This window comes from Barbus barbus, assembly GCF_936440315.1.
Source record: "Barbus barbus genome assembly, chromosome: 6".
Lineage (NCBI taxonomy): Eukaryota > Metazoa > Chordata > Actinopteri > Cypriniformes > Cyprinidae > Barbus > Barbus barbus.
In genome coordinates, this window is record NC_136734.1 from 9,223,709 (window position 1) to 9,281,762 (window position 58,054).

General features: G+C 37.0%; 4 protein-coding genes across 6 annotated transcripts; all 4 read left to right on the forward strand.

The window, feature by feature from the left end:
* The first annotated feature begins 511 nt into the window (after positions 1–511).
* Positions 512–8,288, forward strand: slc25a11 (solute carrier family 25 member 11). 2 transcript variants are annotated; one of them, XM_079419109.1, is made up of 8 exons: positions 512–737; positions 2,553–2,705; positions 3,053–3,259; positions 4,070–4,160; positions 4,844–4,934; positions 5,052–5,151; positions 5,661–5,712; positions 7,542–8,288. In XM_079419109.1, the coding sequence occupies exons 1-8, from the start codon at positions 655–657 to the stop codon at positions 7,695–7,697; spliced, it is 933 nt and encodes a 310-aa protein (XP_079275235.1). In that variant the 5' UTR covers positions 512–654; the 3' UTR covers positions 7,698–8,288. The 2 variants fall into 2 exon arrangements, with proteins under 2 accessions (XP_079275235.1, XP_079275236.1); XM_079419110.1 differs by having other exon boundaries at positions 537–843.
* Positions 8,289–8,733: 445 nt separating this feature from the next.
* spag7 (sperm associated antigen 7) lies at positions 8,734–17,274 on the forward strand. The gene is made up of 7 exons (XM_079419121.1): positions 8,734–8,847; positions 9,356–9,423; positions 9,512–9,600; positions 9,870–9,954; positions 14,852–14,941; positions 15,861–16,017; positions 16,414–17,274. The coding sequence occupies exons 1-7, from the start codon at positions 8,763–8,765 to the stop codon at positions 16,536–16,538; spliced, it is 699 nt and encodes a 232-aa protein (XP_079275247.1). The 5' UTR covers positions 8,734–8,762; the 3' UTR covers positions 16,539–17,274.
* A 261-nt stretch (positions 17,275–17,535) lies between these two features.
* On the forward strand, positions 17,536–34,979 carry rnf167 (ring finger protein 167). 2 transcript variants are annotated; one of them, XM_079418268.1, is made up of 11 exons: positions 17,554–17,793; positions 18,716–18,820; positions 23,987–24,102; positions 24,301–24,381; positions 24,479–24,619; positions 25,658–25,745; positions 25,915–26,005; positions 27,804–27,909; positions 28,265–28,358; positions 28,527–28,607; positions 32,099–34,979. In XM_079418268.1, the coding sequence occupies exons 3-11, from the start codon at positions 24,013–24,015 to the stop codon at positions 32,557–32,559; spliced, it is 1,233 nt and encodes a 410-aa protein (XP_079274394.1). In that variant the 5' UTR covers positions 17,554–17,793; positions 18,716–18,820; positions 23,987–24,012; the 3' UTR covers positions 32,560–34,979. The 2 variants fall into 2 exon arrangements, with proteins under 2 accessions (XP_079274393.1, XP_079274394.1); XM_079418267.1 differs by lacking the exon at positions 18,716–18,820 and having other exon boundaries at positions 17,536–17,793.
* Positions 34,980–37,578: 2,599 nt separating this feature from the next.
* wasf3a (WASP family member 3a) lies at positions 37,579–56,838 on the forward strand. The gene is made up of 9 exons (XM_079420313.1): positions 37,579–37,683; positions 40,585–40,757; positions 41,430–41,564; positions 46,653–46,806; positions 46,899–47,016; positions 47,955–48,136; positions 53,494–53,781; positions 54,789–55,096; positions 55,859–56,838. The coding sequence occupies exons 2-9, from the start codon at positions 40,625–40,627 to the stop codon at positions 56,014–56,016; spliced, it is 1,476 nt and encodes a 491-aa protein (XP_079276439.1). The 5' UTR covers positions 37,579–37,683; positions 40,585–40,624; the 3' UTR covers positions 56,017–56,838.
* The last annotated feature ends 1,216 nt before the right edge of the window (positions 56,839–58,054 follow it).

The following is a 58,054-nucleotide window of genomic DNA, read 5'->3' on the forward strand; positions in this document are numbered from 1 at the left end:
CATGAGTGAGTGCATGTGCCACAGGTAGATCTCACTGAAGTCATTTTCAAAAACCTTCTCACTATGGGTGGCTTTTGCTGTGACAGAAAGAATGCCTTTAAAGCTGGAAACATCTGTAGCATCCTCTCAATGCCTGGGAACAATGACAGCCACCTTGTCTTGCTGTGAGAAAGCATCCTCCTGTACTCAATGTCAACAAAATCACTGTACTCCTTTAGGTTCTCAGTGCGCACAGTGTAAATGTGGAAGTAGATTTTAAACATGATATTCTCAAGGTCAGCCTCTATTGTGTCTGCACCATGATGAACACAACTATTCAATATGTGTGCTGGGCAAACCACACCAATCAGAGTCTTGTTCTGCAGCAAACTCTTCAAATTTGCAAACACATTGTTTCCCACTTCATCACGTCGGATTAATCCCACCGTTAAAGTTAAAGGACGTGTCTGTCTCTTTAAGAGAAATTACACGAGGACTCCCACGTCACTTACGTGCTCGGCACCGCGACTGAAATCTCGTATGTGATTGGTCCAGGCGTGTTCCGCTTGACGTGCGCAGTCCAGGCGAGTCACCTTGCTGTACACAGTAGCAGCCGTATATCAGCGGAGCGGCAGAAGCGAAGGTCCTCCAGAAACCCAAACCAGCACTGCAGCCATGGCAGCCGCAACGGACACGGCCAAACCCAGGCCCAAAACCTCGCCCAAATCTATTAAATTTCTCTTCGGTGGCTTGGCTGGGTACGTATGCGCCCATACATGCAACGGAGCTCTCTGTTGCATGGGCTTCAACCGAATGACCAATTTGATGGAGGGTTATTCATAAGGGCCATTAGTTATTCGCTAGGCAAGTAAAAAGCAAAAAGCGTTTATGTAGTGTTATGAATTATCTTTAGTCTTTCTGTCAGTTCTGTTGTGAATGTTTGCAGGCCCAGAGGAAGCCTGGTAACCCCGTGACAATCTGAACTTCAGTTTAAATGTCACAGTGCATGGGTTTGATCTGCTGTCACTGAGGAATTCCTGTTAGAACTTGTTCCTAAACTCTTGCATTTTCTTATATAATACTGTACTTTGTGTTAACTAACTGCTGTAATCAATCTTTCTAAGTCACAAAAAACAATAGTGGATTTTTCTTGTGCTTTTGTTGCAAATGGGAAAATAATATAAAATGGCTCTGGTTTCTTATTTACCACTACTTCAGTTTTGTATGATTATCTCTGCTTCTGAGAACCCTGGAAATGTGAACAGGCTCCGTATGATTTAATTTACAAGATTATTTAAAAGAGAAAACTAGAAAATTAGCTTTAGTTAGACAAAATCTGATTTATCATTAAGTGCCATTACATGATGAGCAGCTGACGTTTGTTGAAATGACAAAAATTATAAAAATCACGTGTAGTGGATATATATGCACTTTACGTTGTTGGTAGCCAAATTAAACTCATGTGAGTGTGAATTATGGCAAAAGTAGTCAGAACTGAAAAAACACCCACTAGTTTATCCAGAAACATCTTTAAATTGAGTGTTTTTTTGTTTTGTTTGTTTTTTTATATTTAATTTAAATTTGAATCAATTTAAATGATAAAATCTTTAGCAATATTCTGTACACTTATAGCTGATTGAAAAAGTATGGTTTTAAGCATTGAATTCCATCCTTAAAATAATACGTAATTTTTTAAAACTAATAATCTAAACATAAACCATTTAATATTTATGGGGACATTTTTTAAATCTAAGAAAATGTATGAAAAATATATAATAATTTTGACATAAGATGGGACTTTAACACATGGACTCTGAAACAAACATAAGATCTATAAATCGATGCTATTTCATATATTGGTTGTCCTTGCATGAAGAAATTAAAGGCGTGATACTCTTACATGTTTAAACTGAACCAATGTCTAATGGACACCATAAATGCACTAGTTTAAAAGGAAATCGATTTGATTTGACATTTGTTAAAGAAACGGCAGCTGTTCGTTGTAGGAACTGTGTGTGATCCTTAGTCAATATATTCTCAAAGGATGTGTGCAGCACTCTTGTTATTATTTTAAAATCATAATAAATTCCAATCATTTTTTGGAAATAGTCTTAAAGGATCTTGATGTGATTAAATGAGATTTCTAATTAGGTCATACAGGATAAAATTCAATTCCTACAGGGTTTAATGTCTCCTTCCTAGATTTTTTTACTTTTATAATTATTTTTAAAGTTTCAATTTTATTGTTTTCCCCATTATTGGGGATAATTTGGAAAATTTCATATTACACTAAAAAAAAAAAGATTATTGGAGTATGTTTTACAAGAAAATACTATTAGTCTTTCCACTTCAGAATTTCACATTTAATTTAATGTGATACTTGGCATTTCTTTGTAGTTATTTGTGAAATTTACCAGCATTTTATTAGTGAAAATAGTCTCATATTTTTTTAAGTGTAGGTTTCTTTAGGATTCGTTCCAAATTTTGATGCTAATATGAATACGATTCCATCAGGATTAATACAAGACTTTAAATAAATGATTTCGCTAATACAAATTCGTTCTGACTTCCAGGATGGGTGCCACAGTGTTTGTGCAGCCGCTGGACCTGGTGAAGAACCGAATGCAGTTGAGCGGTCAGGGCTCAAAGGCTCGCGAGTACAAGACCAGCTTCCATGCCGTGACCAGCATCCTTCGCAACGAGGGCATCCGTGGTATCTACACTGGGTAAGAAAGAGAGGCACAACACACTGACGCGGGCGTTGTAGATAGAGAGGTCGACTTTTCAGAAGGCAGGAATGTTTTACTGCAGTTCAAGTACAGCTGAATGAATTATTGAATGAATGTTTTTTGTTTTTTTAAGATTAATTTTACCAGACACTGGATGTGAGAGACTAGGGAGCTCTAGCTGGACATCCTTACTGAGTGACTGTAGATGGAGCCCATAGCTTTACACAAGCAGTAAATATCTGATTAGGTTTATATCTGATTCATATCTGATCTCATTGTTGTCTGACACCACATTTATTGTTTTCACGGCTTTGTTGTCTTCTCTCCCGTGTTTTTCGTTGTAGACTCTCTGCGGGTCTGTTGAGGCAGGCTACCTATACCACGACCCGATTGGGCATCTACACGGTCCTGTTTGAGCGCATGTCCAAAGCAGACGGCACACCTCCCAACTTCTTCATGAAGGCTTTAATAGGAATGACTGCTGGGGCCACGGGGGCGTTTGTTGGGACTCCAGCTGAGGTGGCGCTTATTCGAATGACGGCTGATGGGAGGTAGAAGAATATGATTACACTCCATATTTAGCATTCTTACAAATTGGTTGTAATCGTAAAAGTGACAAAATTAACCAAACATTGCTGCTTTAGAAGAAGTAGTAAAGTGACATATGGCCAAGTATGGTGACCCATACTCGGAATTCGTGCTCTGCATTTAACCTATCCAACGTGCACACACACAGCAGTGAACACACACACACCGTGAACACACACCCGGAGCAGTCTTTAAGACACTCTTAGGATAATTCTGAAGACATGTCCTTATAGACTTGTGAAACAGTTTTTGTATCATTCTGACCAAAAACTGCTCCCTTAGACAGAAAGAGATTGTTTATTTGACATGTAATGTGAACAACCAACCAAGTTGTGCCATTTTAGGGGCAAGTTTCCATGAAATGGATGATCCCACAACAATAGACTTGACAATAGAATTTTGGCCTATTAAAAAATAAAAGCGAATTATTGATTATACATTATGCCAAAATGAATTGTAAGTGTTAACTAAAACTATTAAAAATGGTTTTGGTAATCGAAATCGAATAAAAATGTTTTATTTAAAAATACAAACATTTTAAATAATGTTTAAAAAACTAATAAAATGGACAAAAACATAAAATTACATAAACACAAATTTAAGATGATTTAGCTTTTATTTTTATATTTTCAATTTAACAAAAAACACTATAATGGTACTTAATACTTAAATAACACTTAACAAAATATTAATATTGTCATGATCTTTTTTTTCTATTAAACTAATAAAACAATTAATAACATATCACTCCCACCATTATCTTTCTTGTCCAGGTTGCCTCCAGATCAAAGGAGGGGTTACACAAATGTCTTTAATGCCCTCATCAGAATTACTAGGGAGGAGGGAGTCACCACACTCTGGAGGGTAAGTGTGTGTTAGCTTAAATTAGAACGTGGTTTTTTGTAAACATGTTTTGTGTGTTACTGTTACTATTCTTACAATTCCGTGTGTGTGTGTTTTCCTGTATGTTTGCTGTACTATTCTGAAACTTTATATATGGATTTTTTTGTAGGTCTTAAAGGGGTCTTAATTATCTCTTGCACAAACGAAGGCCTTAAAATGTCTTAAATCAGAGCTGAAAGTCTTAAATTAATAAAGTCATGGCATTAAATGTTGCATTCACTTAAAAAAATTGATATTTCCTTCAGTATCCTTCAGAGACCTTATATCTTATGTCATTTTGATTTTCAAGTGAATCTTTAGACACTTGAAAACAAGGCAATAAAAGTAAGCAGTTTTTACTGTGATCGGAAGATACTTTGGAGCAAAGGTTAAGCTTAAGCTATTGTTTTTTGTGAAATGAATTAAAAAGGAACGAAGATATGAATGAAGTTGTGTTTTCATACTTTTAAGGCTTGCTGACATAACTCATACAGTATGCTTCCTAGTCATGTACACACTTACATTGAGAAAACACATTGTGTTCCCTTCAGATTTTCCCATAAATTTTCTTCACTGTCTTAAAAAGTCTTTAATTTACCTTCATAAAGCCTGCAGAAACCCTGTGTATATGTAATGATATGTGTATTGTTTAATTTTCAATGCAGGGTTGCATACCCACCATGGCTAGAGCAGTTGTTGTGAACGCAGCCCAACTTGCTTCATATTCCCAGTCCAAACAAGCACTGTTGGACTCTGGTATGAGCCCTCTTTTATCTGATCAGTCACAATGAATGAGTGAGTTGTAGAACAGAGATCAAACTGAAATGTACTGCAGTGAACTTTAACATCTCTCTCATTCTGTGTTCTGTGCAGGATATTTCGGAGATGATATCCTGTGTCATTTCTGTGCCAGTATGATCAGTGGACTGGTCACCACTGCTGCCTCCATGCCAGTAGACATTGTTAAGACCAGGTATAATCACCTTTAATTCCTGTGATTTATTACTAGACAATTATGATATAGGGTTGTATGACAATATTATGGAGACGATATAAAGTGTATACTGTTAGAGATTTAGCTATATAGTTTGTTGCTATTTATTTGCTATGTGGTTTACCGAATTGTATGCATGCTAGTTGACAATTGATAAGGTTTTTTTTTTTTTTTTAAAGACTAATACTTCTGCTCATATGTAGAGAGAAAGATGGCTTATATCACAGAATACACAGTCTGTATATATGAAATGATAGCGAATGAGGGTGATATGACCAAAATTTAGGCCTATATCGCAGTAAAGGCCCGTAATCATCAAGAACAAAAGATAAGATTACACATACCAAATGATTCTCCCATTAAAAGCACCTGACTTCAAACAGAAGACTCAAAACATTAGAAGTCTTCCTGCTGATTCTGTTTGTTTTCTGTATAAACTGAGTTTAATATTTAATGCTGACTGACATGTATCTCCTCCTTTTCAAAAGAATCCAGAACATGAGAATGATTGATGGGAAGCCCGAGTACAAAAATGGTTTGGTAAGTTTTCAACTCGTACTCAATCTCTCGCTATTTTTCCCTGTTACACTGTCTGTTTTAAGCAACTGATCTCAGACTGCTGGAGTTGTGAGCTTTCAGTCACACTGATGCAGGGAGAACGTCAGAAGTGGATCAAGTTTCAGTAAAACCTCTTGTCTTGGAGGAAACGGTTAACAATTGATTTGCGCTGGGTTGTAGGTAGTAGTGCACCAACAGTAATGTGATTAGCAGGTCGGGACGGCATGGCAATATCAGCTCCAGTGTTATGGTTGTGTTGTGCAATAGTCAGCCCCACCATAATTTCAAAGGGCTTCTTTTTTTTTTTTATCTGATTCTGTGGCAATGGGGACACAAACATAGAACTACTCATAATTCTGTTTTGCTGAAAATGCACAGTTGTGTAAAATGCAGTAGCTTGCACACTGTCACTGAATCAGTATGTAATCAGTGACACAAATAAGATTTATGTTATAGTTAAAGGGATAGTTCACCCAAAAATGAAAATTGTCATTAATTTCTCCCCCTCGTGTTCCAAACCCGTAAGACTTCCGTTCATTTTCAGAACACAAATGAAGATATTTTTATGATATGCAACATAACTGAAATGTTCCTAGGCCCAGAAAAGGAGCAAGGACATCGGTAAAACGGTCCATGTGACATCAGTGGTTCAACAGTAATTTTCCTTGCGCACAAAAAGTATTCTCGTAGCTTCGTAAAATTATGGTTGAGCCACTGATGTCACATGGACTGTTTTACCTGGACTGTTACTTCAAATAAAATAAATGTTCTAAAATAATGTATTTTATTTTTATTCAGCTAGTTTCCAAGGTAACATTTTTCTTTCATTTAGTTTAACTTGACATGAAATAACTAAAACGGAAATAAAAATTAAGAACAATGCAGACGTATTTAAAAGCAACAAAAACTAATAAAAGTGACATAAAACGCAACAAAAATACTAAAACTTTAACTAAAATTAACAAAATATACCAAAGAAAAATCTTAATTCAGAATATTAACAATAACTGTATAGTATATCCTATCAGTACATATCTCCACTGAAATAACCCTTAATATACTCTACAGTATGGTGGGAAGTTGTGGCCTAATGGTTAGAGAGTCGGGCTCGTAATCCAAAGGTTGCGGGTTCGAGTCTCGGGCCGGCAGGGATTGTAGGTGGGGGAGTTGTAAATTTGTCATGTTTTTACAATTATATAAAATTGTTGTTGTAATAGTGTTTTGCTTTTTTTTTTTTTTTAGTTTATAATAATAACTGATTGCATTCACTAGAAATATTTAAAAAGAGCATATCCGGTAAAATAACGTACTATCCATTAAATTGAATACATTGTTGCAATCTGATATTATTGTAACAAGCAGCATACGTTATATTCAGTATTATATAGTAGCTTCAATAGTATCAATGAAACCTCTAGAAATGTTCATTATGCTTAACATGTAAATATAAACCAGGCTTTGGATCTCATCTCTTTCATGACTTTTGTAAGCAGAGAGTTTGAAAGACAGTAGACAAGTGTAAGTCATGGATTAATTATTTGAGGATATAACTTGGAAGTAGCCTATTAAAAACGGCCACCTCTGTAGCTCAAATGGGCCCTATGTCAGAACTTTACTTTTAAAACCCTTGTATATAACCGGGTGTCCCACTGCTTTGTATGGTCGGTCCATCCCTGCTCACTTTAGTGGAATTCACTGCAGTGCAGCAGCATGACACTTGGTAGAGACCACCATTTCTGTTCTTTTTCCATGTCTTTGACACATCCACCCTCCCTCTCATTCTTTTTCACTCTCTCTTTCTCTTTTTGCAGGATGTATTGGTGACGGTCATAAGGAAGGAAGGATTCTTCAGTCTGTGGAAGGGTTTTACTCCTTATTACGCTCGTCTCGGGCCACACACAGTTCTCACCTTCATCTTCCTGGAGCAGATGAACAAATTCTACAAGATCTATTTCCTTGACTCCTAGATTTGCCCTGAAGGTCATCTGTGGACAGCACAGGCCATATTTCCACATTATGTTTCTCTCCCACATTCGGTTTACCAGTATAGTTTCCGTTTTTGATTGTTGGTAACAGAACCACTTTACCAACTGGGTTGTGACCCTTTGCTGTGGTGGTGACTGTGAAGACAATTTGGACTCTTATCTTAAACAGAATGACTAGCTAAACTGTCATTTGAATTGAATGAAGAGATTGTTCACACCAGTCATATCCCTCTTTTAGTTTTAAATGACACAAATGTTTCCTCCTTAAAGGTCAACAGCTGTACTGACCTGTCAACAGAAGTAGTTGTGACGAATACAGACACAGAACTAGTTGTGACGAATACAGACGCAGAATCTGTATTCTGAGTGAAATCATAGAAGATTTTCTTTTTATTTCATAATAATTCTTACCAACACAGAGAGCAAAATACCTGTGATCCCAATCCACCCTATGTCCTACCATAAAGGACTGCTTTGCAGTGAACATTTTATGTTTGCTAACTTTGAGCACAATTAACTGGAAATTGTGTTGTAATAAAGATAATGTGGTGTGTAAAGGCCACCACCACACCATATAGCTTGTTGTGATGTATTGAATGATATAATAAGGTATTTCAGAATTCATTTTCTGGTTTGAGGAGCTACGAAATTAGACACAACTTGATATTTTTGAGTATTTTTGTTTTTAATGAAGAGCAGTATCAATCAAACAGCCCAGCTTTTTTTTTTTTTTTAATCCTGCTATTGTAACTTTCATCAAGTAAAGAACTTAAGACTGACCATTGTGTTGTTTCTCATTTGCTTGCTATGCAGAAACAACAAACAAATTATGCAATCTGAATACAACTAGTCCATTACATGAAACGGTTTGACATGCACACACAAAAAAAACGAATATAAATGAATATATATCTGAAGATCAAACTAATCCAAATACAGCGAGCGTCTCAATGACAATGAATCCTGTGGTTGGACGACATTACCCATAATGCCATCTCATGAACGCAGCATGCAGCGAGCTTCCGGTGAAAATTAGATAGTCCAAAGATGGCGGACCTCCTGGGCTCGATCTTGAGCTCGATGGAAAAACCTCCAACCGTTCACGACCAAGAAAGCCGACGGAAAGCTAGAGGTAGAAAGTTTTAATCCTACAAATACACTTCCTTATAGTCCAGAAAATGAACCTGGGCGTGCTTGTAGGTTTCCAAGTGAAACTTGAGAAATATCCGCGTGCCATCTGCGACACTAGCGCTGTAATAAAGAGCCAATCACCGCCTGAGAAATGATAGACGCGAGTACATACGTCATGTTTCTGAATGTTTGCCCGTCTAGACGTCACAGTTGGTTTGTTTATTTCATATTATACATGCGATTTATTAAATTGCTTCATGAATAGACCGTGCTTTGTGTTGATGAACACACGCTTTTATGCAAAGTGACTGTCAAAATGAGCAAAAACAGGAGGAAGTCATGCAATAATAGCTGAGCTTTACTGTAGCAACAGCATTGTCATAAACAATGACAACGTTTAATAATGTATTTATTAAATTCACTGACAGTTCACATACATGTGGTACATAAGACATAATTTTTCTAATTTTATGATGTATTCTGATTCCTCTCTTACTGTTACTGTGCAGAACAAGCTGCCAGACTGAAGAAGATTGAGGAGGATGAGAAGAGAAAGAAAGCAGAGTTTAGGAAAAAGGTATAATTTATGACTTTATTTGTCCCACATAAACATGATCTTGTGACAGGAGCGTTTGTTTCTGAAAATCAATGTGGTTTTCCATTAGATGGAGAAGGAGGTGTCAGAGTTCATTCAGGACAGCGCACTGCAGAAGAAGAAATATAACCCAATGGGCAAGATCGAGAGAAGCATATTGTGAGTTCAACACCGTGTTACATTAGTATCAAGATATTTCAGATTGTCAAGTTCATTGTCTTGGTTTAGGTTCTCCAGACTAATATTATCAGCTGTGGTTTACAAAAGTGCAATGTAAATAATGTTAGAATAAGTTTTATTTTAAATATGTACTGCTGTTCACTGCTCTCTTTCAACTACTGGTTTAACCAGTGGCATGAGTTTAAGGCAGGACTACCTGTTTTCCTGTGTACCGTACAGTTCATGCTAAACACCTCCATCTGTCTTAGGCATGATGTGGCTGAGGTGGCTGGACTGACATCATTTTCTTTTGGTGAGGATGAAGAGAGCAGATATGTCATGCTGTTTAAAAAGGTTAGTATACATTGCACAGTTTCCTCTCACAAGGATCTTTGTAAATGTGTTTCCTTGTGTTTAGTGTTCTTTATAATGAAAAGTTTTCATTCTGTTTTCATATTTATTTATATAGCGCTTTATATAATACAGATTGTTCCAAAGCAGCTTGACAGTAAGAAATAGACAATAACTGTTAATTTTGCAAAACGCAACAATTATGAAATGACTTAGGCCCCATCCACACGGAGACGCGTTTAGCTGTATACACATACATTTAGTATCGTATAGGCGTTTCATCCAGGCGGATCCGGCGTTTTGGGAGAGTGAAACCGATATATATATATATTTTTTGTGAACAATTATTTTATTGCCAGTCAGTTCAGGATAGCACAAAACACAACACACCAATTCCAATCTAGACTGCAGTCATACCCCCCACCCACTAGGCATTAATTAAATTTGACTTAAGTACAAGTAAAAGTACCAGTCTAAAAATCTTCTCAAGTAAAAGTAAAAAAGTAGCTAATTTAAAATGTACTCATAGTAAAAATTACTTAGTTACATTTTAACAGTGGGAGGGGGGTAAAAATGGGATAGGCTAAGGGTCTCAAACTCAGTTCCTGGAGGGCCACAGCCTTGCACAGTTTAGATATAACCCTAATTAAACACACCTGATCCAGCTAATCTAATAATTTAGGTTTATTTGAAAACTACATGGTTTGTGTGTTGGAGCAGGGTTGGAACTAAACTCTGCAGGGCTGCAGCCCTCCAGGAACTGAGTTTGAGGCCTATAAATGTCAAACTAGTTGTCTTTAATTAAAGGAATCAGTTTAGAATAATAAGACATTTGGGCTGTTACCAGGCAAATTAAATCAGTATCAGCAAAATTTTTCTTTGCAATGCAGAGGAAACACAGAGGCTTCATCTGAAGTGGCATTTAGATGTAGTTACACACTGTTTAATGCAGGACATGAATGCATTATAAAAACAAAAAAATCAAACTTCGTGTGATATTGATTTACTATATGAAATTATATAAATATATACATTTTCTGCTCCTATATCTTCAACTTTGTGATCATTCTAAATGCATTTTATCAGACCGAATCACGCAGTGAAAGATGCGCACTCTAAATGCATGAATGCACTAGTCTAATCTACTAGACTTCATGGCAGACTTGTTTGGTTTTTGGCAAAATACTGATTATGTCAAATTGCCCATCGTTAAAGCAAAAATTACGATATTATCGCAGACGATATATTTCGCACACCCTGCACCATTGTCTTTTTGGCTAATTTGTGCAGAACCTTTTGCTAAACTGTCAAAGCTTCATTGTAACCAGCAGTGCAACGATGCAAGTATTTAGCTTACCTCTACATGCTTGCGAAGGGTTGATGTTGAGATTTCATAAGATGCTAGTTTGCTCTTCCTAGGCAAACACAGCTTACACCGCATAATAGAGCATAAACATGGCCAGGGGTTCACTTCATTTCCTTCAAGTTCAACTTCAGCCGAATACGACGGGGATTCGTTTTCAGCTGGGTCTGCACCATAACGCCTGTCTTGTCCGTCTGCATTTTTCTTGTGATTTTAGCGCTAGTTTGTTCCCCTGCCCATTACTTAATGTGTTTTAAAATGTAGCGAAGTACAATACTTCAAACAAAATATACTAAAGTAAAATGACAGATTTTAAAAATTACTTTAAAAAGTAGAAGTACACAAAAAAGCTACTCAATTACAGTAACGCGAGTAAATGTAATTCGTTACTTTCCACCTCTGGCAACTGACTATCATTTTCTTTGCAGCAGTGAGAGCAGCTAAAAGTAAGTTTCTCTGTTGCGGAGACAGAGCCAATTCAGAAAAATAATTTAAGAAGAAAAGATCTGGAGTCAAAACCACATCCTTTTCTAATAGGAATATGTCATGAGCAAGCTGAGACCAGAAAGGAGAAAGTGCAGAGCATTCCCAAAGCAAATGTAAATATGTACCGAGTGCCCCCTGCGGACATAAATTGCAATTTGAGGAAGGTGACACATGCATATAGAAGCGTTTTAAAGGGGACAAATAGAGTCTGTGTAGTAATTTCCAATGGATCATCTGATGATTTGGGTTTTTTGAGGATGATGTGATTGTCTCCCAAATTTGATCAGAAAATAAAGTTTGTAAGTCACCACTGATATCCTTAGACCAGATAGTTGTTATGGATAATGGTTTGCATGGTTTGAGTAGAAAAGAGTAAATAATTGAAGCAGAAATAACAGAATTATCAGTGGGGTGAATTACTTTCCGCAAGGGATGTACAGGTAATTGTGCATCCCAGGGAACTCCATATGCGCGAAGTGCTGACCTAATGCAAAACCGATATTTTTTTTGAAACCGAGTCCCAGAGTGGATAAATCTGAAAAGGATGCCCTTGAATTTTCGTGTGTACAGCCAATCCGTATATTTTCTGAAATTGTCATCAGCCCACGTCTCGCCCTTAGTCAGACACTGCTACGTCATGTAACAGCAACAAAAACATGAACAAACACTGAAAGATTGTCTTTTTATTAACTAACATTAATACAGATTAATAAATGTATTGTTCCATGTTCGTGTGTATACCGCACGCAAGGTTTATGCGCATAGTACAAGTCGTCTTCTCCATTTTTAGTGTATCTCTGTGGCAGAATTACAGCAACAGATGCTGGTGTGGCATGGATACTACATTGTTTTGTGTCGGTTTCATGTGGATGCAAATATTTCTTGAGACGAGGGGGGAAAAAAGATTGGATAGGGAAAGCTCTGGCTTCGTGTGGACGTAGCCTTAAAATTCTGAAAAAATACAGTAATGTCATTATTCAGCTTAATGTTAATTCAATGTAGTTATTAGATATATGCTTAAAGGGATAGTTCACCCAAATATGAAAATTTTGTCATTAATTTCTCACCCTCATGTTGTTCCAAACACCAAGAACGATAACTATAAAGATAACGATATTAGCGTCCCCACCAGGAAATTATATAATCTGTTTATTCTAAGCGCACGCGCGTCTGCCGCTTTAAATTCTCCAGCTCGTTATAACAGGATTGATTCTGATTGGCTGTCAATGTTTGTATCATTCATCAGCTGGAAAAAAAATCGTTCTGCAAGTGATTCCAACGATATAATTTCTCTGTGCCTTTATCGTTATAGTTGTGGTTGTTAAGAAAGCAACTACCACATTTGAGGCCCAAAGATAGTAAGAACATTGTTAAAATAGTCCATGTGACATCAGTGGTTCAACCTTAAGTTTATGAAGTTACGAGAATAATTTTTGTGTGCAAAGAAACCAAAATAACTACTTTAATCAACAATTTCTTCTCTTCCGCATCAGTCTTTGACGCGCGTTCATGAGAGCACCATGACACGTGTGTGGTGCTGCTGATGCACAAGCCGGCATTCTGACGTCGAACCTGGATGCACTGCGCCTTGTTTACAAGCAGAGGAATGCACACGCATGCAATGTGATATTGTTGTAAACGCACACAAAACTGACAGGGAAGAGAAGAAATTGTTCAATAGTTGTTAATAACAAAGGTATTTTTGTTTTCTTTGCACACAAAGTATTCTCGCTTCATAACATTTCGGTTGAACCAATGATGTCACATGGACTATTTTAACAATGTCCTTACTACCTTTCTGGGCTTTGAACGTGTCAGTTGCATTGCTGTCTATGCAGGGTCAGAAAGCTTTTGGATTTCATCAAAAATGTGTTAATTTGTGTTCTGAAGATAAACAAAGGTGTTACAGGGTGAGTATGAGGGTGACTAATTAACAATATGAGGGTGAGTAATTAATTAAAGAATTTTCATTTTTTAAGTGAACTATCCCTTTAAAAGGAACATAAATGAAAATTAGAAATGTTTCCTTGGCAACTAAATGAAATAAGATTGAGCTGATGTACAAAAATATTTTTACTAAAACTGAAATAAAAAAAACGAATTAAAGCTGGGACAAAAATGACAAAAGTACAAAATATTGCTAAAATTAAAATGAATACTAAAAATACAAAAGCTGACTCAAATACTTTAATAGTATATAAATTATACTGAAATAACAGTTTACCACAGTGATTTTAGGTATAACATGAAGCATAAATCAGCAGTGGTATTTTAATAAATGGTGTTAATAAACGATGAAATCTATTATGAAACTACTTCATCTGTAAACCAGCTCTACAACAGACAAATGTGACGTCGTTCAGCTCAAATCAGTTTAACATTTGACTTTTTTTTTTTTTCCTCTCTCGATGTTGTCAGTGCAGTCAAATAGATAATGTTACTAAGGCTGATGATACACCGGGCAACTTTTTTTGAGCAGTGTTGCTTGGGTACTTTCCCACTGAAAATGGATAACAAATTTCTATCTGGATACTTTAAATCGGTCGTGGGCCCTGTGCCGAGATGATCCTCACTGCAGAACACAAGATCCAGGGGTCGTGGTTGGATCTAGATCCAACTCCTCCCACCTTACATATACCTAAACCTACCCGTCTCCACCCCCTGATCCCTAAACCCACCCATCCCCACCCCTAAACCTACCCATCTCCACCCCCTAGATGTGGATCCAACCCTGTCCCCTGGATCTGAGGTTCTGTTCTGTAGTGAGGGGCTACTGCCTGTGCCTCACCTGGTTGCCCGTTGACGACATTAACCAAAGTTCCCCAGCAGCATTGCTCAAAAAGTTGCCCCGTGTATGATCAGCCTAAGTATCAGTGGTCTTTTAAACCCCAACTGAGCAAGCCAAAAGGCGACAGTGGCAAGGAGCCAAGAAATGGAGGAAAAAAATACAACAGGAAAAGCCAAACTCCCTTAGAGGACCAGTTCTCCTCTAGCCTGTGGTGTTCTCTGCATGTTTAGTGTGTTTGATTGAGTGTGTGTTTTGTTATATAGGAGTTTGCGCCATCAGATGAAGAACTGGAGGCTTATCGGAAGGGTGAGGAGTGGGACCCGCAGAAAGCTGAGGAGAGACGTCGGCTAAAGGTAAGATCCAGAATAAGAGCCCTGCACGGGCTTCAAATTTAGGCCGTAGCCCGGCCCTGGCCCGAGACCCTCAGGTCCTAGCCTGGCCCGTGTCCGACAGCTTATCAGAATTACCGGCCCGATTCCGACTTTTTCGCCCTTCTCCCAAAACAGCTTATACTACTGTTTCAGCTATTAAAATAGTTCAATTTTGTATGTAATGGCAAAATGATTATATTTCGTTTCGCTTTTTTATTAAGTTAATTTAGAGAAAAGTTTGGAGCATTTTTGTTCGTTAAATAGTAATACGTCCTAAGTTTTTGTTTTTTAAAGTAACGAGCGGTAACTAGTTTATTAGTAAATAATTCAAATATCTCCTTACTATTTCCCGTGGACACATTCATGGTTATGTTTGCTGGGGCTTTGCGGCAAGCTTTAGCCTATTGTGTGCATTTGAACGCAGAACTCTTCAGCTGTGCTGAAGTCACTTGCGCTCGCTGCTGCTGCTGCGGGTCACTAAACACCATCGAGCTGCTCTCAGTCGCGGCAGCACGGTCTCCTGTTGTTTCCACCAGTGCGGCAGTTTTTTTCATCATGGATGTCTAAAATATAAAAATAAGAAGAGACCTAAAATAGGCCCGAGGCCTGGCCCGCATCTGAATTCTGACGTGAAAATTGGCCCGAAGCCCGGCCGTAGGGGCGTAAAAAAGTCAGGGCCCATCGGGCCTGGGCCGAAATGCAGGGCTCTATCCAGAATACTGTGCAAGAACATCAAAGTTCAAAACCTCAAAGAAGTAAGATAAGGAGAGAAAGTCGTTTCATAATCTTAGCGCTTTGCTTTGAGTTAATATTTCTGTTAGTCTGCCTAATAGAATATCTTTTATTTTACTACTCAGAACACCATATTTAAGTTGGGTAACTGTTTTACTGCACTCTTCAGGAACGGGCTGCACTGGAGATGGAAGAGGCCAGTCACACTCAGAAGAGGCCTGCGTCACCCAATTCAAACTACAGAGACAAATACAGCCATCTGATTGGAACATCTGCTGCTAAAGATGCCGCCCACACGCTTCAAGCCAACCAGACATATGGCTGTGGTGAGTATAATTCTAATCGTCCAGATTGTATCCCCTAAATAATGATTAAACGAACAAAGGCATACATATTTAGTAGCATAAGGGACTATAAAGTCAAACAGGAAAAACACCAAAGTAAAAAGGCATTACTTTTTTGCAGCAGGATAGTGAGACAGAACAATGGGATCTGAAAGAAAAAAAAAAAGTTATGACTGCCCAATGCACAACATTACATGTTGAAACACTGCAAGGCTATACGTCTCTTTTAAGAAAAGTAATGGTAGTAAAACTGGCCGTTATTCCTCGTGGGGTGTAAAATACTGTAATTTTGTTCTATGCGGCCAACAAATGCGACCACCAGAGGACGCAGCTTTTGCCTTGATTTTTAGAATCATGTCTGTTGTCTTGTTGTTACAGTCCCTGTGGCCAATAAGAGAGACACTCGCTCCATTGAGGAAGCCATGAACGAGATTAGAGCCAAAAAAAGACTGAAGAAAGGCGAGGAGGAAGCCACTGGCAGCGGCAGCGGCAGCAGTGTGTGAGAGCAGTGTGTGTGTATGTGTTTGTATATGATCAGTCGTTATGCACAACAGAAGAGTGATTGAACAGTATTTTACTCCTATAACAATGTTTTACATGAACAGCAGGGTTTGATAAAGATGAATTGTCATGCACATAAAGGCAGTCCAAAACTGCCACAGGATAACCGCACTGTTCAAAAATACTTTCACCTCTATATTACTGTCCCAAATAATGTGTTTTTAGACATCATTATGAGAATAAACCGAAACGTGGTGTTTAATATTGAAAAATCCTTTGTATTTTGGCATGGTGATATAATGGCTCTTTTTAAAGTAAAGTCACAGTTGGTCTTAGAATAGTTTTCATTTGCATAAATTGCTTAAACAGTCATATTTATTGCCTTGACATAACTGTATGTATGTTTGACTCCATGGCCGTTTTAATGTTCATTTTAAGTTTATGTCCTTAAACTAGTAGTTGTTTCTCGTTACTGTTTATTTGCTTTGTTTTAAATAAATGTGGTTGTGGACAATTTTAAGTGCTCCTTGTCTTATGTACAGGTGTTGCATGCAGTTTATAAGCCTATTCCAATAAGCATTCTCTTATAGTTCTAATAAGCATATACTGTATAGCATCTAATCCATTGCTCACACATTTTGTCCATTTATGATGGCTCACAGCTGAGCTGTGAATCATTATGTGCTTGTGTGTATGGACTAGATCAAACAAATAAAATACAATTGTGTAGTGTCATAGAATTTGTTTTATTTGACCCTTTATTTTTTTTCCTACAATAATTCTTAAAAACACTTATTTATGTTACTTCATTTTACATTGACATTTTTATCAAATTGTTATATTCACTGAATTTTTTAAACCTTATTCTATATAAAAAAAATACATTTTTTTCTGTTTATTTTAGTTAATTTCGCCTTGGCAGTTCCATCAGCCCCTGCAGTTCCATCATGAGTCTCCAGGTGGATCCAGGAACCTTTGGGAAACTCGAACATCTCTCGCGATAATTGCAGTTCTCGCATTTCCCGCTGGCCTTGCAGAATTGTAAACAAACGTGTGATCGTAGTTCCACCAAGGTGGAAATCAGGCCGACACAGTCAATTCCTCGAGTAACCGACACAGATAAATGAGCTGTAATCTTCGAGAAAGCATTTTTAGGAGAAAAATGCCGTGTTACAACGATTTTAGTTGAATCAAAGCGAAGACGCGACCGGGAGACATTAGCTGGAAGACGAACGTTAGCTGGCAGTCGCTTGTACTGTGAGTAAAGAATTACAGATATCTCAACTACAATTTAACTGAGTCCTTACCGTTGTTTAATTTGAATTGTATAATGGGTATAATTTGGGTTTTCGGAAATATTATCTTCCATGAGACACCAGGAATCGGGAAGTAGCTGCCTCCAAGTCGGGGATGATCAATTTCTGATGAATGTTTGTATTTCGTTCATTAGCATAGTCACCAGTGATAGTTGGGGGGTTTTGTTTAGGCCTGTTTTTTGTGTTTGTCTGTGTCAGTAAAGAATTCGCGGTAGAAGTGGGCTTTGTAAAGTCTGTGTATTGTCCGTGCATAGCGATAGCGATAAAGTCTGCTAGTAAATATTACTTGAGGAGAATGGCTACAAAAGTACAATTTTGTTTTACTATTCCCTATAATTATTTAGGGCTTGGCGTTAAAATACGCAAATCATCAGTAATGTCATAACCAATGCGCATTTTTTGCCCTTCATTTTGTAAACAAAAATGTTAGTTCCATGTTTGTGGAGAAATCTAGAATAATGAATAACAAAACAATGCGTTACGCGTTGCAACACACACACAATACATCGAAGTTCCTATGAGAACTTGAAAGTGCCAGTCAACTTATAGAACATGTGGAATTTTTGAAGTACTAAGTTAAGTATCTTAGCTCTTAGTTATTGGCTGGTGACTATAATCTCCAAATGGCCAAATACTAGACTAACCTGTCATGTTGAATTGTATCACTTGACAACATAGACCGACTGAATGTTTACAGTGGCTGAATCATAGCTGGGAAATATGCTTCCTTCCTTGTTGTATTCCGTAGAAACTTGGCTAAAATGCACACACATACTTGTATATGTTGTTTATGGGAACTCTCCACAGGCCAATGGTTTTTATACTGTGTAAACTGTATTTTCTATCATCTTACCCTAAACTAGGGTTGGCCAACATTGGTCCTGAAAAGCCACAGTCCTGCAGAGTTTCACTCCAGCCCAATTCAGGTACACCTGAACCAGCTAATCAAGGTGTTAGGGTTACTAAAGGTGAGTTTTTATCAACGCTGGATCAAAACTGCAGGACTGTCACAGTGGCTCCACAGAAGCAATGTTGGCCACCCCTACCCTAAACCTACCCATCACAAAAAACCACTGGCAATTTTAATAAAAAAAAAAAAAAAACACCACTTAGTATGGTTTTTAAGCCTTTTGTTTTACAAGGATACAGGAAGGGTTGCCATAAACCATGTTATTATAGCCATGCGTCCTCATAACCCTGTATTCAAGAACATGCAAATCAGTTGTTAAGCATAGTGCTTTGCAGTTTAATCTGTTTCTCAGGCTTATATTCTGTTTCTGGAGGAAATTGTTTGCAAAAGTTATTTTTTTCTCCAAAAAACCTCCAATATTTCAAAAAAAAAAAAAGATAATTTTCCATCTTCATTATCACTCTATGTGGAAAACATTCGATTTGAAGGGGCATTACCTTGAAAATGTAATGGAAGTGGAAGTGGAAATAAGCTTGCATTGCTTTGATTGGCTAATTTTATTTATTTCAGTTTCCACTGCCTCCTATACAGCATGTTGTGTGTTTTGATACTTGAGATAGCAAGCGCTGAGATAGAGCTGTGTATGTTTGAAAAAAAACTGAAACAACACAATCATTTGCAATGCAAAACAGTATGAACATAGCGGTTAACATATTTCTTAAAAGAGAACGACAGTAAACGAGTAGCGACACGTTGTGTAAAGTTTAAGTTTAAGTTTAAGTCGTGACGTATTGTCAAGTATGGTGACCCATACTCGAAATTGGTGCTCTGCGTTTAACCCATCCAAGTGCACACACACAGCAGTGAGTAGTGAACAAATGCGCACACACACACCGTGAACACACACCCGGAGCAGTGGGCAGCCATGCTGCAGCGCCCGGGGAGCAATTGGGGGTTCGGTGCCTTGCTCAAGGGCACCTCAGTCGTGGTATTGAGGGTGGAGAGAGCGCTGGACATTAGGCCACGACTTCCCAGATTAAAGTTCTTTGAAAGTTTAACTGAGTCTTTGTGTTAGTTGCTTTGCTTCGCCGTGATGTTATGGCCTGAAGCGCTTGCAGCGTGAGCAGAACGAGAGACTCGCTGGCGTGCGTGTCCTCCTGTTGTTTTCAAAACTCCCACTCCTTCAGGTTGGGTATCCGTTTTTTTGGGTTTAAAGGGTTAATAATAGCAACGGTAACAAACTGTAATAAAATACTCGCATAATAAAAATATTGAACTCTATCAAATATTTCTGCAACACTCAAAAATGACACATTTAGGGCCAGTTTTACTAAGAGAGCACAGTTCCAAAACAACACAGATGGGCGTGGAAATTTCTGCGAGTGATTTACTAAGGGATTAATTCTTCTTTTCATGACCCTTTATAAGTAGGCCAAGACTAGTAGCCTATAAATTGACAATTACAGTTCCTGTTTAGAAAGTCTTGGCATTTGATCTGGCCATGATAATAAGGAACCAACACTTTTCATTTGCAAGTCTACGAAACACGTTGGATGACTAGTCTGAGACACACCTTGTGATGCATGTGTTATCTAGAGTTTTGTTTTTCTTTAAATGAAATTAATTGAATTGAAATGAATGCTCTTGTTGTCGTTACACCAATTTGTTACAGGGAATGTTTATGAAATAAAGCCAATAAAAGTAGATCTTTCAGCTGGTATTAGATCTGTGTTCTGCTTCATAGAGGTTAACACAATTTGGACTAGACAGACTTTTCTCAAGTAGTTTTACTTCCTTTTAGGTTGTTGATGACTCATGTAAACAGCAGTTTCCCAGTTTAGTACCACTCGAAATCGCTGAATGTGCTCAGTTCTTTTTATGGTCAGGGTTAATTATTTATTGGAAAGATGAATTCTTTGACTTGATTTGATGCATTCATATTAAAAGTGGTTCATTTTAAAAGTAATAGTTGACCCAAAAATTAAAATTCTTTCATCAATTACTCACCCTGGAGTTGTTCTGAACACAGAAGAAGATATATTTTTAAGAATGTGGGTAACCAAACAGTTGACGTTAGCCATTGACTTACTTAGTATGAAAAAATAATACTATGGTCAATGGCTGTCATTGACTGTTTGGTTACCCCAATTCTTCAAAATATTTTATAAATATAAAATACTGTTTTAAAATAATATAACAATCATGTTTTACATTTCAGCTGTAAAATTACAGTACTAATATTTATGACTGTTATAATTTCTTTGTTTTTATATTTTATTTTTTTTATTTTGTTGAAAAAAAGTCACATGGACTATTTTAACGATGCTCTTACTATCTTTCTGGGCCTTGAACATGGTTACATTGCTGTCTATGCAGTGTCAGAATGCTCTCGGATTTCATTAAAAATATCTTAATTTGTTTTCCAAAGATAAAGGTCTTAAGGCCTTTCATCATGAATATGGCCTTTGGGCCTTATAAGGCCTTTGAATATACTTCAAACTAAATCAAAGAACGAAATATGACATAATTTTGAACAAAATCAGGCCGAAACAACATTTGAAACAGCTCACCAAAGCAAACTTTCTGGGGGAGTTTGTTTTGGCTCCTAAACACTTTGAGCTACCATTGGTCCATGGCGATTACGTTCGGGAACTCCACCTTCTTTGGCGTGCGATATTTATTTTTTCCCCGGTTCGTTTCTCATTCAACAAAGTTCAGGCAGGAGAACAACATCTCCAAGTCACTAGCAACATAAATACACTGTCGAATAACTGCCACAAACATATCCGCACCTGTACGATCGCTCGCGGGGAAACTTTAAAGATTCAGAGAAAGCATTTAATTCCTAAAAAAAAATTGCAACGAAGCTTGGTGTCGACGGTCCGGAGTTATGCAAAAAACGAAGTAGAGAAACATCAGATACAAGTTTTCCAAAGCCATGAAAAGAATGAAATGAAAGAGTAAATATTTAAGGTAGCAAGTACCAAATACATGCGTTTCAAATAAATGTTACACCATACTGCTGCTGCTACTGTTGTTGTTCTTTAAATAAGATGCATTTAAAAGTAGGGGTGGGCGATATGGGAAAAATATCATATCACGATTTTTTATAGAAATATCCCGATTCACGATTTTTATCCCGATTCTTTGTTAGTTTTACTATTTTGGTTTTACAAGTTGTCTGAGCATTACAGCCAAACTAGAAAGACAAAGATGCATGGCAGATATTTAGGCCAAAGTGGGCGAAGATAAAAAATCTTTGTCATTATTTTATTTTTCTTATTAAAAAATAAGAACAAAGATACACATTACAAATACACATAATATACAAATAAAACAAACAGTGCTTTATTTCCAGGTACAATATGTGTATTTAGCAGAGCATTCAATGAAATTGAATGAACAAATATAAAAATAAAACACTAGAGAGACTGATTCCTAAAGCAACTGTATTAAAGTTTTTCAGTCAAGAATAGTGAGTGATTTTTCTCTTTTGCGTTTTGTTGTTTTGTTAACGTTAAATGAATAGTTCCCCCACAAATTAATATTCTGTCATCTGTCTGTCAATTCTGTCATAATGTTGTATTTTTATATCATCATTTACTCAAAAGTTGTTTTAAACAGGAATGAGTTTCTTTCTTGTGCTGAACATTTATAAATGCTATTTTGAAGAAGGTGGAAAACCAAACAGTTGCTGATCCTCAGTGACTTCCATAGGATTTTTCTTTCCTACTATCAAAGTCAATGTAGACCAGCAACTGTTTGGTTTTCCACTGAGTAAATAATGACAGAAATTAAATTTTAGGGTGAACTATCCCTTTAATGACAGTCGACAGCACGTTTAGTGTCCTGTCCCTTTAAGAGCTGCACGCATCTAATATACAGTACAGGCACGCATCCGTTTCTTTCTTAACTATTTGCTTTCATTTTAGAGAACCAACTCAGTCTGTATGTAAACCTTGTGTGTTTTGACAGTATTAGCGCAAAATATAACTTAGTTGAGTAATCAGGCGCTGTTAGACAGGCGTTTTAGTGCGCGTGCTTCAGGTGTATGCGCTCAGAACAAGTGCACGTCAGACCAGCGCGCGAATTAAACATTTAACCAGCAAGGCTTGTATGCAAATAATGTACTTTTGCGATCGCGAATAAGTGCAGTGTCCTGTCTGAGTAACTCTACCGCTGTATGTCGTGTTGTACAGTATATAGAGACGGCGGCGCCAGAACTGTATTTGACAGAATGTGCGCGGTAGCGCGATACTACGATATTTCTTAAAAAGCAGATCGTGGAGACATTTTTATCGTCCACGATCAAAAATCGTCATATCGCACACCCCTATTTAAAAGGTATGCAATAAATGAAATGCCAAAAGAACATACAATAATAAACCTTTGTTTTTATCAAATTATGACAACACATAAAATATAAAAACGTGTAATAATTTATCCAGTTTAATAAAAGACCTAGAAACACCATCATTGCATCGTTGTTGTGTCCAGCAGCGCAGGGATGTTGGAATGTTCGAAAACAGTATACCGTCGCTCAGCCTTTTCAAACTTCTTTTTGCCCCCAAACGAAGAACGAAAACGAACTTCGTTTGATGTATATTGGGGCCTTTAAGGGTTTGGAACAACATGAGATTAAGTAATTAATGACAGAATTTTTAATTTTGTGTGAACTATCCCTTTAAACTCCGCCCCTCCAAAAAACAAAAACAAATAAAAAACTGCAAGATGATTGCCCCGCCCACATTTCAAAAGCCAATCAACAGCCAACAGATAGAACACCCCATCCCCCCCCCCCACACCCACACAAACACACACACATATTTTTTATTTAATTATTTATTTTTTTCAATCTGCTACACTCGGATGTACGTCGCAATATGAAAGAAAAGATATGTGGCTACTTCTGTTTCATTCGATCTTTAAAAGCTCATTAGTAGGTCACTGCATGTTTATGAAATCATTCATAATTACCGATTTTTTTTGGTGTTAGCACATGACAGATCAGCCATTGCTCAACAGTCTGCAGGCCATATACAAATCCGTTGATAATCATGACTTCATCCTGGGGGGAAAAATGACTAATCATGAGTTATAAAGTGATTCATGTATTGAAGAGATTGAACTGCCTCTTGTATACTTTTGTCTAAATTCTTTTTGAATTGTCACACTGAAAATGTTTGTCATGTTGAAGATTGTAAAATCATGCGTCTGTATGCAGGTCTTGATTGCCCAGGCTAATTCAGGATGGTGTATGTGGGGGCGCAGCTGGGCGTATCGGTGCTAGTCTTATTCTGCACTATTGCGCCGTCTCCTGCTCAGGCATATATATATGCTGTAAGTGTTTGCTTTCAGGTTTTCATTGGTTTTATAGACGTTTTTATGGTACAGTTCATTTGTTGAGTATTTGGTTGCACCAAATCTACCCACTTTACCTTTCAACAATCAATGTAAATTTTATAATGTGAAGCAATTGATTGCTTTATAATGGCTTTATACTGCAGCTGCTAATGGCCTATTTTCTATTCCATGCAGCATTACAGTAACATGACCTCCATGCTGTTTGAGGATCTGCCTGCTCTCTTTGGCCCCCCTCTGCCAAAAGATGGACTCATGGCAATGAATCTCTACTGTTGTACTTGTAGTTTTGGCCAGTAAATAAAGTAACTGCATATGAGTGACTAACTTCTCTCTTTTGTTCTCTCTCTCCCAGGGTGTGCTGGTTGAAGCTCGTCCTCAAAATGCCTGCACACCTATAGATCCTCCTCCGGTTTCTCCCACACCCTCCGATCCTAACAGCACTACAAAATACATTGTCCTTATTCGACGCTACGACTGTAACTTTGAAATCAAGGTTAATGTTCTTGCACAGCTGAAAGATTCTTAAATATGGGCTATAAAAGTTGAAGTGTAAAGTAATATAGTCAACTGACAAGAATATATATACAACTAAAAGCATGTGACAATAGACAATGTCCTCTTGTGAAAAGAAGTACACTTTGGCATGCTTATAAAATACTTGTGACTACTTACTTATGGAAATAATGTACTTTAAAAGAATATACTTAAGTGTGAAGCAAATGTAATGGTTTTGTCCACTTGGTCCATGCTTTCTGACACACTTAAGTAGGACTTAAGTGCATTTTTTTATAGTTTCATTAGTACTTCTATTGTCTTTGAAATATGGTTACTGCCTAATCTACTGACAAGCATTTATGGTAAACTAAAATACTTTAATCTCAGTTGAAACTTGTGTGTCATGCATTTCAATATATTTGTAATTATACATTTCATTTGTAATAATAAAGTCACACACACAATGCAGTTCATTTAAAACATATTAACTTTAAATGTAATGTCAAGTTTAGTATATTAGAAATATTTAGTATGTTAGTCAACACATCAAAATAAGTGTACTTCTTTGAAGCATGATTAAAGATTATTAAAACATAATGATTTGACATTATTACAAAGAGCAATTTTTTAAGAGTAAAGGCTATTGCACACTGAGTCCAAAATTTTCACATGCGTTTTTTCATATCTCCCATCCTTTCCTATCAAAATGCATGCTGCGGATGCAAAAACGCAGAAAATCGAACCTGATTAGAATTTTTTTTTGACGGACTCAATGTGCAGAGACCTTAACTGTGTAAAGAAACGGTCATGAAAGTAAATTTAAATTTACAAAATAAATAAAAAAATTAAATCTCTTAAGATTTCAAGTACACTATGCACATTCAATACAATGAAGGACAGTTCTATTTCATAAGGGTATGTTATCCGCTGTCAAGGCTATCATAATGTTAGTGACTTTGTATGGTCACAGGTATGTTTAATGTACAATGAATAACAGAATATGTGAGCAATATTGTTTTTTTGTTTTGTCTCATAGGTGCTCCATGCACAGCAGGCCGGTTTCAGTGCAGCCATAGTTCACAACATGTACTCTAATTCACTTCTCAGTATGGGATACAGCAATGGTGAGATTGACACACACACATTCTTTTTAGAAATTATGGGAAATAACACCTGTGCACCTTCATAGGTTTGTTGTATATAACTAATCAGAATAGTAAAGTCTAACTGTAAAAACTGAAAACTTTTATCATATTTGCAGTCTAGTCTGATGTCCATTTTGTTTTTGTTTAGACACCATTGCGGAGGAGATCGAGATTCCCTCTGTGTTCACAAGCTACTATGCTTCTCAGATACTGCACAGCTTTATCATACCAGAGAAAGGGTGAGAATAATGTGGTCTGCATACATTCTTACCAGTCATTGGTATACACCTACATTCTCAGAAAAAAGGTAGAAAAGCTGTCACTGAGGCAGTACCTTGTCAAAAGTTACACCTTTGTACCTTATTTACACATAAAGGGTGCATTTTAATACCTCAAAGTTACTTTAAAAGTATATATTAAATTAAAAGACAGATTTTGTACCTTTTTTCTGAGAGTGTACTGCACTATAATTAATATTTTCTATCATTTTAGTATAATACCGGTAGTAAGTGATCACAGCTAAAAAATTGGACATGTGAAATTATGTAGCGACCTAAAATAGTCAACAAATGAAAACAGTCATAAACTGTCATATAGAATTTTCAAATTCTAAAATACAGAACAGTTTACAGAACTACTCACTCAGTTTTTGGTTCTGGTCTTTTTTTTGGATGTTCTTGTAAACAGTACACAGATGCAAACTGCTCACCCTTCGGTGAAAACTCACCTTTTTGAGATCAAAATAGGTCACCTATGAAATTCATGCAAATCAGATGAGAAAGTGTTTTGATGGGGGGGTGGGTACTGTGTTTTCTTTACAGTACCATTAGTACCAATTCAATTCTATACGCGCTTATAGACAACCGCTTTTAAACTCTCCTGTGTGTTTTTGTGTGCATGCTTGGGTTTCGAATTACAGAACCACATGTTTATTTATAACGTGCTTTTGCAGTGTTGAGTATTGTAGCCAATCACAGGCATCTCTTTTGAAAGCAATGGCCAGTCAGAGGTGTTTTCTGTAGGTTAGAATCCGCTCTGAGCTCATTTTTGTTCTACATGCTCTCAGAGCTACCTATTAGAACGGGAGAGAGTGAAAAGCATACACACGGTGTAAATAAGAGATTGTATAGTCATTGATTATATCATTGAGTTTTCATGTGATAAAGCTCAGTCAGTTGCGCTATAAGAGGACCCTTTGCTCAGTTTCTCTACATGATCCATTGACAATTTGAAGAAAATTTTTTTTTTATTTATTTTTTATTTTTTTTGGTCTAATAGGACCAAACGTCCACGTATACTGTTTCAGGAGCGAGTGTAAAAAATGATGGCCGTGAATCCACTAAATTATTCCGCCAGTCATTGCTATAATTGACATTGATAACTGTAGCAATGGACAGAACAAACTATCTGACAAACCGATGTTAAAAATAGACCTGTGCATTAAGTGATGCAGAGTTACATAACTACAGCAGTAACAAGTCTATGTTGACTGAATATATGAAGGGTAGTTAAAGATAACTTAAAACATTCTTTTTTATGTGTCCTTTTTAAGGCAATGTTTAAAAAAAGTAAGATTTTAAATGTAAAATATTAACAAATAAAATATTTATAAATATTTAATGCATTATTATTTAATTGTACTTGCTATACTACTTAAGTACAGTACTAAAATGTGTTATAATAGGCATTTTATAATTAATCCAAAAGCAAGAAGTCAAAACTAGGGAGTGGAAATGGCAACTGAGCTAATGAGAGATCCTCTGCTGCCATCTACTGGATATAATAGTAAATTTATGTAATTGTCATCTTAAAAGTCTTTGTTTTCCTCCAGGATGTTTGGCACATTTTTTCATGTCATCTCAAAAATCATGCACAATTTAAATTTGTGTACAACTCTAATTTCAATCAGAGGTGCATTGTGTTAAACTTGAATTAGGTTATTCAGCTTACCGTCTTTCAGGGCAGTTTGTTATAAAGGTTGTTTTATGTTTTTAAGGTTGTATGCGTAACTTTGTTTGTTGATCCACTTTGCTTTAGGGCTTACGTGATTCTAAAGCCTGAGTTCTCCTTCCCTCTGACCTACTATCTCATCCCCTTCACTGGAGTTGTTGGCATGATCATCATTGTCATGGTCATCGTACTGGTCAGTGCTGCTTTATAAATATCATTCTGGAAGAATCATGCATGAAAGTACAGGTGTCTAGAACAATATTTAATTTTTTCACAAATATTGTAATGATAGTATGATATGCTGTATATTCTTAAACTATGCTGCATGTTATTTTTTTATATATATTTACTTTTAATTAAAAAGCCCCAAGAACTATCATAAAATATGTCCTACTAATACTAATATTAAAATTTTTCTAGCCATATTTAATAGGTCACAGTACATGCAGAATGAGCACCAAAACAAATCTCTAGGTGCTCTCATGAGAACCAGACTGAAAAACGTATGTGCATCCTTGGTAATAATGTTCTGTTTTTAATCGGTCCAGATTGTGCGGTGCATGCAGCACAGGAAGAGACTTCGGAAAAACAGACTCTCCAAAGAACAGCTGAAGAAAATCCCTACTCACAAGTTTGTTAAAGGTGAGCAAGAGACCGTATTAAAGGTTTATTCAGTATTAAATGTTACATAAACTCTATGGACCGCATCTGCATGGATCATAGGTGTCAGAGTCCAGAGTGGGTTCTGATTGTGAGCAAGATTGTTCCACTGGATCATCTAGAACTTTAATAATTGCATGTTTTTGTCAGGCGATAATTATGACGTGTGCGCGATCTGCCTTGATGAATATGAAGAGGGAGATAAGCTGAGAGTGCTGCCCTGTTCCCATGGTAAGTCAGCTGCTCATGCCTGTGTTTGTTTGCAAAGTGTGAACCTTTACACTTCTGTCTAATAATTTAAACACATCTAACATTTGGCTGTTAAAGGTAAAGTGCACATATATTACAAGAAATTACACGTTTTAGCTTTCTGTTTAGTGTGATTTTGAAAAAGCAATCTGAAACATTTAGAGCTGATTGGACCTAATCAGAGACACATTGGAGGTTTCTCACATAAAACCAGGCAGACTGTTTGACAGAAGTAAAATCATTTTTAATGGAAATTAAAAATTTACACAGTCACCCATGAGTTCACCTACATTCAAAGAAATGCAAACAACAGTGAACGACTGCAGGCAAAAGTGCGGATTTCACTCATAAAGTTACATCAGTAATGAGAGCAAAAAGTCATTTTTCTTACCTAGTATATTTATCATATTTTCAGTGCAAATGTTGTCCTACAGAAAGCACTCATATAAATTATACAACTTTGACAATTCTTTGACTAGTCCTAATAAACATTTAATGCTATGTTTCATTGTACTGAATGTAAAATTAGCATTGCCTTGTCTTTTTTTGAGAAAATATGATTCCCAGTGTGCACAGAAGAATCATTTTTAATTTTTTATTACAGAATACTTACATTTTACTTACAGTTACTTACATTTCACTGCTGGTTATACTCTGTATAATTGTGTATGTGACGAATAAAATCTTGAATAAAAAAAGCTGCATTTTGACAATTTTTTATCAAGTGCAGTTTTTTTTATTTTTTTTTAAATGAACAATTTAAGTTATTTATTTCTACTTATTTTAGTAAATATTATGTAAATATAAAGAAACCACTATGCATGTGTTGTTTACTATTTTAACAGGGCTCCAAACTGCGACTAAAATGGTCGCATTTGCGACCAAAAATATTAATTTGCGAGTGAAGTTTTTGCTGAGGTCGCCACTGGCGACTATATATAATTTGCATGAAAGGACTTTTTTCCCGATTGTTTTGCGCTCACATCTTTTGTTATGTTCACGTATTAAACTTACATATGACGATGCGCATCAAAGTTTTACTGAAAAGAGTTTCAAACAGTCCTCGTCTCTGCCGCACACAGTCTGCTGAACGCAGTGAGAGAGACCTGAAAGGGCCTGTTTACACCTGCTCACTTCATGCATTTTCTCTGATCGGATATCTATATGATTTGTTAAAACGTTTCCCCATTTACACTTGGCCACATAAATGTGTCGGATATAAATCCGTTCTTCAATTCCCGCTTCATATGCAAATATAACGGAGTTCACGTCAATGAAAGCAATGGATAATTTTATTAATTATCAGCTCATTTCAATATCAAGAGAGCGCGCGGCATCAGCACTGGAAAGATAGGCTAGTCTCGCTACTTTTAATGAAGAAGATTGTGTGTTGAGCGTCTGCGGCTTACTTTCAGGTTTATTCAGTTTGCGCGTCGCTTGCTGAAGAAATACTCCGCTACTCATCCGCGGTGATGCTTGTTGCATTGCGCTGTCATATCTGACTATAACATGCCATATAGCCTATAAAACGCTCTCACACGTCTATTATTTTAATATTATGGGAGGAGTAAAATTACCATATGTGGTTTCAACAACCAGATGCATTTACACTTGTCCGGTCGATCTTCTTATCGAGATCTTAGTCTATATGCTGTGTTCTGTTAATGCATGGACTTCCTGTTATTTGAAGCGCACTTGCCATCCAGTAATCGCAAAAAGCTTTGTGCTGTCTTACTTTTTAATAAACAAAGTATCAGCTTTAAAATGCTACGAAATTCAAATGATGCGGTTTGGGTGCTCTTTAATGTGGACGACAAGCGCACACTTTGGGTAATATAAACACCAGCACCCCGCGTCCACACGGTCCGTGTATGCGTCCGCATCGCGCGAGCGGAGAGTATCGCACTTAATGCTCAGGCGCGATCTCTTTAGCACCTCAGTTAAAGCAGCAAGTGAACCCATTATATATTTCGATTTACTACTATAGTATGAAATGAACATGATCAAAAGGTAGGCAATAAGAAAGCCTATAGTAGGCTACAACTGTTTTATGTAAAAGCTCATTCAGTGTTTCAAACTGAGGAAATGTATAAAGCTTGTAAACATTGCATTGTAATACATTTACCTCAGAATAACCACTCAGTGTCCATAAACTCATCAGTCAGCTAGAAAAAGAACTATAAAGAGGAGCGTTTTGCTATATTTATGCGCTGTTGCATATTAATATTTTTACTTATTCTGTTGTACATGATTCAACTCCTCCTATAAAATTGCATTTTACTAATGAAGAAAAACAGACTGAATGTGTGAAAGACGTGACAACATTTATAGGATGCACTGCACTCAGTTGCCAAGTGATGCTTATGGTCCATGATATTGGTACAGATTCTGTGTAACGAACAATTCTTTGTGACTGTATATTTCAAGTTGTAAAAGACATTTAATTCACACTTTAAGTGAACCTTAGTCCCCCGGTCGACCTGATCATCTACAAGATGGATTAAAATGCTGATAAAGCCTAGAAAAGATAAGACATAAACACATGACAAAATGATTGAAATGTTAAAATAGGGGGGAAAAATAAAATGATAATAATAAAATAAACCACTTTTATTCTGTGGCACCTAAAAAAATTATTTGGCGCCTAAGTTTTTCTTTTATAGGAGCCAATGGCTCCTTACTCGATTTTTTTGTCTGGAGCCCTGTTTAATATTAAATATATTATAAATATCAGGCCATCCTGCTCTCTAAAATAACGGCTTCAAAGAATTGTCTATGAAACTTGACAAAATTGTCTCTTAATCTCTGTGTGTAAAAATATTCCTGCACATTAAATCACCAAAACAACAACAACAAAATCTCAATGGCTTTTAAAGTTTATGTAAGAAGTGGCATTTCACTGAGCTTGAATTTTAAACCGCAAAGGAAAACTAAATATTATGTCAAATAAATAAAAAATCCATTGGATAAATTGTTGTGCATGTATTATTTACTATCTTCAATTTAAATAGTGCTTTATCATGTAGTCCTTGGGAAAAGTTTGGAAACATGATTTTTTAATGAAGTCTCTTCTGCTCACCGTGGCTACATTTATTTGCTCAAAAATACAGTAAAAACTATTTAAAATGGCTATTTTCTATTTGAATATATTTTAAAATTTCATTTATTTCTATAATGAAAATGCAGAATTTTCTGCATCTTTAATCCAGTTTTCAGTGTTACGTGATCCTTTAGAAGGCATTCTTTATAAAAACTGTTATTTTAATTTGTAATATTTTTGAGCACATAAATGCAGCCTTGGATAGCGTAAGAGACTTGATTAAAAATATTTAAAAAACATAATGTTTCCGTACTTGTGACAAGCACTGTATGTATTGTTATAATAGCATTTTAAAGGAACAAAGAGAGATTTTTATTTTTTTTGTCCCTGTTCAGAATACCTTAACATAGTTATTTTTTGTTCCGTTATTCAGCTTACCACTGCAGGTGTGTGGACCCCTGGCTCACCCAAACTAAGAAAACCTGCCCAGTGTGCAAGCAACGCGTGACCCGTCCCAACCCAGAATACTCCGAGTCTTCAGATTCCGACGGAGAGTCAGGGCCGCACGAGGCTGATGGGGAAGAGGAAGGAGTGAGCAGCGAGGCTGATTCCGAGCGCACGCCTCTCCTTCGGCCCTCCAACCCCGCGTCCCCCACCTCCTCCAGCCCGCCTCCCACTTACGCCTCCACAGTAACGTCAGAGGCAGTCGTCGCTACAGTAACAACCTCTGCACAGTGCTTGTCGCACACACCGCAGCCTGACGTGCCCCTGCTGGGATACGATGAGCACTACTCACCAATAGAGGACTCGGATGAAGGTACTGATGAGGAGGAGGTTCACCCCTCAGATAGCGATACCACAGAGCTTATCGGACGGGGCGCTATGCGAGTCTGAGGGGTCAATTAAAAACCGCTTTGGTTGATATAGGGTGTTTTTTCTCTGTTGTATATCGCAGAGCTCATATTTACACCCCTTATTTTGGCGCACTCCAGTCTTGCTGAGATACGCATCCACCTAGCTAGTGCGATCAACACTACACCGCATATCTGCAACAGTTCACAGTTTCTGACACAAATACATTGTAATCACACAGATATATGTGGTTCACAAAATCTTTTCTACCCTAAAATTTGATCCGTGTCCCAATAGAAGTTAAAAGGAACTTTTTAAAGTGAATGAAACTGTTTCTTAAATCCACCCATAAATAAATAAATTAGAACAGATTATTTACTCACCCTCATGTCATTGCAAACCAATATAAATTTCTTTCTTCCATGAAACACAAAATATGTAGTAGTCCATACACTGTTAAAAAAAAAATAGTTGAGCCAACTTAAAATTTTAAGGCAACCAGCTTCAGATTTTTGAGTTTTCTCAACTTGTTTTAAGTTTATACAACAGAAAGTTGAGAATCTCCTACAAAAATAAGTTGAGACAACTCAAAAAGCTGGTTGCCTTAAAATTTTAAGTTGGCTCAACTTTTTTTGTTTGTTTTTTTTTTTTTACAGTGTATGCAGACCTTCTAGCAATGAGCTGATTAGTTGTGCTTGATTAGGGAGACTTGCAAAATGTTGTTCTACAAGACAACAACAAAAAAATCCACTGGCAAAGCTGTAGACGTGTGAAGCCTGAATATGTGGAAGTACAAATGAGATTTTAAAGTTGCGTTGCAGATAGAAAGTGAATGATGATTGTTCACACACAAAAAAAAATGTCATCAATTACTCACTCTTGTGTCATTCCAAACCCTTAAGACTTCCATTAATCTTTGAACACAAATGAAAAACTTTAAAATATTCTCTCATCTGTTGAAAGTCCATGCAACCAACAATTTAGTGACAACATAAATAAAACCATACAAAAAAGACATCAGAAAAGCAAAATCAGTCAGAATGTAAAATTTAGTTTAATCAAAGTCTTCTGAAGAATTGATTTATATGATGAGCAGACTTAATTCAGGCTTTTTCTTATATATCCACAACACACACAAAGAAAACATCAAAATATGGTAAACTCAACTGTACTCGTATGGCGCATATGAACAAACCTCATTGATTCTTTTGTGTCAAGCAAGTATAATTAAGTTTCCTTTTACCATATTTTGATGGGCTCATTTATCTTAAATTTATGAGAATATTTGAGTTTGTGAATAAAAGCCTAAATGAAACCAGTTTGTAATATTAGTCTCTTCAGAAGACTAAACTGATCAATTCATATGGATTGACCTTTTTAAGAATTTTTTGAAACTCGAAGCTTTGGGTCAGTATACATTCAATGGTGGGACAGAAATCTGTCAAGTTTCATTAAAAATATCTTCATTTTTGAAGCTGACTGAAAGTCTTATAGATTTAGAATGGCATGATAGTGAGTGAATGATAACAATTTCAATTTTTAGTTGAACTATCCCTTTAAATTCTGCTTTGTTCCTTTGCACAAAGCGGTCATATGACTTCACGAGAGCTAGACTATAGCACATGAATCATATGGATTCATTTAATGGTGATTGATTGTCATTTTGGGAGCTTGGTCAGCTTCCTTATTCTACAAAATTTCCCCATTTGTGTTTCACTTAGAAAAAAAACTCAAAACGATGGTGAGTAAATAGTAACAGAAGTCTCAAACTTTTGGGTGGACTATTTCTTATTGTCACCATTTATGTGCAATACGGACAGGTTGCCAGTTTGTAAATTAGTCATTTTATTTTTATACCACAGAGGCCACACAAAAATGATTGCAGACTTCTGAATTAGCGTTTTTGAAAACTAACTTGTTTTATGTTATTTTTAGTAAATACCTGCATAAATCAACCTGTTTAAGCGGTCAAACAATACCATTCCTACAGGATTTACATTCGGTGGTTTGAATTTGTTTGGGTTATTACAACAACAAAAAATCCTTTATAATCTGTCTCTTTTTTTTAAATAGGAACCAGTTCCTTGTTTCTCTCTTTCTACATCATATAATGGCATTATTCTCTCTCATATTGATATACAAAGGTTGCAGTTAAAAGTTTTATTATCCTTATTGATGCAAGCTGTAAAGCTGAATGGACAAACAGTCTTATTCTTTGTTTAATATAGATATTTGCAATATAAACTCTAGCTGCTGTTTGAAATTAAAATTGACTTTGATCATAGCTGACAGTGTATTAACTTAATAGCAATGTTCATAACCTTTTACTGTCCTGTTTGCATCTCAGATGAATAAGAAACTGTGTTGTCTGTACTAAACAAACCTGTGCCTCCTTCAGATTTTCATTTGTAAATGTAACGCTGTCCGTTTCTTCCTTTTAAATCTCTAATCAGTCAATCGAATGTCCTGTGTCTGTTTTTCTTTCCCAAGTTGAATTCTTATTGTGGCTTCAGTTCACAGTCTTTGACATAACTGACATGGCAATCACAAATTGAAAGTCTATAAGACAAAACATTCAGTTCTGTTTGTCTCAAATTGAAAATATAAAACAAATAACACTGTAATGCTGTTCCCTGGGACTGAGACCAAAAGCTTGTATTATTATTTTATAATAGGCTATTTTCTAAAAAAAATAAAACTCGCATCAGAAATCTCCACTTTAGCAGCACTTACATACACCAGACCTGTGTTTTATTTCTGTCTATATTCTAAAGGTTTTCTTGTTTTTTTTATCATTCACCTGTTTTATATAACACTTTATTGCTAAAACATAATGAAAATTCGTAAGGAGTCAGTTTTTTTTTTTTTTTTCTGAATTATGGAGTGATTAAAAAGAGTTAATTGTAGAACAACTATTTGGGATATTTAATTGTATATTATTTCCTGTGGTTAAAGTGAATGGGTTCTTTACTGGACAATGAAATACACATACTATGACATCATTTAACCCATGCTGTAAAGTGGCTTTGTAGGTTTGCGGAAGCATCAATATATACTAAATGATTTATTAATTATCTATACATCTTAATTTTACGTTGAACAGACTGTGGTAAATAACTGGATTTTCACAACAATTTCTACAATGATTTTCTTTGGATAAATATAAACTACTTGAACTCATTTAAAAACAACAAAGTTTAAATTACATGTAACCATATTATAATAAATATGTTTTAGTGTTTGAAATCATAGACTTATTTATTTTTCAAAATAAATTTAAGAATTTTATAGCAAAATATACGTGCATATGTGTATATATATATAATAATCTGTGCCAGTGGCATATACTCATTAGAAAAATAGTTTACTTTGAGATATATTCAAAGACTATTGCTCTTGTTCTCATGGTGTCGGTAATAATTGGTAATTAATTATTCATAATGAGAAAAATCATATTCAGTAGCATTATTATTTTTATAAGTGTTACCACTCACAAAATACGTGTTTCAAATGAAAACCTTAAAAACAGCACATTTATCTTGTATAAAAGTATTCAATCGTTGTTGTAATTATTCACAAATTTGTATGCTCATAAGGGTTTAGCTGACCAAAAAAAAAAGGTTAACACAATTGTAAACAAGCTAATAATTAATTAATACACACTATAGAAAGGTCACTACATGTCAGTATGGCTCCTTTTGTGTTTTTCACTACTACGTTAGACGTGGTTTGTTCGTGAAGCCAAGCCAACTTGTTGCTCGTCCTTCTCCAGCTATCACTGTTGCCCCATATTGTGCCTTTTATAAAGCTTAAACCGACCAAGCTTTTCTTCTGATTTTTGCCATGACTTATAATCAACTACTGAGATGAACTCAAGTCAGTTTTCCTAAGTTCACGCAGTTGTCCTTGAATTACCACAGCTTCATCACATTAAGGTTTTACAAAAAACGTAGGAAGCAAAAAGTGCTTAAATGTTTTTCTGTTTTATATAATCCACATTTTGCTTGAAAAGTGTCTTACTAAAATAAAAGCATCTAATGCCAGTGCCACATAGATGAAGACGCCATTGTGTTACACCACATGTTTTGAAATAGAAGTGTGTGGAAAAAGTATATCCCTACATTTTTCACGGTATCAAATGCCTAAAATCGAAATAAATTTTCAACATTAAAGAACATCATTAAAAGGAAAGATCACACCTTTTATAAACATCAATACACTGCCTGGTTGGTCATAAATTTGAATTACATGGCACCAATATAGAAGTAGAAGTAGGCTGGTGAGTTTAATGATGCTGGAAAGAAATGTTAAAATCCACAATTTCTCCAAGAACCGTTCTCGTTTGGGGATGAAGTCTCCAGAAACCACACAGTGCCATCAAAGGATCTACAGGCAGACTGTGGTCAATTTGAGTTCATAAAGGACAAAGTGTTCGCTCTCGAATGGCCAAGTCCAGTATTCCAGTTTGCAACATTGTAGGGGAGACTTGAAGTGAATCATACAAGAAACCGTACATCACAGTTAATGGTTAATTCCCTTACAATCAATAGCTTTACAATATTCCCTGTTTTCAAAATCAAAGTTATATTGTTTATAGGAGTATTAACATATTTGTGAAAGGTTGTTCATTGCACCAAGCTGTGGTTGTTGACATGTTAACATTTCGTTCTGCCCTACATTTGAATGACATTGAAATATTGATCTGGACTTCTGTGCGATTATGAAGAGGAGGAGTCAGAGATCCAGTATGTGCAAACATCACAGCTATTACTGCAGGGGAAAATATAAAACAACAGTGAGTGAATCAAGTAAACACTAAGACTGGTAAAATAACCACAATAATCATGGTAACATTAATAACAAAGCAGTTAAGACATTTCAAGAAAACATATTTTAGAGTGTGTTGTAGATACTTTATAACGAAAGAATTTGTGTATTGACTTCGACTGTTTATATCCCACCTGAAACTTTCCCGTTAGCATTATGGACACATCTCATTGGCTCTCACAGTTTTAATCCCAAAAGAACGTTCCGGATGCTGAAATGCGATTGGCGCTCAGAACTGCCCATCAACATAATAATCCCGCCCTAATACTGTGCTCTGATGTCAGCGCAAGCAGACGGACCGTTTCAACTAACATTACATCTGCATTCAAGACACGTTTGGTAAGCGAAAATGTTTTAAAATACATGCTCAGAATTTTGTAAAGTGCTCCATTAGTATAATATATTTAATCTTACGTTTGTTTAAATTTGTCTATATAGATTATTTGTAGATTAACAGTCCCCTATAATCAACTCCAGTGCAGTCTAGTGCACTCCTCCTTATTCAATGCTATTACCATTACCTTTTTCAAAAAATAAGAATTTTATGTCAAATATAGCATGGTCTTCAATAATTTAGACCTTAGAAATATTATCTTCTCATTTGTTTAGTCATTAACAGATAATTAGTGTCATGTAGTACAATATGAAAATGTATATTCTGCTTTTACTAGTGAAATGGAGCACTGTTGAGTAGTGAGCCATTGATTTCCATTTGAGTTAATGGACATTTCCACAACCCTGCCTGCCTGATTGGTAGCTAACAGAGAGATGCTGACCAATTATGTTTGCTCTTAGCCTCTCCTGAAACCTAAATTTAGCTATAATGTGATTTCAAACCTGCATTATATATAACACATATCCAATAATGGAAACCTTGAACCATGATTGAAATAAACATGCCTCAGTACAGTTATGTTCTGAAGGAAGGTGACCCTTGGCTACAAGAGATGTGGTGGATTTAATAGTTTTACCTGAAAATTATTTCTACACACATTCTTGGTTCGATGCATTAAAGAATAACTTATGAAATGAACGAGTGCTCTTAAATGTGTCATTGAAGTTAATGTGGATGATAGCGGTGTAATCCAGAGAGCAGTGCAGTGTGTGTGTGTTTCTAATAACTTAATCCTGAGAGGCTGGGAACACCAACCTCCCCCTGTATAATCTTCTGGTGACAAATTACCTTACTCATTTCTGGATTGTAGGCCACAGAATGAAACGAACATAACACGTGGAATCTTTGAAGTTACCCTGTGATTTACAAAGGTGTTTATAGAATATACGTATTAATAGGATAGGGGATCCTTTGTGAAAAAGAAGTGCATTTAATTGTACTCAATGTGCACTAATAGTGTGCTTCGAATCTTTTATTTTTAAACATTACTGGCAAATAATGCAATATTTATGAAATAACATAACTGGAATAAAAGACCATTAAAGAGATAATTCACCCAAATGTGAAAATTGTCATCATTTACTCACACTCAATGGGGTGAGTTGGTTGAACTGTCCATTTAAGTGCACTTTTAACACACTTAAGTACACTTTTAAAGTGCACTTTGTAATAATCGAGGGGTGAGAACCAGAAGGGCGTAAGTGACATTTTTGGTGAAATGGAGATGTATACATCAAATAAAAGCTCTTAATGAGCTCTTTCTACTGGCAAAAGAACTGTCTTCCATGAGTGTACAAATTTGTATAAACAACTGAAATCAGTACACAAAGTCAGATCAAACTATGGTCAATTTTTTTGTTTTGGCTCTCCTGTAAAATGTTGGTGAAATGTCACTTACGCCGTTCTGGTTCTCAACCCTCGTAATGTCAAATTAAATGTTTACTTTAACAGATTTTAAATCATTCTTCTCAATCATTTGTTGTGCTTTAAAGAAGTACGCTTATTTTGATGTGTTCGTTATAATGATTTGAACTTGATTATAATTCTAACTGTAGTGAGCTTTACATTTAAGGTGAATATATTTGAAATGTACTAAACTGTAACTTCACCATTACAAATGTCTAATTACTAATATATTTAAACAGATGGCAGAGAAGTAATAGAAATTACATTAAAGCACATTTTAATTTAGGCTCCAGCCCTGTGATCCTCCTTAAGAAGCAAGTCCTCCTTAATTGGGTCAAAAAAGATCTAATTAGACGAACTATATTGCATATAATATACATATATCATACTAATTTATAAACTAATAGATTTAATTGCAATTAACACAATTAATTGTTCAAAATATTACATTTGGTCTGCACTTCAGTAAATTTTAAGTGTATTATTAAGTATATTATTTCTGAAATAAACAAGGTGTAGGCAGTATGCAAGTAAACAAATAAATCTAGCTATTAATATATACCATTGACCATTTAGCCATTTAAAATTGAACATTTTACATAACATAATCAAGTTAGTGTCATCAAGGCTGATGAGGTACAATTTCAGGAGGACGATGGAGATCAAACAAAAGGTATTTTAATAAGTAAATCCAAAAAACAGGCAATAATATCGACTTACATAGACCAGAACGGACGAAGACTAAGGGAGAACTGAGGACTTATAAAGCATGAACCAAACAAAGGAGACTAATGAGATAATTAAGACAACAGGTGAACTGAATGACCAATTAAACAGAATGGGGAAAACTAGGAAACAGAAAACCAGACATATAACAGTTACATACTATTTCATTAAAATAAACAAAACACAAATTTTATTCATGACCACGTATGAACCTAGCAAAAGAGCATTTTGATAAGAAAACCATACAGTGACCACCAAAATATTGGACACTTCAGCCACTTGTGCAAATATTTAAGTATGCATTAAGACAGCACGCTTATTAAGCAAAACATTTGACAAAGGGTATTTGTTAGGTTTTAATAAAACAAAAGTAAAACAAAGAATTTGGGATATTTGTGTGTGCTGGTGGAATGTCTATAGTTCCATAATAGATGTTGTTCCTCCTCTTTTTCATGGTCCTATTGTCTTCATGGTTGTCCTCTTAACAGCTGAACCCATGATTTTATGTAATGATCATTGCCTTGTATTAATAGGTTCTTAATATAAGCCAAGTTAATATAATTTATATAACAGATTTTTAATAGGACTTCCAATTTGTAGTGTAAATATTTAGCCTATTAGTCTGATAGTGTAATGTGACATGGAGAAAGATGTGCGATGGATGGTGTGAGTATATTTGGTCTAATTGTCATCCTGTTTGTGTGTCCTTACAGGTGTTGAGGTTTCTTTGTATACATGTGTTGAGGTGAAGTCATGCCACTGGTGAAGAGAAACATCGAGTCCAGGCACCTGTGTAGAGGAGCTTTACCTGAGACCATCAGCAATGAGCTGGAGTGTGTGACCAACAACAGTCTCTCTGCCATCATACGCCAACTTAGCAGCCTCAGTAAGATCTATTTTATTATATTAGTTTAACAAAAAAATACAAATATTTTTAAACCAGAATAAATACTGGGCAAGTAAATGTTATGATAAATTCAGAGATTAAAAAAAAAGTGCAACCTGATATTTAAGAACACTTAACATTTCAGTTTAATTCATAATTTATTTGAACCTATATGCATTCACTTCTGTTTTACACAAATACACTATAAATCAATTGAATAAATGAGATGGGATAACAATGCTTTTTTGTTCACTGGCTCCCCAGCAAATGATCTAAAGCTTAATCCCATGAAGCACAGAGCAATCAACAGATGTGGATAAGGAGTATAATGTTCTGCGGGGTTCTATGAGTCCAAGATGCTGTGTTTATGTGAATGTATAAGACTCGCATCTATTGATTGGCAGTTAATATCACCCCTGTGTGTGTGTGTGTGTGCTTTGACGTTCTCCAGTAGATTAGAGCATGCAAATGATCAGTGTGTAAACATAACAGTTGAAGATTGTAAATAAAAGCTGAGAAATAACCACTATTGTGCCCTTGAGTGCAGAGCAGTTTGCTTTAAGAGGAATGTCCTAATGAGTGTGCTGTAAGATGCTTTGGATAAAGAATCCAGTACATGACTATTTAAAAGGTCATCTCTGACCCTCAGTCTTTCTTTCTCATCTACTACAGGTAAACATGCAGAAGATGTGTTTGGTGAGCTCTTTAATGAAGCCAATACATTCTACCTACGTGCTAATTCTCTACAGGACCACATTGATCGTCTTGCAATCAAGGTCACTCAGTTGGACTCTAGTGTGGAGGAAGGTCAGTCAAAGGTCAAAAGTCAAAGATCACATGCACTTTACCAGACATGGGATGCATATTTAACAGGATATTCGGTAACACTTTAGAATACTGTTCCATCATTAATGAATAACTACACAAGAACACATGAGTAACGTAATATTAGCACTCTAGTAAGTACTAGTGTTTAACAAGAAACTTAATGATTAATGAATTAGTAATTAATAGTGCTTAGTCGAATGTGGTAGTTCACTATTAGCTAATAATCAGTAACTACTATTTTTTCATACCTCCCTAAGAACTACTGTATACAGATTCATAATTAATATGAATAATGCATAATGTATAATTAATTCTAAAGTGAAGGTCATGGTAACCCGATAGTAATGACTCAAGTATTACCAACTTCTTCAGAAGGAACTGCTAATTACTTGGATCAGTATTCTAAAGTGAAAAGCATGACAACTCCCTAAAATTGTCTGACGTCACTGTAAGCTTTTGAGATATATGTAAGGTTTTGGATAGTAATGACTCAAGTGTTACTACGTCGTTCTGAAGAAATGACTAATTATTTGGATCAGTATTCTAAAGTGAAGATCACGGTAACCCACTAATAATAATTTAAGTGTTTCCAAATCTAGCAAAATTAATTACTAACCAGAAACTTACAAAACCCTCAAAAGCTTACAATGTTTTCAGTCATTACTAAAGAATTATCATTACCCTTATCGTCACATTATAATCAATTATAATCATATCATCACATCAATAATAGTTTCTTGTTAGGTAATAGTAGTCAAGTTCATAAAATAGTAAAAGTTAACAATGCATTAGTCATTTGTTCCTGTATAGTTATTCATTGACGATGGACCAGTATTCTAAAGCGTTACAGGATATTCCAGGCTAAACTTAACATGCATAAGGAATGCGGGTCAAAATGCATCCCCTTTCTTTGGTATATTTTTTTTCATCATACGGTCTTTTCATTTCACATTCCTAGAATTCCTACAATAAAGCCTCTTTGCTGAACTATTTATTTCCATGTATGTTATTTCCTTAAGTTTTAATGAAGTTTGTACCATTACCCTTGAACTGCGCATATAAATCGTTGATGGTTAAAAATGGTCAGTGGTAAGCAACAACATACCCCATACAGTACATTGTTAGTTATATATTTTTAAATGAGTCACAATAACAGAAGAAGATGACACAGAGGTAATGTACATCCAGGTCTTTATTAACAGGAATGTCAGAAATTCAAGCGATCCATCCAGGTGAGTAAATGACTTAGCTGGGTGAAAAACAGTCCCTTTCTTTTATTTCTTCATTATTAAGGGATGACAGGAAAGCACTCAGTAGAGAGAGGGGAGCAAGATTGGTATAGGACCTCGAAATGGGAATCGAACTTGGGTCACCGTGAGCACAGTTGGGCTGTATTACCGCACTAACCATGAGGCTATCAACGCCAACAACAGTCCCTTTCAATGCAGGTGCTGGCTGGTGTAACTGAAGAGACAGAAGACTGATGGAAACTGAAGACAGGATGATGACAGGTAAGTATTACAAGGTGAGTAGACTGGGAAGTATTTACATTGGGAACAACGAGACCAGACAATGGTGAAGTGGAGAATGAGTGTATCTTGTGTGTCTTGATGAGGTGGCAGGTGTGGTGATGGCGGACTGAGTGCAGGTGGGAACCTGGAGGGATGCTGAGAAATGTAGTTCTGTGGTGACAGGGGTGGTGATGGGATTGTGACACACACCTCCCAGAAGGTGCAACCTTGTGTCAAAATAAGTCCCACTGGGAAGTGGAAGGAGGAAGAAACCAGGACAGGATGAGATAGGGCAGAGCTGGCCGAGCAAGAAGCCAGGGTGGAGTTGACGGGAGTGAAGACCCCCATGACGGAACAGAGGACCATAGCAGAGCAGTCAGGACTAAAGACCACCATAGCAGAGCCGATGGCACTAAAGAGCACTGGGGCAGAGCAGACGGGACTGAAGACCCCTTCAGCAGAGCAGTCAGAGCTGAGAACCACCACGGCGTGGAGCTGGAGACCACCATGGAGGTACAGGTGGATCTATCAGAGCAGGAGATCACCATGGTGGAACTGAAGATCTCGAAGGTGGAGCTGAAGACCACCACAGCCGAACAGACGAAATTAACCAACTGGTTGGCTTGAGACTGTCTGGAATGTTGGTTGAGAGACAGGCGTCTAGAGTGCCGGTGGCTTACCAACGTCTGGAGTGTCGGCTGAGTAAGTTAATGAAACACAAATAGAGAGTTCAAAGGTGGCATTCATGGCCATGAAGGAACATTGATGGGAAACTCTGGAATGACCTCCTTGGTCACTTCATGACACACAGGAAACTTGGGATCGAACACCTTCACTTCGATACGAGTGAGAAAGCAGTGTGCAGCCCAAAAACACATTATGGTAGAAGGGCCTTGGCTCTAGGCTTAGAACCAGCTTGCTGGCTTAGAATTTATCTAGCTAAGTACTCGCATGATGGCCATGACATTTAGGAGACATAGCATTCATGACTTGATGGCCATGTTGGTTAAAGATTCTGGCAGTAGAACAGATACTGTGCTGAGCTTTGAGATGAGTGTAAGCTCCTGACTATGTGCGGAAAATTGAATGGGCTCCTGGTTGAGTTCTGGAAAACAAACAGATTCCAGACTGAACTCTGGAGTGGACTCTTGGTCTGGGGGGAATTCTTATAAAGACTCCCAATAAACTTACTGGTTCACTGTAACTGGAGCAGACTGAGGACTGAGACTTTACGGACAAGATTGGTGGGTCCAATAGCTTTGCTGTCAGGTCCGCACTGTTTGAGACAGCTTTTTTCACCCTAAGAAAAACCAGAGCACTTGCTGTGATGGTATTGGAAGACCGTTGCATTGTCGTGAGGAGGGCAGCTGGTTTTATCCGCATGGCAGACAGTAACATCTCCCACAGTGAAGGATGAACTACTTAGCCACGGAGCATAATCAATATAGCGCTCCAAAGGACAGGTGGTAATTGGATGCCGGCATCTGTTGATAAAGATTTTCATCTCATCCGCTTCAGAAGATTGTCTTCAAGTTTCACTCATTTCATGGAACCAAGTTGAAAAAAATCAAGAAATTCTTCAACATAATCTTCAATTGGACCGCCATCTTGTGGAATGGAGAGGAGTAAATTTGCTGGGTCAAATTATATGATGTCTATGGTAGCAGTAATGAATAACAGAAGAAGACAACACAGAGGTACAACCAGGTCTTTATTAGCACGAATGTCAGAAATTCAAGTGATGCAAGCAGGTTAAGTAAATAAGTTCATATAATGATTTGAGAAACTTAACTAGGTGAATAACAATACCTTTTTTTGCAGGTGCTGTGTGCACTCAAAAAAATTATTCATTCTATGAACTCAATTTAATTGAGGGCAGGATTTCCATCCAATAAATATGTGTAGCCCCAACTCATAAAAAACTAATTAATGCGATGAAATGTAATTGAGTTGGGCCAACTCAATTTTATCAAATATAGTGTAAATGAAATTGATACATTGAAGTGATTTTTTTTTATTTTATTTTTTTTATTCTTGTTGAACTAAAACGTTTAACTGGAAAATAAATTATCAGGCAGACATCCTTCTACACTCAAAAAAAAAAAGAAAGATTTGTTGGATTTACTTAACTTTAGGCATTAGCATAAGCTGGTATTGTTTCATCCATGGCATGCCCATAGTTGTTTTTTTTATTATTAAAACAACTTTGCTTCATGTTAGGAGGTCCTCCACTCAAGCACATGCTCTACACTTTACTACAATGGTAACCCCTCAAAACAATAACATACCAGAAACTCTTTTAAATACAAACATAAAAGAGCATTAAACATTAACAAGTCTCCCAATTTTATCATCTGAATAAAAAAATGCCTAAAATAACATTTTATTTCAAGATTTACTCTGCTTATCCAGCCCTGTGCAAAGCATGATGGGGAGGGGAAATCCACTTCCTAGTTACACAAGTAAAATCATTTGTTATTTCAAAATGAAAATATTGAGTTGAGCCAAAACGTAACTGTTTCAAGTCAGTTTAACACAATGCAATTGTATAAATGGGAAACTTAACATATTGGTGTTAAATGAAAATTATTTTTTAAAATAAACTGAACAGTGTTGGATAATCATTTTTTTGAGTGTGGTGTAAACTAATGATGTGACATTCAAACAGAGGCATCGGAGAATAAATGTGTTCAGAATAAATGGGTGTGCCTGATGAAGCCTCGAGCCGATGTTGTTAATGTAGAAATCATGTGATCAATGACAAATGAAGCCACACTTTCAGTCCACACACTGTCCACACACAGAACCCACAGATCTTACTTTACAAGTAACTAAGTTTTCAGTCAGACTTTTTCAATTATATTTTTAAATACTCAGTCACACAAGTAATATGAAGAATACTAATTATTTTAGGAAAATAAAATATTTGCCAAATGCAGTTCATATGGGTGCTTTGCCCAAGGGGGTTTCTTTCACAGGCTGTTTGCTGCTTTATTTTTTACCAGCCACCAGATGGCACTGTTTTTGACACTCTAAACGTTTTGAACAGTCAGAGGAACGTCTCAGTGCTTCATGTGGCTTAATTTGCCCATCACTTGGTGTAACTGAAGAGACAGAAGACTGTAAGTATTCAGGGTGAGTACACGATGGGAACCAGGAGGGATGCTGGGAAATGTAGTTCTGTGGTGACAGGACTGCTGACTGGGGATTGTGGAAAAAAAAAAGACACAGTAAGGCCAACAAAACAATATCAATCTCAATACCACTGATTAGCAGCATGATACAGAAATGATAGACAGGCCCAGAGTTAATTTTCTTTTTTCCGCCATTTTTAAAGAAAAGGTGGAATTGATTTAAACATGGTTAATGTGTTTAATGGAACTTCAATAACACAAATTGTTAAACCAAAATATATTCAACTCAAAGATAATATAGAGCAGGTGCAGAATTTTTGCAAATGTTGGTTTGGGAATTTGGAAAAAAAATAAAATCTGTGGAGTGCGGAGAGATAGTTGAAGTACTCTGTGTAATAATCTCTTTTTTATTTTTGTCACAGTTTCACTCCAGGATATTAACATGCGTAAAGCCTTTAAGAGCTCTACTGTTCAAGACCAGCAGGTGGTGACAAAGAGCAGCATTTCAAACCCCATCACAGAGATGTACAACACTAGCGACAAACCACCACCTCTGAACATACTCTCTGCCTACAGGTGTGTGTGTGCTTTCTTCTTTTTCTTCTTCTTCGTCTTCTTCTTTTTTAAGATGCATTATAGGTTTATAAATATGTTTTTGTTTTATCTAGGGATGACCATATTGATGGAATTAAGTTCTACACAGACCCCTCATATTTCTTTGACTTGTGGAAGGAAAAAATGCTTCAAGACACAGAGGATAAGAGAAAGGAGAAGAGAAAACATAGGGTAAAATAATTACTATTTTAAATGTTTTTCATCTATAAATCTGGTAACATTCTTGCTAAAGTAGTTAGGCTTGCATTAAAGGACTTAAAGGAATAGTTCACCTAGAAATTAAAATTTACTCATACCCAAGTCGTCCAAGATATAGATGAGTTTGTTTCTTCATCAGAACAAATTTGGAAAAAAAATTCAATTACATCACTTGCTCACCAATGGATCCTCTTGCAGTGAATGGGTGCCGTCAGAATGAGAGTCCAAATAGCTGATAAAACATCACAATAATTCACAAGAAATCCACACAACTCTAGTCCATCAGTTAGCATCTTGTGAAGTGAAAAGCTGTGTGTTTGTAAGAAACAAACCCATCAAGGCATTTTAACGTTAAACCATCGCTTCTTTCCAAAATACAAGTCCATAATCCATAATAACACTTCCTCCAGTGAAGTTTATTCCTTGTTGCCCTCTCACATCAAAATCAACAAACATGCTTGTTTAGAACTGTTTTGACTGATTCCTCTTGTAAACAGTGCTCGATCTGTAAATATCATTTCTATGAGATACATTTTTCTCTAGAGAAAGCAATATTATGGTTATAGGACTCATATTTTAGCCGGATGCAATGATTTGAAGGTGAAAACATCTTAATGATGGATTTGTTTTTTACAAACACGCAGTTTTTATTTTTCTCCAAATCTGTTCCTATGAAGAAACAAATTCTATCTTCATCTTGGATGGCCTGAGAATTTAAATTTTTGGGTAAACTATTGCTTTAAGGACTTTTGCCTATTTGACCTATTCACAGTTTCTATTCTGCCAGATGAAAAATTTAATGCTCAGAAGTAACTTTCAGAAAAAGTTTTTTTCACGCTAACATACAAATCACTTAGATTATCTTCAGTATGTCCTCACTGTCTCTCCTCCATAAACTCATTTTCACACAGGAGCAGAAGCGGTGTGTTGATGGTACATTGCCCCGTGAGGTGAAAAAGGTTCGTAAGGCTCATAACCGCAGACAAGAATGGAACATGATGGCTTTTGATAAGGAGCTGCGGCCGGACCATCGTCATTATCATTCACTTCACAGGGGTGTATCGTCTGAGGGCTCACTGTCTCCAGATGGCAGGTTTGTCAGCTCTCAATTCGCAAAATTATCCCTTATGGTATAAAATACTAGTTAAAGAAAATGTCTGTGGTTTTAAGTAGCATTTGTGCAATAACAATCATATTACCATAAAAAAGGCTTTGTAGTCAGGCTTTGTATACTCAGTGTGCCTGTAGCCTCCTCTATTTCTGTTTTATCACATGATAGAAAGTCTAAGGCCTTCTCAAGCCATACGGCTGACCCATCTAATCTGCGGCCTATAATGCATCAATCTAAGATTGCTGTAGAGACCAAATGTAATGCCATCAAGTTAGCATTTTTAAACAGTCGCTCACTAAAAAATAAATTATTTCTGATAAATAATTTATTAACCACAAACAACCTGGATTTCATGTTTCTAAATGAAACATGGCTAGATGACAGCTGCAGTGTGTCACGACACAGGCTAGGAGACACAGAGGTAAGTGGTCAAAACAAGGGTATTTATTGAAGGAGGCAGAGGAGATAACGAGAGGTGGGTAATGCACAATGAGATTGGATCCAGATGGCTGAGCTATAACAGTCCTTTGCTTTCTTGCAGGAGACATGTGGAACGACTGGAGCGGTGGAGAAACAGGAATGTCTGAGGTAGGGAAAACACACAGGTGAGTACAATGGGTCTGGCTTGGTTCAGGTATGTGAACGGTAGTCCGGACGAGGAGGGAGTGTTGAGAGTGAGCAGATATAGACGGGCTTGATGAGGTACAGCAGGTGCGGGGAATCAGTAGGCAGGTGATTGTGATCTTGTGAACGTGGTGACTGGTGACTGAACTGATTGCCTGACATTACCCCCTCCCCCAGGGGCGGCTCCTGATGCCCTAACACGACAACGGGGACGGCCATGGCCTCTGGGTGCGGGACGATTGGGGCGGTTCCGATGGAACTCCTCCAGGAGTAAGGGGTCAAGGATATCATCCCGGGCCACCCAGGATCTTTCCTCCGGTCCATATCCCTCCGAGTCCACCAGGTACTCGAGCCGGGCGCCCCGCCGCCGTGAGTCCAGAATGTCACGGACCTGATAGACTGCTGCCTCTTCCAAAACCTCAGGGGGAGGAGGTGCGTCCAGTTCGGTGCATCCTGTGGTGGAAGAGGAGAAAGGTTTCAGGAGTGAGACATGTAATGTGGGATGGATTCTGTACCTTGCCGGGAGTTGGAGCTGATACGTGACTTCATTGACCTGCCTCTGTATCGGAAAGGGACCTATGTAGCGGGGACTCAGCTTCTTGCATGGCAGGCGGAGGTCCCGGGTCGAAAGCCAGACCCGACTGCCTGGCTGGTATCGAGGGAGGCCTGACCGACGGACGTCTGCGAAGAATTTGTGCCTCCGCACTGCCTGCTGGAGATGGATGTGTGCTGAGTCCCATACCCTCTCGCTCTCTCGGAACCAGTAGTCCACAGCTGGAACCTCCATCCAGGGGAAGAGCGGGGGCTGGTAACTGAGTATGCATTGAAATGGTGTAAGGCCGGTGGTGGATTGTCGGATGGAGTTCTGGGCATACTCGGCCCAGGGGAGGAATCAGCTCCAGCTGTGCTGATCGTCTGAGCAGTATGACCGAAGATGGAGGCGGGGAGGCTCACCGTGGTACTGAGACAGCATGGGCCTGACGCTGGTGGTCGAGGCGTCTACCTCGAATACAAAGGGGACGTGAGGATCTGGGTGACGAAGGATGGGGGCTGTGCTGAACACTTATTTGAGTTTCTGGAAGGCTTCGTGGGCATCGGGGCTCCAGGACAGAGACTTGGGCTTGCCACGCAGCATGGAGGTGAGAGGCGCTGTGAGCCGACTGAACAGGTGGATGAAACGTCAATAGAAGTTGGCAAATCCTAGGAATCGCTGACTGTGGAAGTGGCCACTCCCGATATGGCATTAACCTTCCCCTGGTCCATCTGGATACAGGGGAAGTAGATATGGCTGCTTTACTATCTGTGAGTTCAGGGTTCGGTAATCAATACATGGCCTCAAGCCTCCGTCCTTTTTGCCCACAAAGAAGAAGGAGACAGGTGATGTAGATGGCCGGATGAATCCCTGTTGGAGAGCCTCCTTGATGCAATCCTCCATTGCCTTGCGCTCCGGGATGGACAAGGGATAAACTCTACCCTTGGGGAGTTTAGCTCCAGGCAGCAGATCGATGGCACAGTCCCATGGCCGATACGGTGGAGGGCGGGTGGCTGCCTGCTTGCTGAACACATCCTGGAACGCCTGGTAGTCAGATGGGATCGTACACTTCACCTGAGGCTCAGGGCTTTCAACGAGGGTGGAACACACTTGGATTTGCGAGGATTTCTTGAGTGGCTTAGGAATCGAGGACAGACAGTTCTGGAAACAGGTCTCACTCCAGCGAGTGACTTCACAAGGATCCCATCTGACCACTGGAGAATGTTGATTGAGCCAGGGGCGTCCCAGGATGATATCCACAGTGGGTCCCTCCAGTACCAGACACGAGATGGTTTCTTCATGCAGACATCCGATTCATAGCTTCAGAGAGGGAGCTCGATAATTAACCCTTCCACGCCCAAGCGGCTTTCCTTGAATGGTTTCGACTCGGAGCTCCCGGGGCTGCCGCTTACGAGGTAGGTTGAGCCTGGTTAGGAGGGCTTGAGATATGAAGTTCCCCGAGGAGCCCGAGTCGACAAGGGCGGAGACTGAAACAGAGGATTATGGGGTGAGTAGTTGCACTGGCAGTAAGACGAAATTCACTATAGCATCTATAAAGACAGCCTTCATGCTTTCAATGCGGAACTAGCCACAGCTAGACAGACATTCTCAAACCTTATAAACAGTAACTTAAACAACAATCACACTCTTTTTGCTATACTGTGGAGAGACTGACAAACCCCCCAAGTCAGATTCCCAGTGAAATGCTCTATGACAGCAAATGCAATGAGTTTGCTTCCTTCTTTTCTGAGAAGATCAATAATATCAGAAAGGAGATTGGCACATCCTCAAGTTATGCAGAGGTCACACAGATTCGACCACAATTTAAAAAAGAAGTAACTATGTCTGTTTCTAAAGCAATTGATAGCAAAATTTTGGAAGAAATAGTACAGCACCTTAAATCGTCAACCTGCTATCTTGACTCACTTCCCACATCTTTTTTCAAAAGTGTGCTTAACTGTTTAGAAGCTGATCTCTTAGAAGTCGTGAATGCCTCACTTCTTTCTGGGACTTTTCCAACCTCCCTTAAAACAGCAGTTGTTAAGCCCCTTCTGAAAAAGTGCAATCTTGATAACACCATGTTGAGCAACTATAGACCAATATCAAATCTTCCTTTCATAGGTAAGATTATTGAAAAGGCAGTTTTTAATCAGCTGAACAACTACTTAAACTCAAATGGATACCTGGACAATTTTCAATCTGGTTTCCGAGCGCATCACTGCACAGAGACAGCACTCATTAAGATAATAAATGATATTTGCTTAAATTCTGATTCCGGAAAAATATCAGTGCTGGTACTATTAGATATTAGTGCTGCATTTGACACTGTCGATCATAACATACTTCTAGAAAGACTGGATAACTGGGTCGGGCTTTCTGGGATGGCACTCAAATGGTTCAGGTCATTCTTAGAAGGGAGATGTTATTATGTAAGTATAGGAGAGCATAAGTCTAAGTGGACGGCCATGACATGCAGAGTCCCACAAGGCTCAATTCTTGCACCGCTCTTGTTTAGCCTGCATATGCTCCCACTAAGTCAGATAATGAGGAAGAACCAAATTTCCTATCACAGCTATGCTGATGATACTCACATTTACCTAGTCTTATCTCCAAATGATTATAGCCCCATTGACTCCCTCTGCCAATGCATTGATCAAATTAACAGTTGGATGTGCCAAAACTTTCTTCAGTTAAACAAGGAGAAAACTGAAGTCCTTGCATTTGTAAACAAAGTTGAAGTTCTTAAGGTGAATGCATACCTTGACTCTAGGGGTCAAACAACTTAAAATCAAGTCAAAAATCTTGGGGTGATTCTGGAGTCAGACCTTAGTTTTAGTAGTCATGTCAAAGCAGTAACTAAATCAGCATACTATCATCTCAAAAACATTGCAAGAATTAAATGTTTTATTTCCAGTCAATACTTGGAGAAACTTGTTCATGCCTTTATCAACAGCAGGGTGGATTATTGTAATGGTCGCCTCACCGGCCTTCCAAAGAAGACCATTAGACAGCTGCAGCTCATCCAGAACACTGCTTCCAGGATTCTGACTTGCACCAGAAAATTTGAGCATATTACACCAGTCCTCAGGTCCTTACACTGGCTTCCAGTTACATTTAGGATTGATTTTAAAGTACTTTTACTTATTTATAAGTCACTCAATGGCCTAGGACCTAAATACATTGCAGATATGCTCACTGAATATAAACCTAACAGACCACTCAGATCAGTAGGATCGAGTCAGTTAGAAACACCAAGGGTTCACACAAAACAAGGGGTGTCCACTTTTAGCTATTATGCTGCCCACAGTTGGAACCAGCTTCCAGAAGAGATCAGCTGTGCTAAAACATTAGCCACATTTAAATCCAGACTCAAAACTTATCTGTTTAACTGTGCATTTGTTGAATGAGCACTGTGCTACGTCCGAACTGACTGCACTGTATTTTATGTAATCATTTTCTATTCTTAACTGTTTTAATACAATTTTAAATCAATTTCCATATCATTTTAAAATTCCTTGTTTTTATTGTTATTATTATTATTTAATTCCCTGTTTTTATTTCTGTGATTATTATTTTTATTGACTATTTCACTTTCTTTTATGTAAAGCACTTTGAATTACCACTGTGTATGAAATGTGCTATATAAATAAACTTGCCTTTGTAAAAATAATAATGGTTACACTAATGCACTAAAATAAAGTGAAAGGGACAATGCAATGCAAACATTAACATGCACTGGCACACAATGCAAAATACACACTGGCATGATATGCACAAGGACACAAGGCAAGTTGTTTAAAGTTACAATGAAATAAAAATTGACAGTTCTTATTTTTATGAAATATTGCAGTGTGTGTATCAAGCAGAAGAAGAAGAAATTGTCTACAGCAAGATTCACAAATTCTGTTTATAGGGTACCTTTTATTCATTTAACTGTGTAAATATTTGCGTTCACAGAATTCCTCAAAATGGTTAAAAATAAAATATCTTTTGTTAAAATAAATCCATCATGAGCAAAAATACATAACATAATTTTCATAGTTATTCCAAACTTTTGATCAGTAGTTCATATTTGTATTATTTTATCATTATTTTAAATTAATTCAATATATACACATTTCTTATGGTTCAGTTAATGAAAAATCTTTATTGCAATGTATTGCATTTATCATCTTTTCACCAGACCACATCCAAACAACTACCCAGTCCAAGCATGTCACGCTCAAGCACGGGCTAGCCATGTTCATGCACAGCCGCATCCCTTCATGCCTGTGGAGACAGCATCATCTAGTGCAAATGGAGGGGTAGAGCATGAGTACCACAGCATTGGAGGGCCTGTGGGAGTGGGGGTGGGTGCTGATGTTTGTTACAGAGTGGGTGTACTCGCTCGAACACATCCAACACCTCCACAGTACCCACCCCCTGAAAATGGAGTCAATGGAATCATCACGCTTCCTCCAACAGACTATAGGTAACAGCAAACATGTGGGACTCTTAAAAAAAAAGAGATATTGTAGTTTTGTGTTGAAAAATGTATCAGAATGCTGATAGACTGCTTTGATGCTATAGTGTCCCACCTCACACACGCACCATAGAAGCATATGATAAAATTAGTCTACAATTTAAACTATATATATATATATATAGCCTATACTTTAAATCATTAAACAATTCTGTTTTAGTAATCATTTTTGTTGTGATTAAATGATGACTAATATACTACAGAACATTTACATTATAATTAAAGTATATAAAACAATTTTAACTTTAGTGGGTTATTTGATATTTCTCAATTTATTTAAATGTAGTAAACTGCAACAACAAATACATTTAAATACATGACATACAAGTTTCAATAGAAATGGCAATTAAAGTATATTTTAGTTTAGCACAAATATCATCAGTACATTCGACTGTATACTTTAACCATGTACCAGATGTACTTAAGTGGCTCAAAATAGCACTCTAAAGTTCAGCTAATTGCATTAAATATAAACTATAATACATTTTCATTAGATTGCAATTAACATGCTATTATATATCTGAAAATAAGTTTATTCTTCTTTTAAAGTATATTATTTCCCTAATAAGTACCCCTAACCTGTTAACATGGGCATACAAAAAAGATGCACTGCTTGCGTGTGTCTAGTGTGAAATAGGCTTTGAACAAAATTCCCAAGTATTGCCCACAACAATACTTGCCCATGTTCATAATTATTAAGAGCCACCTTGTCCGTTACAGATCTTAAAAAGAATATGGAGCAGGATCTTAAGTTAGTCTGGAAACTTAAGTTTTGTCAAATAATAGGTACTTGATACTATTTAACACAAGTTCTTATTATGAAGTCATGCCAATAGTAAAAAGCCTGTATCCAAAACAAAGTATATGCTGGTGACCATGTATGCTGCTGCATGTAGAGGTTACTTGGAGAGGTTTCAAAAACTACGTTTCTCATGCTCTCTCTTTCTCTCTTATAGTTTGATGGAGTACTATGCCAGTTCAGGCCCCCCGCCCCCTCCAGTGGGTCTCGTCATTCCATCTGCACAAACGGCTTTTGCCTCACCTCCAGCTACTCCTCATTCTGGACCGATCACATCAGCCTTACAGTATCCTTTTCCACCTGTGCCACCTCCCGGACCTGTTTTAGCATCACCTCCTGAAGGTCCACCTCCTCCTCCAGCACCTCACGTACCTCCTCATCCTGTAGCACATGGAGAGGGGCGGAGACTAACTCTGCAGCCTGTCACAGACGCTCGCAGTGACCTGCTCTCAGCAATACGCATGGGTCAGTGGAGTGTGTTTGTGCATATTTTGTATACATCAACAGGAGAGTTTTGTCCGTGGAGGCATACTTTAACATGACCACAGTACAGTGCACTCTTGTAAAAAAAGAAGTACACTTCAGCATACTTTTAAAATGAGTAGTTATTATGGAAATAACGTATTTTAAGTGTGAACTGAATGTAATGTTTTTGGACACTTAGTTATGTGTTAATCTGAAAATGTATTATTGTGTAAATGAAATATATTAAATGAAATTAGCTGAACTTTCGAGTGTTTTTGGACGAACTCAAATAGAGCATAATTACATCTTTATATGTAATTTCATAATTACTTATTTTGTCTTTGCTGCTAAATGTATTGAAAATATTTAAGGTACACTAAAATATAGTTCATTATTAATGATACTTGACGTGTATTTAAATATATTTGTAATTACATATTTATAATAATGAAGTTGCAATTTAGTACATTTAAAAAAATATTAACTTTAAATGTAATATCAAATAACACATTCCAGTTAAATTATAGTTAAGTACTTCACATGTACTTTAGTATGTTAGAGACAACATGTCAAAAGTTTGCCTATGTGTCTATGTTGATATAATTGATATAAAGTCATATAATTCATTTAAATAATTGTTGTTTTTGTGGTTTAGTCAAATCTCAACAGCTGCTATATATGTTAAGATTGAGGAGTGTCAAATGACTGCACAAAACATGCATTTTGTGTTATTTGTGTTCACATGTGTGTTTTTGTGTACAGGTATTCAACTAAAGAAAGTACAGGAGCAACAAGAACAGCAGGCTAAAAGAGAGCCGGTAGGGAACGATGTGGCTACTATACTTTCTCGCCGCATTGCAGTGGAATATAGCGACTCTGAAGACGACTCAGAACTTGATGAGAATGAATGGTCTGACTGATTATAGTCAACCACACATAAGAGTATGGTAGATAGAGACCTTCCTCATAAGTATGAAAGTACATTCACCTTCAGATACCTACATATAGTTGATCATTGAGAATGATGTCAATTTCTCAAAGAATGTTTATGTAATATAGATCTTAAGAAACTAAAGCAGTCCCTTATGCACTCAAACTAGACAAATCTCCAAGTTACAGAAAGGAGATGTTTAAAGCGTTCATTTGAAAAGACTTTCTGTTCAAATTTGCAAACCATCTGTACAGAAAATTCAGAATTTATCAATTAAAAATCTAGAGAGTAAGAAATCATGTATTGTAAGAAATGAATGTGATCTGCAAGGGTGTTGCTGCAGTATTGTCTGCTAATGTAATATATGTTTATTTATTGCTTTATTTTTCTATTACCTTTTTTCCTCAGCTTGTACCAAGAAATAATTGTGAAAAAATCCTGTGTGAATAATTGTTGCTCTCTCTCCATCCAAATTCCATGGCATTTTATTGCAGTTAAAGAAATATTTTTTTCAGAGTGATTAACAAATGAATTCAGAGCATGACAGAATTTAAGCAGAATATGACAGAATTTAATACTATTATAATGTCTTCGTAAAGTGTTATAGAATTGCAGATTAACTTCTCTCTCATAAAGTGAAATGTTTATTGAGTGATTACAAATTTAAATCTCTTGGGCTAATAACTGGCTGTAACACTGCTGACCACCAGATATAGACTTTCTAAATTTAAGAATTCTAGAAAGAATTTAAAAAACAACAACTTCAGGACAGAAAATGATAAAGAATTAATATTAATAAATGGCTAAACTGAAAAAAAATATATATATTACTGTCTGTCGTTATAAGTGACACTATAACAAACACTATGTATGATGCTCAGATTCATTAGCTGATGTAGTTAAATAACTAAGAATAAGAAAGTGCAGTTATATATTATTATATATAATCTAAGGTACTAATATGCACTTTTTAGAGATAGATAAGGTACATAGTTTTCCATTTTAGGGCACTACCACAGTGATAAGCTGTTGTACTATTAGACTATTGCATTCAGCTGTTAATATGTTAACTTTGACAGCTCTAATTGTATTGTAAATCTTGGTTTATTCATGTGACTTGTTTGATACCTTGACTTCAAGAAGTCAAGTTCTTAAGTTATTCTTATAATTCTTAAGAGACTGATATGATTTTAGTTGTCTACATGAAATTGTCAGGGTTCTGTCACTTCGGTCTACTTTATTCATGGTTTTGTGACGGAGCCCTGACACTCCCTTCTTGTCTTGTTTTCTCTTGTCTGCGTGCTCTGTTTCATGTTGGGGCATGGTGTTCGGATCCCGGCACTCCTGTCTTGTTCAGACTCCGTTCTGGTTTCGTGTCGGGGTTCGGACACTCACGCTCCAGGTTTGTTCTTGCTGGGGAACGTGCGATTTCGAGTTCCCTCGGGCCGTGCGCTCCTCTGTCCTCTGTGTGTGTGTGTTGTGTTCGGCACGCGGTTCGGTTTCGGCCGCGTGCTTTTTCTCGTTTTGTTTTGCTCTGTTGCACGCAGCTGGTGTTTTTCACTGGCGGTGTGCTTTCATGTTTGTTTTTTGTGAACACGCGGCTTATGAGTCTTCTCATTAGCTGCATGTTCCTGTCCTGTTTTGCACATGGCTAGTGATTTGTTTTGCTGGCCATGTGCTTGTGTTTCTGTTTTGTTTGAGCACATGGTTGGTCTTGTTTAGTTCTATGTGCCATGTGCTCTCATGTCAATTGTCTTGACCCCACCCACCTTGTTTCCTGATTATTGGTTAATTTGCCCCACCTGTTACCTCATTACCCTCCTCATTTGCTCCCTTTATAATCTCCTTGTGTTTGCAGTCCTGTGCCGGCTAAACAGGGTAGGATGTGGACCAAACACTGTATGGGGTAATGTTTCTCCATGGATACTCCCAGTGCCCAAGGTAAACTTTCATCTTATAGAACAGAAGAGAGAATGGGCTGAAAGGAATGAGGATAATGTTGGATATTTGGTTAATAATTATGTGAA

Bases quoted from the DNA above. Each gene is read 5' to 3' on its own strand.
- rnf167 (XM_079418267.1), top strand. From the start codon at position 24,013: ATGGTGTATGTGGGGGCGCAGCTGGGCGTATCGGTGCTAGTCTTATTC. The intron at 26,006-27,803 runs GTGAGAATAATG...ACTTTGCTTTAG, and splicing joins TTTATCATACCAGAGAAAGG to GGCTTACGTGATTCTAAAGC. The intron at 27,910-28,264 runs GTCAGTGCTGCT...TAATCGGTCCAG, and splicing joins TTGTCATGGTCATCGTACTG to ATTGTGCGGTGCATGCAGCA.
- spag7 (XM_079419121.1), top strand. From the start codon at position 8,763: ATGGCGGACCTCCTGGGCTCGATCTTGAGCTCGATGGAAAAACCTCCA. The intron at 8,848-9,355 runs GTAGAAAGTTTT...GTTACTGTGCAG, and splicing joins AAGCCGACGGAAAGCTAGAG to AACAAGCTGCCAGACTGAAG. The intron at 9,955-14,851 runs GTTAGTATACAT...TTTGTTATATAG, and splicing joins ATGTCATGCTGTTTAAAAAG to GAGTTTGCGCCATCAGATGA.
- slc25a11 (XM_079419109.1), top strand. From the start codon at position 655: ATGGCAGCCGCAACGGACACGGCCAAACCCAGGCCCAAAACCTCGCCC. The intron at 5,152-5,660 runs GTATAATCACCT...CCTTTTCAAAAG, and splicing joins GTAGACATTGTTAAGACCAG to AATCCAGAACATGAGAATGA. The intron at 5,713-7,541 runs GTAAGTTTTCAA...CTCTTTTTGCAG, and splicing joins CCGAGTACAAAAATGGTTTG to GATGTATTGGTGACGGTCAT.
- wasf3a (XM_079420313.1), top strand. From the start codon at position 40,625: ATGCCACTGGTGAAGAGAAACATCGAGTCCAGGCACCTGTGTAGAGGA. The intron at 47,017-47,954 runs GTAAAATAATTA...ATTTTCACACAG, and splicing joins AGGAGAAGAGAAAACATAGG to GAGCAGAAGCGGTGTGTTGA. The intron at 53,782-54,788 runs GTAACAGCAAAC...TCTCTCTTATAG, and splicing joins CTTCCTCCAACAGACTATAG to TTTGATGGAGTACTATGCCA.